The 71,136-nt window shown below is 38.5% G+C and overlaps 6 protein-coding genes and 1 long non-coding RNA gene across 11 annotated transcripts in view; 3 read left to right on the plus strand and 4 right to left on the minus strand.

Moving 5' to 3' along the window:
* The window catches only part of LOC125583858 (terpenoid synthase 9-like), a 1,160-nt gene extending 167 nt beyond the window's left edge, over positions 1-993 (plus strand). The window contains exons 1-3 of the mRNA XM_048751391.1: positions 1-400; positions 490-754; positions 852-993. The exon at positions 1-400 is cut by the window's left edge and continues 167 nt beyond it. Of these exons, the coding sequence (XP_048607348.1) occupies positions 137-400; positions 490-754; positions 852-934 (612 nt within the window). The 5' untranslated portion in view covers positions 1-136 and the 3' untranslated portion in view covers positions 935-993. The remainder of the gene's footprint in view (positions 401-489; positions 755-851) is intronic.
* Positions 994-10,183: 9,190 nt separating this feature from the next.
* On the minus strand, positions 10,184-18,343 carry LOC125583859. Its single transcript, XR_007320893.1, has 6 exons — positions 17,686-18,343; positions 12,847-12,976; positions 12,683-12,767; positions 11,531-12,184; positions 11,036-11,431; positions 10,184-10,943 (listed from the first exon to the last, which is right to left on the minus strand). It is a non-coding gene; the product is annotated as an uncharacterized LOC125583859 (long non-coding RNA).
* A 1,372-nt stretch (positions 18,344-19,715) lies between these two features.
* Positions 19,716-20,784, plus strand: LOC125583253 (terpenoid synthase 26-like). Its single transcript, XM_048749888.1, has 5 exons — positions 19,716-19,816; positions 19,912-20,053; positions 20,175-20,281; positions 20,390-20,423; positions 20,491-20,784. The coding sequence occupies exons 1-5, from the start codon at positions 19,716-19,718 to the stop codon at positions 20,782-20,784; spliced, it is 678 nt and encodes a 225-aa protein (XP_048605845.1).
* A 370-nt stretch (positions 20,785-21,154) lies between these two features.
* Positions 21,155-24,912, minus strand: LOC125575006 (cyclin-T1-4-like). 5 transcript variants are annotated; one of them, XM_048751387.1, is made up of 8 exons: positions 24,768-24,912; positions 24,426-24,485; positions 24,068-24,340; positions 23,542-23,623; positions 23,045-23,179; positions 22,627-22,802; positions 22,396-22,547; positions 21,155-22,294 (listed from the first exon to the last, which is right to left on the minus strand). In XM_048751387.1, the coding sequence occupies exons 3-8, from the start codon at positions 24,292-24,294 to the stop codon at positions 21,471-21,473; spliced, it is 1,596 nt and encodes a 531-aa protein (XP_048607344.1). In that variant the 5' UTR covers positions 24,295-24,340; positions 24,426-24,485; positions 24,768-24,912; the 3' UTR covers positions 21,155-21,470. The 5 variants fall into 5 exon arrangements, with proteins under 5 accessions (XP_048607344.1, XP_048607345.1, XP_048607346.1 ...); XM_048751388.1 differs by having other exon boundaries at positions 24,068-24,318; positions 24,768-24,910; XM_048751389.1 differs by lacking the exon at positions 24,426-24,485 and having other exon boundaries at positions 24,068-24,318; positions 24,768-24,882.
* A 1,822-nt stretch (positions 24,913-26,734) lies between these two features.
* LOC125583254 (dnaJ homolog subfamily B member 14-like) lies at positions 26,735-27,544 on the minus strand. The gene is made up of 2 exons (XM_048749889.1): positions 26,958-27,544; positions 26,735-26,876 (listed from the first exon to the last, which is right to left on the minus strand). Exons 1-2 carry the CDS (start codon positions 27,542-27,544, stop codon positions 26,735-26,737), a joined length of 729 nt encoding a protein of 242 aa, XP_048605846.1.
* Positions 27,545-28,360: 816 nt separating this feature from the next.
* On the plus strand, positions 28,361-43,080 carry LOC125583255. Its single transcript, XM_048749890.1, has 7 exons — positions 28,361-29,060; positions 39,559-39,771; positions 39,974-40,005; positions 40,159-40,267; positions 40,403-41,238; positions 41,350-42,510; positions 42,562-43,080. Exons 1-7 carry the CDS (start codon positions 28,361-28,363, stop codon positions 43,078-43,080), a joined length of 3,570 nt encoding a protein of 1,189 aa, XP_048605847.1.
* Positions 43,081-43,941: 861 nt separating this feature from the next.
* Positions 43,942-45,039, minus strand: LOC106383202. Its single transcript, XM_013823330.3, has one exon. The coding sequence runs from the start codon at positions 45,037-45,039 to the stop codon at positions 43,942-43,944; it is 1,098 nt and encodes a 365-aa protein (XP_013678784.2).
* Between the last annotated feature and the right edge of the window lie 26,097 nt (positions 45,040-71,136).

Consider the following 71,136-nt stretch of genomic DNA (forward strand, 5'->3'; position numbering starts at 1 on the left):
GTTCTGGAGAAGACGATTTATTAAACATGTTGTTGAATAAAATATTTGTCTACAAATACATTGTAAAGGTGAACACTGTCAATAAGAAAGCAGTCAATAGCTTCTCTCCTTACATATCCATATTATTGCAGGAAAAATGGAAACTATAGCAGTTTTTGGTTCAAAACTTGGATTTCATCTTTCTCTTCCTTCTCGGAACAATTTATTTCTGCCTCCGATATTCAAATTCCATGGCTTTCCCCTGGCGGCATTTCCAGATAAGCCTAGACAGCATGTTTGTTTGAAGACCACTACTAGTGCTAGTCCGACCTCTGATGGTCAATTAAGTAATCGCAAGTTCAAGAAGTTGCCACCCTCTGAATGGACTGATCACTTTCACTCGGTTCCCCTGGATGTCTCTGTGAGCTTCTAGCATATATGTCTATATATATTAGTTTTCTGTAGGTAGATGTGAATAAGGTTAATATGTGTGATTTTCTACTTCTTAAGGAAATGGATGCGCTCAAGAGAGAGATTGAGACACTAAAGCCGAAAGTGAAGAACATGTTCATGTCTTCCCAAGGCACTGAGAGAATCCTTATGATATATTTGCTGGTGAGCCTTGGTCTTGCATACCACTTCGAGGACGAGATCTATGATACATTAAAAGAGAGTTTCACAAAGATAGAGGAGATGATGGATAACGAAGAAGATTTGTACATAGTTTCCATCCATTTTTGGGTTTTCAGGACATACCGTCACCACATATCTTCTGGTGAGGGAATTACTAGCATGGCTTGTCATCCTAATCGAAGTTCATACTGATGTGTCTAATTCATATGTATAATAAGTGGATCCGTTTTTGTAAATAGATGTCTTTACAAGATTCAAAGAGAGCAACGGAGACTTCAAAGAAACTCTTAAAGAGGATCCTAGGGGTATATTGAGCTTATAAGAAGCTGCGCACTTGCGGACGAGGAAAGATTATATACTGAACGAAGCATTGAGCTTCACATCGAGCCATTTGGAGTCATTAGTTGCAGGTGGAACATGCCCGCCTCATCTTTCAATGCATATACAAAATGCTCTCTATCTGTCTCAGCGTTGGAACATGGAGATGTTAGTCGGTGTGAAATATATCTCATTCTACGAACAAGAAGAAGATCATGACAAGATGCTACTCAGGTTTGCTAAGATCAGTTTCAAGTTACTGCAGCTCCAGTACATTCAAGATCTCAAAATCCTTACAAAGTATATGTAACATATCTCCTCATTTAGTTACTAGTATTTATATGACTTGGCTTTAGCGGTGGAATTGTCCGACATCCAGATCTGATCTGACACTCCAAGAACCCGGATATCCGGGGAGGCTAGATCAAGATCCGAATATTAAAATCTAGATGTTAAAACTGAATCTGGATATTTTATTTTTAAAGTCAGAATATCATAATACAGACATCATTTTTAAATTTTATCACCAATTATTTAAAAAAAAAAATCATAAGATGGTCCAATTTTTTTTTTTGTCGCAAATATCTCTCTCAAGGGTTAGAAAGAAGAAAATGTTTAATTAAAGAAATAAATATACACGTCTAACCCTATGGTTATATCTAATATAGATTTGAAATTTAGATTGGAGGGGTGTGATTTTGAAGGGAGGGGGGGAATGGTTTAAGATTTATATTTATATATCTATAAGGTAAGTGTAAAAGGATCTTTTGACTCTTTAATAGAACTTCTTTTGGTCATTTTATGGTCACTAGAGCTTATTCTCCGGTACGCGCGGATTGTCTACTTATATTTTTATACTATATATAGTTTTGATCAGTAAACTATTTTATTATATTATTTTATTTACTCTCCAAGTATAATTTGTCAAAACCTTTTTAAAAAATTTCCTCTCTAAATTGTCATCCAGTGTTATAAAATATTACAAAATATTTTAAAAAGTGAAGGAAAAAAATAAACAAAACTTCAGTAGGTTTGATATGCGATAACTTTCTTAGTCAATATATCAACACAAATATTAATTTACCTTTACTTATGGAAAAAAAATTGAGCCAAAGTGAAAATAGTTTTCCAACGTGTAATAGTATTTCATCATAAGTATTTGTTGGGTTCGATTATGATATATACACATATATATATATATATTAAAAAATATTTTTGTCTTTATATATTTGAAGAAAATTTAATTAAAATGCATATTATGATGTCAAATTAAACCATTTAACTAAATAAATTATAATATATTTTAGTTTTTAAAAACAATAATATATCTTGCTTTTTCTTGTATATAATTTTTCACAGAAATGACCATTAGGTAGATGTAACAATTAGAAGTTGGATTTGCTTTAACTTCCACATTTGTAGAGAGAATAGGATACAATGACCATTGAGCTTCCGCATGTGTAAATGATCTTACAAAGTTTTATGTATTAAAGATACTTTATTTTACTTTTTAATATTGACATATAGTCAAACAGATTCATAATCTGAAATTTCTCTATTATATTATTAATATTGGGGATAGTTGAAACTATATATTATATTTAGTTAAATATTTTTTATTTCAAACGAATAATAGTATACTTCTCACTAACTTGAATTAGTCAACGATTATGATTAAAGTCAAGAAATAATTTTGGTAGATGATGGAAGCAAACGTGATGGTCCAAAAGCGGCCAGCGAAGGAGTTGGCAACAAAGAATCTGAGGAGAGAGAGGAGTGAGGAGTGAGACTCGCACTACAAGAAAACACAGTTTTAGCAAGGAAATTTAACGAGGAAAACTATTCCTCGTGAAATTACGATGACTTAACGATGAAATTGCGAGGAAATAAAGTTTCCTCGTAATGGCCTTGTAAAATACCGAGTAAAGCTTTTCCTCGTAGAATCGTCGTAAGTTGACGTGGTTTTTCCGAGAAAAATGTGTTTCGTCGCAAATTCGTCGTAATTTTAGCATGATTTTTACGAGGAAATAACTTACGAGGAAAGAACGAGAAATCCACCAACTTAACACGTTTTTTTTGCCACCAACCTAATTTTTCGTCGTAAATTCCTAGCAAAATTCAACTACCAGATTCGAAAATTTTCTATATATATGGAGGTTTGAACATAATTTTAAGCACACCAACAAGAAAAAAAAACGTGAAAAAAATGTCGGGCTTGGGAAATATTTTCGAGTTGCGGAGGTGGATGTATATGCATAGAGATGCTAACGGGAGAGTGACGAAAGAATATCTTGCTGGGTTGGAGCGTTTTATGCATCAAGCAGATTCTACACCGCTCGCCCAAGAAAGCGGTAAAATATTCTGTCCTTGTAGGAAATGTAACAATTCAAAGTTGGCAAATCGTGAAAATGTTTGGAAGCATTTAGTAAATAGAGGTTTCACGCCAAATTATTATATCTGGTTTCAACATGGAGAAGGTTATAGTTATGATCAGAATGAAGCTAGTAGTAGTAATAGCAACTTTCAAGAAGAACCGGTTGATCATCAATTGCATAATGCACATAGTTACCATCAGGAGGATCAGCCGATGGTAGATTATGATAGGGTTCATGATATGGTAACTGATGCATTCGTAGCTCATGATGATGAAGATGAAGAACCTAACATAGATTCAAAAAAGTTTTATGAAATGTTAGATGCGGCAAATCAACCACTTTACAGTGGTTGTAGAGAAGGTCTCTCTAAATTGTCATTGGCTGCTAGAATGATGAATATTAAAACTGATCACAATCTACCTGAAAGTTGCATGAACGAATGGGCAGATTTATTTAAAGAGTATTTGCCGGAAGACAATGAGTCTGCTGATTCTTATTATGAGATTCAGAAACTGGTTTATAGTCTTGGGTTGCCTTCGGAGATGATAGATGTTTGCATCGACAACTGCATGATCTACTGGGGAGATGATGAGAAGTTGGAAGAATGTCGATTCTGCAAGAAACCACGATTCAAGCCGCAAGGAAGGGGACGTAATAGGGTACCGTACCAAAGGATGTGGTACCTACCAATTACAGATAGATTGAAAAGATTGTACCAATCGGAGCAGACTGCTGGAAAGATGAGGTGGCATGCCGAGCATACTCAGACGGATGGTGAGATGACTCATCCATCAGATGCAAGAGCCTGGAAACATTTTAACAAAGTACATCCGAATTTCGCTAGCAATAGCCGGAATGTGTACCTCGGATTATGCACAGATGGATTTAGTCCATTTGGAATGTCAGGGAGACAATATTCATTGTGGCCTGTCTTTCTTACGCCATACAACCTGCCACCGGAGATGTGCATGCAACGGGAGTTTTTATTCTTGACCATATTAATACCCGGTCCGAAGCATCCAAAAAGGTCACTTGATGTTTTCCTACAACCACTGATAAAAGAGTTGAAGGATTTGTGGTCAACAGGGGTGAGGACGTATGACTGCTCAACGAAGAAGAATTTTACGATGCGAGCTATGCTTTTGTGGACCATAAGTGACTTTCCTGCCTATGGGATGTTGTCTGGATGGACTACACATGGGAGATTAGCTTGTCCATATTGTAATGGAACGACAGATGCATTTCAACTGAAGAATGGTAGAAAGACAAGTTGGTTCGATTGTCACCGTCGATTTCTTCCAGTTGGCCATCCGTACCGAAGAAACAAGAATTTGTTTAGGCACAAAAAGGTTGTGAGAGACACTCCTCCTCCATATCTAACTGGAGAACAAATTGAAGCGCAAATCGACTACTACGGAGCTAACGAAACAGTTCGCTGGGGTGGTAATTGGCATGTCCCTCGTAATATGCCTGATTCTTACGGTGTTCATCACAACTGGCACAAGAAGAGTATATTTTGGGAGTTACCATATTGGAAGGATCTTCTTCTGCGCCACAACCTTGATGTGATGCATATAGAGAAGAATTTCTTTGAGAACATCATGAATACAATATTGAATGTCCCAGGGAAGACAAAAGACAACATAAAATCGAGGTTGGACTTGCCGGATATTTGCTCAAGAAGTGAGTTACATATAAAAAGCAATGGCCAAGTTCCCGTTCCAATTTTTAGATTGTCTTCAGAAAAAAAGTCGGTTTTGTTCAATTGGGTGGCATCAGAAGTGAAGTTCCCTGATGGGTATGTTTCAAATCTTTCAAGATGTGTTGAAAAGGGTCAAAAGTTCTCCGGGATGAAGAGTCATGATTGTCATGTCTTTATGCAACGACTTCTGCCATTTGCATTTGCGGAGCTACTTCCAACAAACGTACATGAAGCACTTGCAGGTAGTTTACAATAGGACAATAATATTAAATTGGTTTAGTTTACAATAATAGTATTTGACTAACAATGTGTTTAATTGTTTTTGGAATAGGCATTGGAGCATTTTTCAGGGATTTGAGCACACGCACTCTTAAAGAAGAAGTCGTAGAACAGCTTCAGGAGAACATTCCTATCTTATTGTGCAACTTGGAGAAGATATTTCCTCCAGGCTTTTTTGACGTGATGGAGCATCTAGCTATCCACCTCCCATATGAGGCATTGCTTCGTGGACCGGTACATTACGGATGGATGTATCAGTACGAGCGAGCCATGAAATATTTGAAGGGAAAAGCAAAGAACCTCGCCAAAGTTGAAGGTTCTATAATTGCTGGAAGTTTGACAGAAGAAGTTTCTCACTTCACATCGTACTACTTTGCGTCAAAAGTACGTACCCGAAGAAGAGCTCCAAGAAGATATGATGATGGTGGCGTTGCGCCCACATATGCAGTTGTTGGTGTTCCAGAAATCTTTAGCCAGATTGGACGACTTGGTGGGAAATCAAAACAGGTTTGGTGGTCGAGTGAAGAAGACGCTCATAGTGCACACACCTATATTCTACTCAATTGCGAGGATCCATTGATGCGTTATTTTGAAAGGTAACTTAAATTGAGTATACATTATATAATTGAGAGAGATTAATTCATGTAAAATGTGAATTTACAGCATGTTTGTTTCACAAGTCAAAGAAACATTTCCTGGTATATCCACAAGTGACGTAGACAAAAGAAAAGATCAACACTTTGTTAAGTGGTTGAAGAATCAGGTATTAATCAAATACTTTTAAAATTTTCATACATGAATGATTTGTATTTCAACGTTCTTTTTATTTTTAAATAGGTTGATTATGACGACGATGCAGATTATCCTAAGTGGTTACACGAAGTAATTCAATCTCCACTTGTAAAGGTCACCACATCACAGATGTATTTCACACGAGGCTATACTTTTCACACATATGAGTATGGTAAACAGCGGGCAACCAGTAACTATGGAATTTGTGTGAAAGGAGAAACAGATTTCTACGGAATCTTGACGGAGATTATTGAAGTCGAATTCCCAGGGATATTGAAGCTAAAATGCGTCCTCTTCAAGTGTGAATGGTTCGACCCCGTCGTCAATAGAGGTGTTCGGTTGAACAAATTCGGTGTAGTAGATGTCAACGGTGGCCGGAGGTACAACAAATTCGAGCCCTTCATCTTAGCTTCACAAGCAGACCAAGTTAGCTTCCTTCCATACCCACGGATGAGAGAGTCGGGTATAAATTGGTTAGCCGTGATCAAAGTTACACCTCGAGGACGAATCATCGTAGGAGAAGAACCACCATTGCAAGAAGAACAAATAAATGAAGTTCATGAACCTGAACAAGAAATTGATGACATCCTTCTCATTGATCCGCATAATCACGAGTATGAAGATCTTACCGAAGATCCCACGGAGGAAGCTGTTGAAGACGAGTTTCATGTAAATGATGATGTTTCAAGTGATGACGAGAATGTCGATGAATCCGATTAATGTATTTCATATTTGTATGAGTTTGATTTATTATATATAATTAAAGATAATGGGAGTTTATTTATAAATAAGATATCGACATTAATTATAAGTAAAGGAATTGTGTTTTTATAATTTTCGGTTTGGATTAGAATGAATTGCTTGAGGTTAAAGGATAGAAGTGTTTGATATATGAAGTAGAAGATAAAGAAGATGTGGTTTGGGATTTGGGGTTTCGTTTTAGGGGTTTAGAGACAGTCGTCGTACTTTCCACGTTATCTCACGGGAATTTTACGACGATTTATAATACATTACCTCGCATATTCCACGGTAACAGTAAACGTCGTAAGAGCCTCGTTAACTTACGTGGACTAAGAGACGATTTATAATTAAAAAAGCGGACCTCGCTTATTCCACGTAAGACCAAAACGTCGTAAGAGCCTCGTTAACTTACGTGGAATGAGCGAGGTTAGCTTTTTTATTTTACTTTTCGTCGTTAATTCGTCGGTAAATATAAACCCTAAACTAAAATGAAACCCAAATCCCTAAACCCCAAATGTGCAAACCCTAAAACTCCCCATCCTACTTCATATAAACTAAAAAAAAATTAATTTTCAATTTTATATAAACTTAAAAAAAAAAAGAGAAGAAAGATATTGGAAACACATATGACGAGATACGTAAGTGTAGCCCACATAAATCTACATCATTTGTATTCAAATATCTTCTTCTCTTTTTTTTTTGTTTTTAAACCTTTCATATATGATTTGTAGCGTGTGTTTGATTTGTTGTGTGATATGTCAAATTCAAAATTTGTAAAATTGTTTTCCAACGTATTAAACCTTTCAAATTCAAAAAAATATATATATTGAAGTTAAAGGGTTAGAAATATATGAAGTATAAGATAAGAAATATAAGAAAGATAGGGTTTGAGGTTTGGAGATAAGAAAGATAGGGTTTGAGGTTTGGGGTTTAAGATTTTAGGGGTTAGCAAAAAAAGCCTCGCTATTTGCACGTAAAATCGATGATAAAAACAAAAATCGTCGCAAGAACGACGTTAAATAAAACACGGGCCTCTGTATATCCTCGTTAATTTGCTTGGGCCTTGCGACGAAACGAAAGACGGGCCCACGTAAAATCGATGATAAAACAAAAATCATCGCAAGAACGACGTTAAATAAAAGACGGGCCTCTGTATATCCTCGTTAATTTGCTTGGGCCTTGCGACAAAACGAAAGACGGGCCTCTGTCTTTCCTCGTTATTTTGCGACGAATTTTCGACGAACACTAATCCTATATATAGGCGAAACCGCAGCCCTCTTCATTTCCTCTCTAATTCCTCTCTACAGCCTCTCCATTTCCTCTCAACATGGTAACTCTCTTTCCTCTCTAAGTAGTTTAGGGAATTTAGATTAGGTGGTTAGTTTAGGGAATTTAGTTTACGAAATTAGTTTACAAAATTTAGGTTTCCTCATTTTATTAATTACGTAGTTAATACTGTTCATAATTTTTTATTTACTCTTGACTTTAATTTAGAAATTTAAATTTTGCAGACTATTCGTAGACACCAGCGTAGTGCTCACTACTCGCAGATGTTCGGTCCACCGGGTAGTCGGTTAGACCCGCCTTCACTTCCCGGTTCTTCTTCAGCTCCCGGTTCTTCGGGTCAGCAGGAGACCGTCCCCGAGACTCAATCTTCTCAGAGAGTCTCGCCTTCTTCTACGGCATCGCCATCAGTTCCTCATGTGCCTCCTCCGGTAGCTCCTCCTCCGATGCCAGCTCCTCATGTGCCTCCTCAGATGCCCGCCCATCAGGTTCATGCTGATTTGATGGTGCCAGCGAGTTGTCCTTACTCTCAGTACACTGTTGAGGACATTCTCGGTTTGCCAGGCAGAGAAGGCTTACCGATCATAGACCCCGACCGACCTGAAGGAACACTTTGGTATGTATGTTACATTTATTTTTTAAAATTCATTTGTGACTTTAATAAATATTTAAAACTTTGAATTTGTTTTTTTTTCCAGGTTTGGGGTTGATAACTGCCTTGCAACAGAAGTAACCGAGACGATTAAAGGTTACTTCTCCATGGCACATCCCAACTGGAAATCCACTCCGATCTACATCAGAAGGACGTGGTTCAAGATTTACGCTGTAAGTTTTTACAATTTATTCCTGATTTATATTTTTTTAAATTTTATTTTTCTAAACTAATTATTAATATTTTTTTTTTTTGCAGCAAAAATTTAATTGGTCCATGGGGGTCACTGAGAAGGTGCGGAAAGAGTTTATCGACAAGGCGAAGAAACGTTTGTTGGACACGGTCTCCAACTGGAAGGGTGACTGGATCGTGAAGGGCTATGAGCGGGGCAAACCCACAACCATCACCACGGACGTGTGGGATGGCCTCATCCGTTACTGGAGGGATCCTGATGCCATGAGAGTCGCCCAGTCTTGCTCCGCCTCCCGTAACTCGGTAGATGAGCACGGCCACAGGGCGATGCAACATAGTACGGGCCAAAAGCCACACGCCCGCGTCCGTTTGGAAATGGTACGTAATTTAAATATTTAACTTTTTGATTTTTAATATATATATATATATATATATAATAAAAACTTTCTTAACTATTTTTAGGCCAAGGAGTTGGGACGTTTACCGACTCTTATGGAACTTTTCGATCGGACCCACAAGAACAAGGCGGGCGCATTTGTAGATGAGAAGTCTGAGAAGATCTACAATGATGTGGCAGCTCGTATTGACGAGCGTGAGACCCAGCTGGCGCAGGAGTCCGCCGACGGATCACCCGTCGTCTTATCCACAATAGAAGTGGATAGAATTTACGAGGAGGTAAATTTTATATAAATTTTTTATTAATTCCATTTTACTTTAAAATTTAAATTTTAATATATATTTTATTGTTTTTTAAGGTCGCTCCCAAGAAAAAGGGACGTGTGTTGGGGATTGGTTCCGTCAACGATGTTCCGAGAGCGACTTCCTCTTATGGCCAGAGACGGGATGATGAAGTCTCTCAGCTGCGCGACGTGTTGGAGACGACACAACATCAGCTGTCGTCGACACAAAACGAGTTGGCCTCGACAAAATCGTCGTTCACAGCTCGTATGACTGGTCTCGAGAACTTCTTGGACGTCATAGCGGCCACAAATCCGGAATGGGAGGCCATGTTCAGGACCATGAGACAACAAAACCCCATTCCAGGCGAGACATCCGTGCAAGTCAACGAGGAAGATCTCTCGAGAAGGAGCGAGGAATTCTACGACGCGGCAATGCAGCATTAGTTTTTTTTTTTGTTATTGTATTTTAAAATTCAAAACTTATTTATATATTATATAATTTCATTTTAATTCGGCCAAAAAAAATTTTCTATTCGATTTAATTTCAATTAAAATTTTATTAATAAATTAAATAAATATAATTTTTATTTATAAATTCAGTAAATAGAAAACAAAGTAATTGCGTCGCTAATTCCCGATGTATTAACGAGGAAAATTAACGACGAAATATCGAGGAACAATTAACGAGGATTTTACGTGGATTTAGTTACGATTCTATTACGACGAATTGTTTTCGTGTTCCTTACGTTTTTATTACGACGAATTTATTTAGAGGTTTTTGCGGGTCTTTTACGACGAATCATTTACGAGTTTCTTACGAGGAAGCACAACGACCGCGTTACGTGGAAACCCCACGTGGTCTTTACGACGAAAACTTAATTCTTCTTTACGAGGAAAATATAACCTCGCTAATTAACGAGGAAATGGCGACGAATCTTCTCTTACGACAATCATATAACGACGAAACGCCTTTCATCGCCATTTCCTCGTAAGCCTTCTTTTCCGAGGAAATAACGACGATTTTGGCCGTCGTTAAATTTGTGTTTTCTTGTAGTGTCGAAGTGAACTATTAGTTAGAGAGCTATAAGTTCAAAACGAACTGATACCAAGGATGAACGGCATAGTAATCAAATCCTCCCTTTGGTTGACTTCGTTTCCCATGAAGCTGTTTCTGTTCTTAACTGATCTTGTTCTCTGCACCTTAAGTTGTCAAATATTTGAGCAAAGTCAAAGCTCATTTTTGACTTCCTTGAAAAAGTGGTGACATCAAGCTTCCACGTGGCAGGATAGTGTCCGTCCAGAACCCCTTCAGTAGCCTGCAAGAAATATGGAATATATATTACAAATTAATAAGGCCAGAAAATGGAGAATCCCAATATATAAAGACGGATGAGGGCCATGAGGCTACCTCAAAATATTTGATGAGTTTTTTTGAGTGATGCCCTAGACTTCCAGCATATATAACTTACCCTCCTCGTTTCATCAACAGAAGTTGCATACTTGCATTAATCCAAAGATGATTTGTCAAATGTATTCTGGTTTCGGGACTCAAAAGTAGAGTATTCCATGGGCAAACCTCATCGACGGATTTGAAAATGTGATGCCCTAAGAATAACAATGGCGGCAGCCCTTGCATACCAGATGTAGGCTCGTCCATGAAGATTAAAGAAAGCGCTACTAATTCAACTGAAATAGTAAGCCTTTTCCTTTGTTCCGGCAAACGACCATTAACTCGAGGAAGGCCAAGTATAGAGTTTTTAAGAGGTTTAATTTCCACTAACTCCATTACTTCTTCAACAAACATCTATCATTCACATAAAATGGCAAAAGAGGTTACAACTTTTATAACTCGCGAGTAGTTATGAGAACATAATTAATTTTTCAGCTTAGTAATAGTACTTACCTCTCGTTTTTCGCATCTATATCAACATCTTTGCCACCTGTTATAATGGAATTCAAGGAACAACTCACAATAAAAAATTCGCTCCGGTCTTGATCAGCCTCGGGATCAAGATTAAATTTGGTTTCTTCACCAGCCATCTTCATCACAACAATGTCCCCTCTCTCTATCACTCCCCTTCAGCCAGTCTGCTATATTAAACCCTTGAATCAGATTCTCCTCTCAAGCTATTCTCATATTTCCCTAGCCATTGCTTTAGCCTCCACTTCCTTTCATGGACGTGATTTATCTCAGACGACAATATATCTTCCCTTACCCATGCTGCATATGGCAATAGCTGCCTCTTCTTCTTGACCTTATACTCCTCATGAAAGGCTTTGTTAGCTTCCATGGCAAAAGCATGGAAAGTTTTATTCTGCTTTCGGTACTCTTTCTTGTACCAACATCATGTATATGTATCTTTAGAGGCTCATATTTAATTAGAGGCTCAGCATCCCAGGTCAAGTTTCTTTTGTAACATGGGATCCAAGACTTGCCACCGGAATCAACACCATAATTCTTGGGGACCTTCAACCTCCAAAGTACCTATGAATTAAAAATTATCTCATATGAGGCATCGACGAATCAAAACCATCTTTATCACGCATATTCACCAATCTGCAAGAATTAAAAAAAATCAAGAATGAACTGAACTGTATGTAATATCGGTAGTAGATGAAAGGTTGAGTGGAAATACAGAGTAACAGAATTTTTGAGACCAAAACTCAGATCATGATAACCATTTGAGCATATGAAATGGAAAATGGAGGATGAAAAAACTGGTTCTAGTTACTAAACTCTCAAAGGATCAAAATCTCCACAGTAAATGAAATATGTAAGTCAAATTACGCCATGTAATCTTGTGCATGCCCAATTTTTTGTTCAACTAATTTGGTATGCGTAAATTTAACTATGTGAAGATTTACCGTGAAATTATGCGTTTAAGTAAACATTAAACTTGGTAATGACGTAACTATACTCATCACAATTTATAGGAGAAGAGAAAGTGTTTTCTCTGAAAATAAAAATAACCAGAACAATAGTTAGAGAGAAGAACATTGCATAGGCATATGTTCAGACCAGAACCATTGTGCTAAATATGGGGCTATTTCTCACATTAATGTTCGGTTCTGTTCATTGAGATACTTCCTTGCACCTGTGACTTTCCATATCCCAGGCCCAGTAGTCGCATATAGTGGATCTGTTTTGAACAATTCAAAATTCACAACCAGACATAAAACATATTTCATATAAAGCACTACTAAAATGATAAGCAATACCTTTGGCTTGACAACACTCTCAAACTGTCGAGCACGTAACCACTGGGTGTTATGGCCAAAATCTCAACATTAAATGAAGAAAACTATAGCGGTGGATACGACGGAGGGAGTCGTGTCTCTGGCGAAGTATCTTGGATCAAACATGCAAGCACACGGAAGTCTCTCAGATTAAGGATATGTATGTTATGAATCTGAGTAGTAAAATAGTATTTATTGAAGTAAAGGGAAGTACAAAGTGCAATTAAAAATATCTAGACCTCATCTCGGTCAACGCTGACTCATAACGTCAAGCTAATATCTGTATTACAAATTGCATAAAGTGTAAACTAATTATTCTCTTAGTATTTATACTCTCATAAGCTTCCCTTCACATCAATCCACGTCAGCTCAGTCGAGCTTCTCTAACTCCAACCGCATCCCTTCTAACTGCTTATCTTCCAACTTCCTATCATTGAACTGCTTATCACTCAACTCTTCTCCAGCTGATCTCTTCTTCTTCCTATAATAAGCTCTCCACGGCCTATCAATACCTCTGAACGAAGATTCAGCTTGTCCTCAAACTTAGCAGTTGGAAACGACATAACAGCTTCGCTCATGCGTACCCACTCTGATTCATGATCAGGTAGCCCTCTCCACTTAATCAATATCTCCAAATTCCCTTCAGCATCGTAACGAGAATCCAACACATCCTCAGGTTCAATCACCAACTCATCTTCAGCAGATAACACCGACGGTAACGGAGTCACCTCGTGATCACAACCCAACACCTGCTTTAGTTGTGACACATTGAACACAGGATGAACCCTTGATTCCACAGGTAACTCCAAACAATATACAGCATTACCCACTTTAGCCAAAACCCGAAACGGACCATAATACCGTGCCGCCAACTTCTTGCACAGGCGTTTTGTCACTGAGTTTTGTCTATAAGGCCGACGCTTCAGAAATACCAAATCACCCTCCTGAAACTGTAAATCTCTTCTATGCTTATCCGCATTATTTTTCATAAGCTGTTGAGCATGAATCAGATGAGACTTTATATCCTTCAATAGTATATCTCTCTCCTGTAACGACCTCTCCAACTCAAAATTCCCGGTAGATCCTCGTTCATAACAGAGCAACTGAGGAGGATCCCTTCCATATAGCACCTTGAAAGGAGAACATTGAATAGCCGTGTGAAAGCTTGTGTTATACGAATACTCAGCCCATGCTAAATAAGAACCCCACTTCTTCGGATGAGCTGATGAGAAACACAGAAGATAAGTCTCCAACCCAAGATTGAGTACCTCTGTTTGACCATCAGTCTGTGGGTGATACGCAATACTATACTTCAGTTTCGTACCCGCCAATCGAAAGCAATCCTGCCAAAAAGAACTCAAAAAGACACGGTCCCTATCAGATACAATGTACTGAGGAAATCCATGTAACTTAACAATCTCCTTTATGAACAGCTGAGCCACATCAGATGCAGAAAACGGATGTCGCAATGCCAAAAAATGTCCATATTTACTCAAATGATCAACAACCACCAAAATGACGTTATGCCCTGAAGATAAAGGAAGTCCTACCACAAAGTCAAGAGAGATATCCTCCCAAACCCTCTCTGGAATTGGTAAGGGCTGAAGTAATCCAGCAGGACATAGGGTTGTATACTTATGAGTCTGACAAATCATACACTCGCCCACAAACTTCTGTATAACTTTCGACATTTGCTCCCAATAAAACGCCTCCTGAATCCGTTTCTTGGTACGCAACACGCCACCGTGACCACCAATAACACTCGAATGAAACGCTTGCAGTATCAAAGGTATGAATGCTAAAGATTTGGGAATCAACAATCTTCCTTTATAATGCAAGCGATCATTATTGATGCTGTAACCCGCTCTCTTCAACTCACCCTTTAAAAACTGACTACGCAATATCTGAATATGCGTATCATCTTCAATCTCTGTATATAAATCCTGCAGCTGGAGAGACGCTGGTACTGTTAATGGCAAAAGATCCTGAGATTGTAAAACAGTAGACATAAAAGCCATTCTTGAAAGACCATCTGCTGCTGCATTCTCAACTCCAGGTTTATACATAATGTCGAAATCATACCCCAATAGTTTCGATAACAAGCATTGATAATCCATAGACACCTCACGCTGCTCTAATAAGTACTTCAAGCTCTTCTGTTCAGTCCTTACTACAAAGCGACGACCCATCAACTAGTGCTTCCATTTCACCACAGCCTGCACTATAGCCATCAGTTCACGCTCGTAGACAGGTTTTAATTGTTCACGAGCCGTCATACCACGACTAAAGTAGGCAACCGGTCTGTCATTCTGCATCAACACAGCACCTATGCGAAACCATGAGGCATCAGACTCCACCACAAACAATTCTTTAAAATCTGGCAATACCAACACCGGCGCTGAAGTCATTGCTGTCTTCAAGGTTTCAAACGCCGACTGTGCCCGTGGAGACCACTCAAATAGATCCTTTTTTAACAATCCAATGAGAGGTCGAGCAATTGTCCCATAATCCTTAACGAATCATCTGTAGTACCCCGTTAGGCCTAACAAGCCACAAATCTCCTTGATAGATTTCGGAAATGGCCACTCCACCACTGCTTTAGTCTTATTTGGATCAGTAGACATGCCATTCGCAGTGATGATATGGCCTAAGTACTCGATCGACTGTTGACCGAAAGAACACTTCTTTTTATTCGCAAAAAGCTTCTGTTTATGAAAGACAACCAAGACTTGCTGGAGATGATCAACATGTTCCTCCAACGTCGCGCTATATATTAGTATATCATCGAAGAATACTAATACAAAACGCCGCAAGAAAGGTCGAACGATATCATTCATAAGAGCCTGGAATGTTGCTGGCGCATTCATCAGCGCAAAAGGCATAACAAGGAACTCGTAGTGTCCATCCATAGTTCGGAACGCCGTCTTATCAATATCCTCAGGTTGCATTCGGATTTGATGATAACCAGAGCAAAGATCCAACTTAGAAAAGAAATTTGTGCGATACAACTCGTCCAACAGTTGATCAATGAGAGGAATAGGGAATTTATCATGTATCGTTGCTCTATTCCACGCTCTATAGTCCACACAAAACCTGAACGACTTGTCCTTCTTCTTCACAAGTAGAACGGGGCTTGAAAATGGACTACGACTCGGTCTGATAATCCCTGATTCCAGCATCTCCTTGACCATCTTCTCCATGACTTCCTTCTGAGAGTGAGGATACCGGTAGGGTCGCACACTGACGGTCCACAATTGGGCAGTAATTCAATAGCATGCTCGTGGCCTCGTTCAGACCCTTGTGGTATATCAAAGATGTGTTCATTCCTATGAAGCACCCCCATTAGCTCTATAGGAACTGTCTCCTCCGACTGCACTTCTACATTTTGTAATACTCCCATTGGTGACTGTAGTTCTTGTGAGCGACAATATTGCAACATCTTCAGCGTGGGTGTATCATGTAAAGAGCGATCTCCCTTTATTGTCACCCACGAACCCTCGTACATGAAAGATAACTCTTGATCTTCCCAATCTACAATACATTTCCCAAAAGTTCTCAACCATTGAACTCCCAACACTAGATCAGTGTTGCCTAACTCCAAGGCTATGAAGTTGGAATTGAATTTTGACTCGTCAATAGAAAATTGCAAGTCTTGAAACATGCACATTCCTTTCACTGAAACTCCAGTCCCCAACTTTATATCCAACTCCGGTGTTGCCACTGGTAAAATATGCAGCTTCGCCATTAACGACGGCGATGCAAAATTATGAGTTGCACCACTATCCAATAACATCACCACTTCAACCTTTCCAATCCTTCCTCTCACCTTGGTTGTAGTTGGTGAGGAAATTCCCATAAAGGCGTTGTAAGAAAATGTCATCAAGCCCGGCTGCATCTCTTGAATTATTTCCTCCGAAGACTCCAACGTTTCTACCATACTCTCCTCAAGAACTTCCAACGCCAATCCATTCACAACCATCATAATCTGCAGTTCCGGACTGCTACACGGGTAACCCTTATACCACTTTCACTTACATTTGAAACAAATTTCATCTCTCCTCATTCTGTCCAACTCCTCATCAGTGTGGTATTGTCGAGGTCGTAAGGGAGGTTTATCTTGACGTGCCCTTCCCGCATAATTATCTTGTTGTCTGACAGGCCCAGTCTTATCTGGAATCAACACAGTGCGCTTCTGAAATCCCGTAGTTTGGTTAGAGGAATTGTAGCGGTAACCTGATTGTTTATCCGAACCCATAACCTTGCAGAAATTTGTACTATGCATCTTCAACACCGCTAGTTTGTGATTCGTTAAACCTTTAGGCTCCTTTATACGAATTACCTCTTTCATCTCAGGTTTGAGACCATTGTAGAAAACCTTGATCAAGTTCTTCTCATCAATCCCAGTGACTTGGTTCCTCAATGCCTCAAATTCATTCACATAATCTATAATCTCTCCCGTTTGCTGCCGACAGAATAGACGTGCTGCTGGTTCATCATCGAGAGATCCTGCAAATCTATCCAAAAGACGATCCGTAAACTGCTGCCAACTCACAAACGGATCCTCAATCAACTCTCCATTAAACAATTCAACACTGCTCCTTCCAAACTCAACGAAACCAAGTGAAGCTTCTCCTCCTCATTGTAATTCCCAATACAAAAGAATCTCTCAACTCTCGAAATTCAATAAAACGGCAATTTACCAGAAAACACAGGCATATCGACTTTCTTTAACATTGAATCTCGATTCGCTAAAGAACTACCAATTCCTCGATAACCTAGCTGATCTGGAGCTTGATCCAGCGTAGAGTGAGTAATCGGTACCTGATTATCCAGATCTGTTGGCGTCGACGCAATCTCCTTACCGCTTCGTTGTGGAACGAACGTGTGAGCCTCGATTCGAGCGAGGGTTCCACTGATCAGGATCATCCGTCGTTCTAGAGCTCCGATCTTCGAATTCGACTCCGTTCTGATGTTGATGATCTGCTTCTCCAAGGAATTGAATCTCTCCGTCGAATCTCTCCGTCGAACCTCGAATTGCTTGAGCTAATTTGTCGCATCCAATACGCAAAATGTCGACATCGTCTTGTAATCTCGCCACCCAAGGATCAATCGGTATCTCTTGATCCGCCATGATTGAAGCTCAACGTGAAATTTCGATCCAGTATCACAAGCGCATCATTTGTTATGAATCTGAGTAGTAGAATAGTATTTATTGAAGTAAAGGGAAGTACAAAGTGCAATTACAAATATCTAGACCTCATCAAGGTCAACGCTGACTCATAACGTCAAGCTAAAATCTGTTTTACAAATTGCATAAAGTGTAAACTAATTACTCTCTTAGTATTTATACTCTCATAAGCTTCCCTTCACATTAATCCACGTCAGCTCAGTCGAGCTTCTCTAACTCCAACCGCATCCCTTCCAACTGCCTATCATTGAACTGCTTATCACTCAACTCTTCTCCAACTGATCTCTTCTTCTTCTTATAATAAGCTCTCCACGGCCTATCAATGTACCCTTGGTGGCAGACGACGTCACCGGATCCAAGCGTGTGAGCTTCTCCGTCACGTCAGTGTAACGATGGAGAACCGGAGGCAAGTATTTTGTCCAGTGGTAGAAGCTGGAAAGATCTACAGACTCGAATGAGTTTATATCGGAGGAGAAACAAAGGGAATTGGAATAATCTCTCGTGAATGGAGGAGTAAAAACATAATTAAATGTAAAGTGGGGGTCAACATTAATACACCTTAGCAGCAAATTGCAGAGAAATGAATTTTCCGATGGGAATGCAAGAGGCGTCGTTGAAAGATCTATGGTTGGAGTGAGAGACGTGGCATATTGGAGTCTTCTAATTGGTTGATTTAATTTGCTGAGTTGAATAGGCTGAGAGTGCTTTATATTCTCCTTTTAGTATTGTAAGATTTGAGAGAATTCCTATTATTTTAATATATTAATTTTTTTACATAAAAACAATTGTTTATAGAAAAATTCTCTAGGATAGCATTAAAAGGTTTATTTATCGTAAATATAGCACACAGTTCAAAATGATCAAAATATTTCATTAAATAATTAAAAAACACTCGCACCCTAAGATTAACTAATCTAGCTTAGGATTTAGATTTGAAGAGTGTTTTTTCGATGAAGAGTGGAGTTTTAGGGATGGGATTTAGGATTTAAAAAAATAATTAAATTTAAAATAATAATTTGAAATAGTTTTACAAATAATTTTGGATTTTAAAATAAAATTTTGGAAAAAAAAAGTTTTGAAAAAAGTTCGCGGAAAATCAGAAAAAGTTGGAAGTGAAAGTTGTAACTTTCGAAATAATAGAAATTTTCTTTACCTTTTTAATTATTTATATATTTTATAAAGTAAGGGTAAACATATCTTTTTCTTCTTTAATGAAAACTTTTTTGATATTTTTTTTTCTTGTATAGTGTTTTGGTAAAAATAAAACCATTTTAGGGTCACTGAGGAGATCTGCCCATTTTGATATTAGATTTTTATTTTCTTAATATCATATATTTTTTGTTTATAAAATAGTGTATACATTTTCTTTTTTTCTTTTTGTACGGATTCGAATATCTAGATATCTATACGGATCGATATCCGGAGGTTGGATATCTTACCGGATCCGGACATCCTAAAATTTATGACATTTGTATCCGTCTCATCAGCTTATAATCGGTTAAAGAAAATATTTTAACATATATATACATGTTTGGATTCAAGATGGTACAAGGAGGTAGACATTGCATCAAAGTTGCCACCTTACTTCAGACACATAATCATCGAAAGTCATTTCTTGATACAAGCGGTGTTCTCCGATCCACAACTCTCACGTGCAAGGATTATGTTGACTCAGTATTACACCATTTTAACGATTATAGATGACACATTCGACAGATATGCGTCTCTTCCTGAGGCTGAAATCCTCGCCAATAGCTTGGAAAGGTATCAAAATTTCATATAAGCAATGAACATTACGTAAACCAAAAAAAAACAATCATTATGATGGTGGTGGTGGTGGTGGTGATGATGATGTACAGGTGTACTCCCGATCATGCCATGGATAACCAACCTGAATATTTGAAAGCCGTACTAAACTTTATATTGGATACTTTAGAAGATTTTGAAAAAGAACTTAGGTCGGAAGGAAAAACTTACAGTGTGGAAGCCAATATAGAAGAGGTAACCAATCAATCAAGGATAATATATATATTGTTTCGTAGGATTGATATTCAAAAGAAAAGAAAAAAAATAACGAGAATTTCGTAGCTGTAACGGTTTTGTTATACTTTTGAGCTTGCAGTTCAAGGCAGCTGTGAAAGCCTACTTTGAACATGCAAAATGGGCACATGCCGCTCACCTGCCTAGCTTTGAGGAGTACATGGAGGTAGCTGAGGTGGAGATCGGAGTGTACGTAATTTTGGCTGGTTATTTCATCTGGCTGGGAAAGATAGCTACCAAGGAAGCTTACGAGTGGCTTTAATCTAGACCAAGACTGGTCAAATCTATATCTGTTAGAGGTCGTCTTATGAATGATATAACCGGTTTTGAGGTAAGAATCTGAACAATTTCTCTCTTCACGCTTTGTTGTCTTGCAATATTTCTTAAACTTTGATTAGGATGACATGAGTAGAGGACAGCTCACGAATGCAGTCAACTGTTATATGAAGCAGGATGGAGTTACCAAACAAGACGCTTTAAGAGAGCTACATAAAATGGTTGCAGATACCGATAACATAATAAATGAGGAGCTCTTGACGACAGCTGGTGTGTCAAGTTTGGTTCTCAAGACAGTAATGGGTCTTGCACAATCGATCACCGTCTGCTACAATGGATGTGAAGGATACACTCGCCCCGAAGGAAAAATCAAGGAGTACATGACTTCTATGTATGTTGATCAGATTCGTCTTTAACCACTTTGGAATGTCTAAAAGCGTGTTGCCTATGTTCTTGTTTTCTTTTACAAGGCCATGTCTTTGGTTTCTGCGGACTGATAGTTAGGTCGGTCACTCTTTAAATTAAAAAAACAAAAAGCATTTTCATTGTGACTATTGTCCGCTATAGTTGTTAGTTCACACACCTCTAATCAATGAATGTTTTACAAATATTCATTGCTTTCTGCTTGGAACCAGCATAATCAATCTTATTCCAGAAACGATTCACTTTCCACACGTCACATGACTTGACTATGGCTCTTACAAATATTCACATACCCAACCAAAAATACTACATTGACAAATCAATTGACCATTCTGTTTCCTATTTTATCAAAACATTCTCAAGTCAAAAACTAACAATGGCTCTTGCATAAATCGGCAAAACAAAATCATCAAGAGGTTTTCTCTTGCCTATAAAATACAAATGGAATGCAAAACTATAGAGTCCCTAACCCAAGGGAGGTTTCTGATGGATGGAAACCTGGTTTAGTTTCTCAACCGTTGGATTGTATAGTACAAGTGCCAAAAAGAAAAGTTTGATAAATACACCGAGTTCGTTTGCACCATGGCTGGGTATCAAAGTTTGCCAAATGTCTCTTAGAGACTCATGAGATGGTGAAAACAAAGTTCATTTACCTCTCTTGGGAGTGTAGTTTTAGCTCTCAGTCACCATGACCATTATGACTACTACTTCCTCCTCCGCTTGTCTTCTGACCTTCAACATTCTCACTGTTGTCGTTGTGTTGCCTCTTTCCTTCTCCTAACTGCTTTTCACAAGGGCTTTCAATTTTCCTCTTCCGACTAGGCACTGTTAAAGAAACATCATCATCTACCATTTCACCTTCTTCGGCATTGCACACCAAGTTGTTTCCATCAAGAAGATCGCCCTGTTCTGTACCCATATGATTGGTTTTGGAGTTCTTCTTCTGGTTATCTTTGTCATCGTCAACAGCTAATTCCACATCTTCAAGTTCTCTCTCGATCAAATCATCCTCATCTATCAGATCCTTTTTCCTCGTCCTTTCACCTTGCAACTTCTTAGCCTCTAGTTTAGCCTTCACCTTATCCCTAAGCAGTTTTAAGTCTTTCGGCGACTGGCTGACCGGAACATCACTTGTATTAACATTTCTAGATTTATCGTGAGCGGCGCTATCATCTGGAAGATGTGCACCTGTTCTCTCTGTTTTGTCCTTCGCCGGTTCCTCAACTCCCGGTCTAGACTTATCGGCTGGCTGATTTTCTGTATGCTCCGTAATGACACTACCTGCCTCACCACTCCCATTTTCATTCCTGTGGTTTTCTGTAGCTTTTGACGAGCCTCCATGACTATCAGATTTTGAATGTTCATGACTTGGGCGTTGTGCTGATATTGGTTTAGAACCAACGTGATGACCTGATCCTCCACCTACACTACTTTCGACTTCGCTTCCTTGAGATGCAGGAACACGGTTTTGCTCATAGAGCTCAAGCATTTGGTTGCTAACATCTGAGGCATACAAAAGGCAGTAGCTCTTAGCAGTTAGCATCATATCCAGATAATGAAAACAGTCTCATAAATCCTAATAAAAGAGGTGGTACTACTCTTACCCTCCAGTTGTCGAGGTGTGACATCAAATTCTTGCCACCAAACCTTCTCTCCATCCGATGGCAATTTCACTTTAAGGAACTTCGCAGCAAGAAAAATTGCACCCGCCGCAATGTGGTGAGGCTTAAATTGCAGGCAGAGTGACGTCCGCAGACTGCAAGCATCTTTTCATTGTATGAAGACGAATATACAAGGGCAGATAGCTTTTGAAGGAAACAGACTTATTAACGTACCCATCATTAACAAAATTCCATGCAACTTGGGCCAGAGCATTCTGTGCCACCTTAAATTTCTTTATTGCTTCAACAAGAGGTTTATAAGGATGATAAACATTGAAGTCAAATCCTAATGTAGAAAGTACAATCTTTTCTCCGCTTAGTATAAGCTCTTTTTGTTGCTCATATACTTCCTGCAAAAGTGAAATATAAGTTCAGTGCACCAGAATAGAAGTAACAGATAAGGTGACCAACTAGATCTGACGAAAGGGCAGTGACAGAAGAGGATTGTTCACAAACGACGAAAACTAGAATCTTAAGGTTACTACAACATCAATGCCGTCGGAAATAGAATATACAGGACAAAGGCCCATTCACTTATAACTTATAACTGACTAAGCATGAAGCAACGGAGATGAGAAGGTTTTAGTAGGACCTTTTGCTTAATTTTCTGTGCAGTAGCAGGATCCTTCTTGTGTATTATCTCATACGAGACCACAATAACATCTTTTAACGGCCTTGGAGTTTCTTCAACTTTTCCAGCAAGGAACATGCAGACAGTAGCAATCGTCTGGGTGTGGAACATGGACAAAAGGGCTCAGTAACAATCGTAAATCGTAATATATAATACTGTTCTGCTCTAGAAGGATCATCAGTAGAAAGAACTGTATGCATTAATACCAAGTATACTAAGAGAACGCTTAATAGTGTGCATCAAAACAGAAATCTTTGCAAGAAACCAGTGTAAATTCACCAATCGTATCAGCTAGTTTGCTCTCTATATAAACAAAGGTAACTGAGACAGTGGATATTATGGAAGACCAAGGAGCCATTTCTGTGCTAAAAATTCATGCAACAAACCTCCAGCAGAGCAGACTACTCAAACAACAAGAATAGACACTAATCATGGGCAAAAAATAAAAATAGACTCACCCTTCTGTCATTCCTAGCATGTGACTGGCGAATGAAGAACCGATGGCAGAAGATTATTGATGTAGCTATTGTAATCTGAGGACTATAAGAAAAAAAAACTAAATTAGTTGGATTCACTGAGAGAGCCAAAAGTGAAAGCTGACAGTGCAGATGAAACCACGTCTACATGAAGAACGATTCAACACTTGAGTGTATTTTTCACCATTATAAGCTAATTTTGCAAAGCAAAGACTACTGAGATATGTAACACAAGGAGAATTCACCAGTTTCACCTTTTGTTTGCCAATAACTCCGAGTATATAAATCATGTCCTAAAATGAAATCTACCAAATCAAAATTCTATAAATTTCAGAGCATAGATCCTACACAAACTACATGTAAAGGAATCACTACAATATATAAGCAAAATAGATGCATCATGCTTGGAAGAACTATCACATCATAAAACAAGCTAGCAACGCACCAAAATCTTAGGGAGAACGCCCATCTTACAGTAAAAAAAAAGGATGAGAAAAAATATACTTACACTTTCAATCTCATACCCAAGTCCTGCAAAAAGGTACAGTAAGACTTGCGGAGGTACGTTTCCTTCTTCAAGTCGATACCATCCAACCTGGAAGGTGAGTTTTCTTCAATTTCTTTCCTTCCAAAATACCAGCGGGAACCCTCTTCCTGATTTTCATTGGAGTTCCTGGAGTAGGAGGAAACGCCACTCTCATTGTATGAACATTCCCCACCCAATACTCCAGCCATTGCTTATCTTTCTCAAAACCCAATCTACCAAAATCAAAACCAATTTCTAAAAGAAGCGTGTCACTTTCATAATCTGACCTCAAAAGGGTACAAATCTGAGATTGCTTATCCATGAGCTGAGAGATTTATACCTTCTCAAAGTTAACTTGTGAGCAATTGAAGTATGATTCTAGCTTAGAGGGTTTTAATATCTGCGTGAATGATATGTATTTGAATAAGAAAGATAAGGTCTTTAAGGAATCGAGAAGAAGAGCTATTGACAAAATTGCCCAGCTAGTATTGGATTATAATCAAGCAATTCACCATGTAAAAGTTTCAAATTCTTCCCTATGGGATTCGACCTAAACACTAAATTACGAAACTAGATCGAGAAAAAAAACGTACGGTGGATCTGATAGATGCAAATCGTCCGTGAATACCGATGGAACACAAAAACCCTAATCAAAAGAAGAGAAATTGAAGTTAATACTTACGTATCAGTTTTGATCGGTTCTTCGGTTCGCGAATTGAAGAGGGAGATAACGCGTAGAGCAGCTGCGTTCGTCAAGCCGTAACCCTAGAGAGTCGAAAGAATCAGGAATAAAGGATTTTTTTTTTTTTTTTTTTTGATATATGACTCTTTTAGGTAAGGAAAACATTTTGGGGAAACAGTGAGAACTTTTGAGAATTAAGGGACGACAGAAGAAATAAAAATGGAAGTTACTTTTATCTTAAACAACAAAAATATTAATATTTAAGTATAACTTAGTTAATTTTTATTTATTTTTTTGAAATTCTCGGGATTTTTTCAAAAAGAAAAAACAATTTGAGACTAGGAGGTGTTATTGGTTTTCCCTCGGATTTGAGTCTTTGTATTTTTAACTAAAAAATCCAAACAAATCCATTCAAATCCATTATTAAATCAAATATATTAGTAAATTCGTACGATTGAATAACACTTGATTTGATATAAAATTTATGAATCATTAAACCAATAACACATGATTTTAATACAGATTTGAAAATCATAAAACCAATAACACTACATTTAGTTCAGATTTTCAAATACATTAAAATAGAGTTCCTTTATTTCTGTTATGAGATTTTTTCTAAGATTTCTTTTTTTATTATTTTCTTATTTTGTTATCGTAACTTATCCTGAGATAGTTTTTATTTTTGTTTTCTTTTTTAATTGAAAACGTGATTTACGTGGACCACTTTGATTAATTGGCTCAGGTTGATAAGTACTCAATTCGGATAAACTATAATCCGACTAGAATCAAAATAACCCCACAACAAACCTAAAACGTGGACTAAACAAACACAAATTTTCTCTTTTTGAACGGATGAAAATATAAAATATGTATCTTTTTGAAATAAAAGTTTTTTCTAGAATATGGATCTTTTAGGAACGAATGGAGCACAATTCACGAGGCCCTAAATGTCATATTTCTTATTCCACACCTTGATTCCACTACTTACCTTTGTACAACAATCATTTGTCCTCGGCTTCTTAAAAAACCTTCTTCTAGTTTGAAATCAGAGCATGCAATTCCTCTGGCAGTCCTAGCTGTGCCATTTATAATCAAACCAACGGCAAGGTTACGGGTTAGTCAACTTATGTACAAGCAGGTCAACATCGTTTTCGGTTCAATACACTCAGACCCACGATTAGCAACTCTTCCAATAATCAACGGTTCATAAAAGCTTTCATAATCAGTCCCATTGGCCTTCTAACCCCGCTGCATTGTTTGACTTGGTTTTGTTTCATGCGTGATTTCACAACACTCAGATAGTCAAATTTGTCAAGCACTTGATGTGCTACGGAAATTTCAGTTGTTTTTTGTCATAGTTCATTAGGTCTTTGTCTGGCCAATACCTAATGTTGTGTGAACATAACAAAAAAGATTAATTATTATACGTAAACAAATATGATCTTATCGAACCTTAGCAACTGCGCATGGTAAGTGGAAGTGACTTCCTATCATCAGAAAGCTTCACCGTCACAATTTTCGTCTGCTTTTCAAGAAACATAAAAAATAAAGTTTAGTCAAAGATTTAAAAAGAGAAAGAATAAGGTATTTGATACCAGTCGCAGTATCATTGGTGGTTTGCAACATAGGAAAGATGGACCGTTTGAAGATTTTCAGATCTTATGTCGAGTTGATGTTCTGTGTGTTTGATCCCACATTCTCTCATCAACCTTTGGAACACCAAGAATCATGCAAAAAGACAGATCAGAGAGAAGACAACAACATATTGAAGATTAAAAAGCTATTATTGGACTAATCTGTTATTATACTAAAGGAAAGAGAAACAGTATTAGCTAATCATACCTCTAAAGAAAGTGTCCAGATGCATGAAAACAACCAAAAGAACGATAGATAATAAACTTGTAAATCATCATGTCCACACCTTTCAGATGAAGAATCAGGCTCATGCATAGGCTCAAACCATCTTTTCATTCTTTCTTCTGCAGGGTTGTGCTATCAAATGCTGAAGTACTTGAAGAAGAAGAAGTATCAGTTCTGCTTTTATTGAACCTGATGACTCGCCTCCCTCCGATCTCCTCTAGTTCTATCTCGGTTACCACAAAATCCTGTCTGCAATTTGGACAAGATAACGTCTCATTAAGATAAGCACTGTCACTTTCAAATTGACAATATGTGTTGCATCTATCGCACTTTGTCCAAAAGGTACTGGCTTTCACATAATTCCATGAAAAATCTGGCTCACGCTTATATTGAGCCTTATTCCATGTAAAGCCAGGCTCAGTCTCAGTCTCAGCCTCAGGGTCAGACTCAGACTCATAATCATACTCATGTTTCGGCTTATTCCCTGAAAAGTCTGGCTTGTGTCGCTTTGGTTCTTTCTGGTACACTCCACTCTGCGTATCTGTTGATTTCCTCTTAAGATCATAAGAAAATCTCTGAGCCTTATCAGATAAGAGACACCAACCTTCTGAGATCAGCTTAAACGCCTCGGTTGCGCCAGTAAACTTGTTCTTGTCAGGATGAAGCAAAAGAGCTAACTTCTTGTACTGTCTTTTCAAATCTTCATCAGTAACCGAAGGATCAACACCAAGAACTCCATACCAATCAGCTTCTCCTTTTCTGTTGATCTTGTCTGATGCAGAGATGTAGACATCGATCATCATCGACACTTGTTTCAATCCATCGAGCTTTGGATACAAATTCTCAGCCTTGTTGACGAATTTCTTGGCACCTACGTAATCGTTCTCTGAGATTTTCTTCTCCTTGTTACTTTCCATGTAACTTGATGATCCCAATACTACCAATGTTTCTTACAGATCACGGAACCGTGCAATCGTTAGCCCTAAATCTTGTTTTGATTGATCCCCAAATAACTAGCCTTAAAACCCTAGAGACGAGCTGCGAGGGGGTGAAGAAGAGAGGGGAGTAATAGGGACACAACAATTATTTATCTCTTTATATAATTGATTTTCTGTTTTTTCTTTTGTTTTCCTTCTACAAAAAGGAAAATTATAATTTAGTGAAATCTATTTTTGTAAACCCTTTGTTTTGGTTAAACAGAGTAAGGAAGTTGTATTTCTATGTCTATAGTTCTCTTATACCAGATTAAATTGTGGACCAACCACCATAGAAAAGTAGTAAAGTAACTAATCCTAAACCCCTCATGTGATCCCTGCTCTGCACGTTACAAGTTGGGGATGTTCTCTTTACTCTTATTGGATCCATCTCGTAACCTCTTCTGTGAGAGTACATGTGGAGCTTTACCAACTGGCTCTTCTCTCATATTGTGATCACAAACCGCAATTCATGTGAAACATTAATATATATCATCTCTTGTGTCCGATATGGGTTTATCAGATACATACAAGTCATCTCACTGTCGGAGTATTTAATAAAAAGCTAGATGAATTACATCTCAAAATGCTGCGTTTTAACTAGAGAGAGAAAGGGCGATTCTGAGTGCGATATTGACGACGGTTTCGTTGGTTCGATGGCGACGGTGGATCCGCCGGATTTACCGGGTTCTCCGGGAGGGGGATCGGGGGGGGGGGGGGAAGTCTCGGAATGAGGATAAGGTGTTGGGGGAGAAGAAAATGGATCAAAGTTGGGCTGCTGTGGCGCAGGATAAGAAATCTCTGAAGAAATACGATGTTGAGATCTTGGAAAAAGGGGGGAAACAAACTGTGAAGATTCCGGAAGAGGTAATCACTAAATCGACTCCGATTTGGGATGATTTTTTAGTTGTGAAGTTTTTGGATCAAGCTCCTCATGTAGCAAAAGTCCATATGGTTCTCAATAAGATCTGGAAATATGGGGATCTAGCAGCAAAGGTGGAGGTATATGAAGTTAATGAAACGATGATGAGGTTCAAGGTTTTGAATCCTAAAGCAAGGGAGAAGATTATCAGGCGTGGGATGTGGAACATTGTGGGGATTCCGATGATTGTCAGTAAATGGACACCACGTTCTGAAGAAGAGAAGCAAGAGGAGGATATGATACCCATGTGGATCAATCTTACAAAGGTTCCATTGCATATGTTCTCTTGGGAGGGCCTGAGTCTCCTGGCGAGTCCAGTGGGTTTCCCAGTTAAGCTTTATCCGGAGACACTTGCCTGTACTGGCTTTGAAGTGGTGAAGATTTTTGTAAAAGTGGATGTTACAAAAGTTTTGCCAAAGGAGATGAGTTTTACAAGTAGAGGTGAGGAGTTTACAGTGGAGTTTGATTATCCATGGCTTCTCTCTAAGTGTAAACATTGTGACAAATGGGGACACTCAGAGAAGGTGTGTGCTATGGGTAAAAAGGGAAAAGAAAAGGAAACTGCTCCTGAGCCGTTGGGGGATTTTACAAAATTCCGAGGAAATTCCGACGAACTAGTTTTGTCCGTCGGAATTCCGTCGGAATTTCCTCGGTATGTCGGCAGGATTTAAACTATAAATACAAGCACTCCTCTTCCTCTTCATTCACTTCATATCTTCATCCTCCCTCTTACTCTATTTACACACGAATTTGATTCATAAAAAATATGTCTTCTTCAAATTATTTTCGTTCTTGGATCGATCAACCTCATTTGGATCCGAACACTAGATTGCTTACGGAAGAATACCAACGAGGTATAACTGAATTCATGGGGTTAGTTCACCGACAACCGGAAGCAAAAACAGGTATGTTAAGATGTCCTTGCTCTAATTGTAAAAATAGAAAGGTTATTAAAGAGTGGGATGTTTGGACTCATCTATATTTGAGTGGGTTTACACGAAGTTACAAAATTTGGTATCATCATGGGGAAACTGATTATGAACATGGTAGTACTAGTGAACCTCAGCCAGCGGTTAGATTAGAAGAACCAATTAGAACGGATGTAGATTATGGTGTAGGTACTGAGCAGATGGTAAATGATCATTTTAGAGGGGAAGATTTACCCAATGCAGAAGCTAGGAGATTTTATGATATGTTGGATGCTGGAAAGCAACCATTGTACGAAGGTTGCAGAGATGGTCATTCAGCTTTATCATCTGCTACAAGATTGATGGGCATTAAAACAGATTATAATTTGGCTGAAGACTGTGTGGATGCGATTGCTGATTTTGTAAAAGGTATTCTACCCGAGGATAATGTAGCTCCTGGTTCATACTACGAGGTTCAGAAACTCGTAGCTGGTCTTGGTTTATCGTATCAGGTAATAGATGTATGCAGCGACAACTGCATGATTTATTGGAGGGCGGATGAACAGCGGGTTACATGCAAATTTTGTGGAAAGCCTCGTTATAAAGATACGAGTGGAAGAGTTCCAGTGCCATATAAAAGGATGTGGTATTTACCTTTGACGGAAAGGTTGCAGAGGTTGTATCTGTCTGAACGCACAGCGCAACCAATGAGATGGCATGCGGAGCACTCAACAGATGGTGAGATCAGACATCCTTCAGATGCAAAAGCGTGGAAGCATTTCCAATCAAAGTATCCCGACTTTGCGTATGAGAGAAGAAATGTCTACCTTGGATTATGTACTGATGGTTTCAGTCCGTTTGGCAAGAGTGGAAGACAGTATTCTCTATGGCCCGTCATTCTTACACCATACAACCTCCCCCCAAACTTGTGCTTGCGACGAGAGTTTTTGTTTCTCTCGATTCTCGTTCCCGGACCAGAGCATCCTAAGAGATCACTTGATGTGTTTCTTCAGCCACTAATATATGAGTTGCAACAACTATGGGCTCAAGGTGCTGAAACATACGATGTTTCGTGTAAAGAAAACTTTCAAATGCGGGCAGTACTAATGTGGACAATAAGTGATTTTCCAGCATATGGTATGTTGTCTGGATGGACAACGCATGGAAGGCTATCATGTCCATATTGTCAAGATAACACTGATGCTTTCCAACTAAAGCACGGAAGGAAAACGTGTTGGTTTGACTGTCACAGGAGATTCCTACCACCTGATCATCCATATCGTAGGAGTAGGAATTTGTTTACGAAGAACAAGAGGGTGTTTGACAGTCCACCTCCGGAAATTTGTGGGAAAGATTTGAAGATACAACTAAGAGATTTTGGTGCAGAAAGGACGCCAGAAGTCGGTGGACATGAGCGTTTTCCGGTAGATGCTGTTGGAGAACTACATAACTGGCACAAAAAAAGTATTTTCTGGGATCTGCCATACTGGGAGGATCATCTGCTAAGGCATAATTTAGATGTCATGCATATTGAGAAGAACTTTTTTGACAATCTCATGAACACGATCCTTAATGTTCAAGGTAAAACAAAGGATAATTTGAAGTCAAGACTGGATTTAGTCGATATATGTGCTCGTTCAGAACTTCATGTTGATGAGAATGGTAGGGCTCCTTTTCCCATATACCGACTTGATGCAGCGGGAAAAGATGCGTTCTTTGATTGGATTTCAAACGATGTGGAATTTCCAGACGGTTACGCATCAAATTTGCGTAACTGTATCGACAGAAAGGAAGGAAAGTTTACTGGCTTGAAAAGCCACGATTGCCATGTAATGATGCAGCGCCTCCTTCCGTTCGCCTTCAAGGAACTATTACCACGAAATGTTCATGAAGCAATTGCAGGGATAAGTGGTTTCTTCCGCGATTTATGCACGAGATCAGTGACTCTTGAAGGTATTGAAAATTTGAAGACTAACATAGCCGTGATTCAGTGCAACCTTGAGAAGATATTTCCTCCCTCATTTTTTGATGTTATGGAGCATCTTGTTATTCACCTGGCAAGAGAATTGGAACTTGGTGGTCCTGTGCAGTATAGATGGATGTATCTGTATGAGCGGTATATGTTCCATTTGAAGAAGATGGTGAAAAATTTAAGTAGGGTGGAAGGTTCTATAGTCGCACAGATGATCAATGAAGAAACTTCAAACTTTGCCGAGTACTACTTTCCAGCAGAAGTTCAGACCAAAAACAGAAGACCTGCTCGGCATGATGATAGAGGCGAACGGGCAACATATCATGTTACGGTTCCAGACATTTTCACAGACGTTGGACGACTTAGCGGAAAACCAAAGGACCGTCGACTTACTGAGCAGGAGCGCAGTCATTTGCAAACATATTTGCTCACCAACTGCGAAGACGTTCTTCAATATGAGAGGTAAATAAATGAGCTTACAAATTTTTATTTTAACAAGTTGAAATTTAAATCTTAATTAATTACATTATTGTCATCATATACAGGATTTTCATGGCAGAAAAGCGGTTCGAGTATAGATACGCCACAGAGGACGAACTAGAAGAAATGAAGCAGAGAGAATTTACTGGATGGATGTTTACTTATGTGAGTGCTTTAAACAAATTAAAATATATTTTATCACATATTTATACTAATTCACATTTATTGATATAATATATATATATGTGCTATTAATAGGTGTCTGCTGGTTTGGCCAGAGGTGAAACATTTGACGATTGGATACGTGAGATGGTCGTTGGACCAAACTTTGTTGTGAAGTCATATCCGAGATTTTGTACTCGAGGATATGCATTCACAACTCAGAAGAGGAGACGTTCGAGTACGACTTATGATGCTGGCGTTTGTTCTGCATCAGGAGATGATGTATACTACGGACACATACATGAGATTTTGGAAATCAAGTATTTGGGCATGGTTGGATTGCGCTGTACTGTTTTCTATTGTGATTGGCACGACAACACCCCAGATCGAGGTGTGAGAACAGATGCATTTGGTGTTACATCAGTAAATTCGAGGCGAAAGCTGCAATATTATGATCCTTTCATTCTTGCTTCCCAGGCCGATCAGGTAATTAAATGTTAATTATTCAGAATGATTCATCATCATGTGTATTAATTTATAATTTTTCTAAATGTTACAGGTTTGTTATATCAAGTACCCCCGGGTAAGGAACAGAGATGATCCATGGGTTACTGTTACAAGACTCAACCCGAGAGGCCGAGTTCAGGGAAGTTCTGAGCTGGAAGACCCACTACAACCAAGCACATCCGGCAACTGTAGTGCAGCAGAAGATTTAGCTGGAGTTGGCCTTGTAGTCGATTTAACCGACTTTGGAGAGGAAGCCGTCGTTCACGTAGAGGATGAACCAGTGATTGGAGAGTTTCACCAAGATCCAGATTCAGATTCATCTGGTGATGATGACTCGGAAACAGACTACCATTGAACTTATTTTTTTTTTTTTTAAGAAATACCGAGGAAATTCCGAGGAACACTTGATATAACCTCTTTCCTCGGATAATAGTTATTTGGTTTATCTAGCAAGGCAAAGCTGAATACGAATTAAAAGCTACACAAAACACAACCAAATAAAACAAAGAAACCATGTAAAAGAAATACGAACTCATAATTAAGAAACCTAAAAAAAAACTCAGTTCAAAATTAACAGAAAATAAGACCATAAAACGTTAGAATAGAAAAGAAAATAAAATAGCCGGTGATAGCTCCTACTCCTCGTCTCCTGCTCCAGATGTTCCTGCATCGTTGGGTCTCTTGGACCTCTTTCTTACCCTGTGTGTACCACTCGAACCCGAACCAGAGCTGGATGGAGAGTTGTCCCGATGAACTACATCATCCTTTTGGCAACGACACGGCCTGATACGTGAAATGGCAGCCCAGATCTTGTGTAGCATGTCGTTGTTTGTCTTTATGCTCTGATCTCTCCAATGTTGTTGCTGGCGCGAAGTGGCGTTCGGTGGAAGCTCTTGCAGCTTGTACTGGCTGGAGTCTGATGGGAGTAGCTGATGGGGTTGTGAATCATCTGGAATGGCTTGTGCAGCCTCATCTTGTCCTTCTTCATCAACCACGCCCTTGCCTTTGGTCTGATATTTTGGCGTGAAGAAGGATGGCTTGTCTACTAGTGCGGTAGCAGGGGGTAGGAACTCAACTGCAGCCTCTGAAAGTAGAGCAGTCAGGCCGATCTGAGGCAGGTGGCAGTAGAGTGTTTTCTTCGCTCGGTCCTGGAATACGTAGACGTAAGGACCATCCCGATGGATCCTCGAGTGGGGACCAGCTATGAACTCCTTACTTACTAGAGAAATGACATCCAGGTAGTTCCAAGCAATGTTGTTCGATCTGTCCAGTGCTACCTGCTGGTTCTCGCAGTCTACACCCACATGTCTAAGGATCCGAGTAATCACTGCACCAAATCCACATGCATTGCTCTTGGATTTGGTTACTTTCCCCTTGTATCCTGCTAAGTTTGCGGCCAGCACCGCTCCCATGTTGAAGGCAGTAGCAGGTGGGAATGTAGAGTTTCCAAATGCCGGTAGCAAATGCCTCACACCTTGGTACAGGAGGCACAACTCCCATTGCGTGACTGATGCGGCTGTGGTTGTCCCGTATAGCAATGAGCCAATGAGGCGTGTCGCATATCTCAGTACTGGGCTCCGGATAAGTGACTCCTTTGCCTGAGAAGATCTATAAACCCCTGTGCCAATCGTTTCCCAGAAGTTCAACAGCTCTGAAGTCCAATAAAGACCAGATGTCCTCTCCCCCGCACTCAATCCAAATAGTCCGCAGAGGTCTGTGAAAGATACCTCATAGTATACTTTCTGCACTACGAATGCCAGAAAACCTTCCTGATGGCTATCATCGGGACGGGTGACGTATGCGGATGCTATGAACTGGCGTACCAACTCCGGATAAGTGGGTTCCTTGAGGTTGCATAGTTGGCCTAGACCCATGTTCTGGAACAGTCCTTCAATGTCTGCTTTGATTCCCAATATTGTCATCGTCTCAGGACATGCTAGTTGTGTAGCCGGAACGGCTACCTTCTTCATGTTGTTGTAGTGGGTGGTATCAGACTTATCCCACTTCTTTGGCCTTTGCTTCTCCAGCTGTGACGAACCCTCTTCTTGTGTGTTTTTCTTTGCTGATGTTTTCGTGCGCTTCATTCTCTACAAAATAGAATCATTGCTCTCAACATGGTTATAATCAATTAAGAACTCAAAGCAACATGAAAATGAAAAGCGAAATCGAGTTGTGATAAAAAAAACGAAATTGAAAAAAATTCTCTATCCCTAAATCATCTCAAATCATGTTCCAAACTCGTTGATCACAGACAATTGTGTTCTATTCCATGTTTAAACATCTGTTTCATGCATATTTGATCAAGGAATCAACACGGAAATAAGAAATTCACAAAACCCAAAAAATTGCTCAAGAACACGATTTCAGAATGTGGAGATTCGCGGAGTATACCTGTCTTAGGGTGAAGACGAGTGTAGGAATCAGGTAGAGCTCGAAAAATCAAGTGGAATAGAGCCCAAAATTGTTCAAATCGGATGATTATAGAGAGAGAAAGGGGGGGGCGAATTATAGGGGAAATCGGAGGAGATGAGAGTTCTAAGGTTTAGATCCCAAAAAGGTCGGGTTTTGCCTTATAATTCTGTTTTCCGAACACGCATCGATCGATGCTTTTTGTTCTATAACGCATCGATCGATCACATTCTTACGGCCCGGGCCATCTTGGTAATCGATCGATGCGTTTTTGTTCTATAACGCATCGATCGATGCGTTTTTAAAAAAACATACAAGATTTTCCGAGGAAATTCCAAGAACAATTCAGATTGTCGATCGATCGATGGGATACTCTCATCGATCGATCACAATCTTACGGCCCGGTCCATCCTAGTAATCGATCGATGTGTTTTTGTTCTATAACGCATCGATCGATGCATTTTTAAAAAAACATACAAGATTTTCCGAGGAAATTCCGAGGAACAATTCAGATTGTCGATAGATCGATGGGATACTCTCATCGATCGATCACAATCTTACGGCCCGGTCCATCCTAGTAATCGATCGATTTGTTTTTGTTCAAAAATGCATCGATCGATGTGTTTTTAAAAAAACATACAAGATTTTCCGAGAAAATTCCGAGGAACAATTCAGATTGTCGATAGATCGATGGGATACTCTCATCGATCGATCACAATCTTACGGCCCGGGCCATCTTAGTAATCGATCGATTTGTTTTTGTTCAAAAACGCATTGATCGATGCGTTTTTTTTTAAAAAAATTAAGTTTTGAAGCCCCAAACACTAGTTCATCGGAATTTCCTCGGAATATTCCGAGGAAATTCCGAGGAAGAAGAGGGTTTCGCCGTAAGATTGTGATCGATTGATTTGTTTTTGTTCAAAAACGCATCGATCAAAAACGCATCGATCGATGCGTTTTTTAAAAAAAAATTACGTTTTGAAACCCCAAACACTAGTTCGTCGGAATTTCCTCGGAATATTCCGAGGAAATTCCGAGGAAGAAGAGGGTTTCCTCGGAGTTCCCTCGGAATAATCCGAGGAAATTCCGAGGAAATAGGGTTTTTAAACCGAAAACAACGTTTTGCCGTTTGAATAACACATATATAACCCTTATTAAGTGTCTTACATTCATTATGAAGTCAAAAATTTGTTCCTTACCGTATAATTAACACTTTTCCGATTGTATGAACGAAATCTCGCAACATAAGAGAAACACTTATACCTTTTAATGAACGGTAAAGGGAATACTTTCAATTAGTTTTGAAATTTGTTATTTCATGGTTTATGCTCATGTATACAAAGAATCCTCAATGGTATGCATTACAATTGTATAAGAAATGAAATACGGCAAAAAAAATTGATGTTTTGAAACCCCAAACACTAGTTCCTCGGTATTTCCTCGGAATATTCCGAGGAAATTCCGACGGATATTTTACTATCTGTCGGAATTTCCTCGGAATATTTTCATTTTACCGGGCAAATATTTCGCGAAAATTGAAATTAGAATTCCGACGGAATTCCGACGGATAATGTCCGTCGGACCCTAGGTTTTATAACCACGAGCCCCTTCTTCTTCCCCATTTCTCTCTTCTTCCTCTGCGCGACTCCTCTCTTTCTCTCCGGCGATTTCCCCCTGAAATCCGACGATATCTCCGGCGATCTCCCTCTTCTCTTACACAAATCATGTAAGGACCCTATCCCACTCTCTTAGGTTCTATTTGTTAGGTTTTTGTGTAGTTTTGATAGATTTTTGTTAGGGTGATTGGTTAGGATTGTGATTTGGTTGTATAATAGGTTTAGAATTGTGATTTGGTTGAATAATTTGTTTTGTTGAATTGATTTAGAATTTTTTTATAATTTTTTTATTTTTTGTATTTATAAAATTGATTTTTGTATATAAAATCGATTTTTGTATTTTACAAACGATTTTTCTATATAAATTCGATTTTTTGGATTTTACAAAAAAAAAATTTCTATATAAATTCGATTTTTTGGATTTTACAAAACATTTTAAATATCTATAAAACTTTTTTTGTGATTAAATACTATTATTTGGGATTTAAAAATATTTTTCATATATATATATATTATTAAAACTATTTTTTTGTAATTATTAAACAATTTTTATTTATTAAAACTATTTTTTGTTTATTAGAACTATTTTATATATTTATTAAAAAAATTTAATATATATAAATCTTTTTCTGTGATTAAATTATTTGGGATTTTTTTTTAATAAAAAAAATTAATTTATATATTTCTGTATTTATTAAATATATTTTTTTAATTTACAGGTCTCATGATGATCAGACCCGGCCTCGACAGCGTCGTGGTAGTGGAGGTACGGGGAGCCAGTCTCAGGATTCCCCTTCGCCCCACTGCTCCAACCATACATCTCCCTCTGCTGCACCCGCTCATGCTCCTCTCGCTCCCGCTGCTGCATCCGCTCCTGTTCCTCCGGGTCCTCCGGGAGTGATGAGGGTTGCGGAGTTGGTTCAACAGCCCGGTCGTGACCATCTTCCGTATCTCACTCCGTATCCACATGGATGGGGTCAAACATGGTAATTAAACATTTTTTTTCCTTTAAATTTGGATTCATTATTAACCGTTTGTTCTTTTAATAAGGTTCAACCGATCCGGGAACGGGATCAGCGCATGGATCAACCGTATGATGTACTCGGCCCTCGACAGTGGACATCCGACTTTCACTCACTTCCCAACCGACAAGCAGGTTCTGTGGTTTCGTCAGTTTGCGGTAAGTATTCTAATTTTTTACTTATATTTTTAATCTTTAATATAAATTTTCTACTAATTGTGTTTTTTTTTCAGCAAGAGTTCAACTGGAATTCCGATGAGACGCTCTTTATCTATCACCACTTCGTCCATAAAGTAATGGACAACTATGGGAAGCAGATCCACGAGTGGAAGAAGAAGTGGGAAATCAATAAGGTTCGATTTAATTTATTAAACAATTTTTTAATTTATTAAACTATTTTTTAATTTATTAAATTTTTCTTTTTTTTTAATTAAAAGGTCCCAAAGTCGATGAACGACACGGTCTGGAAGGAGTTGTGTGCGCATTGGGATAAGGAGGAGACGAAAGAAACTTCTTCCACCAACTCCACCAACCGCAGGAGCGACCGTAAAGGGAAGGGCATCTACAAGCATAACTTGGGTGCTCAATCTATTGCCACTCTCGGAGATCGCATGGTAAGTTCAACCGCTTTTTCTTCAATTATTTGAGTTTCAGAATTTAAATTTATTGTGCATTTCTTCTAATTTCTAATGTTTCTTTAATTTTATGTTTTTTTTCAAGGCGGAAGAAAATGATGGCGAGCCGGTCGATGATCTCGCCCTAATGAGGAGGGCGTATACCAACAAGAAGACCGGCCAGATTGATGACGGTCTTGTGAGGGACGTGGTCGACCTGGTCCAAACTCAGGTGGTAGACGAAGTGTCTCAGCTTCAAACCGAGGATGACGCTTCGACGGCTTCGACCAACTTGTCCCGGTTTCGAATCAACGAAATCGTTGAATCCGTAAGTTCTTTTTTTTTAAAGTTCAATTCATTTATTTCTTGGTTTAAATTTCTAAATTTGGCTTTTTTCTATTCAGTCGGTTCCAAAGAAGAAGGGACGTTTGTTCGGTTTGGGTCGTCGCACCCGGTCGGTTCCTCCTTCTTCTGCACCACCGCCCTTTGTTGATCCAGAAGTACTTACGGCTCAGTTGAAGGACAAAGATGATCGAATATCTTTGTTGGAGACCCAGATGGCGGCTCAACAGGCGGGCTATGAGGCACAGAGGAGGCTGAACCAGCAAATGATGGAGATGATGCAGAGGATGTACCCGAACGAGGTGTTCCCGGACGTGCCAGACCCGTAGTTTTTTTTTCCCCAATCTCGGAATGTTTTATTTTTATTTGTGAAACTTTGAATATTAATTAATATGATTTCAATTTTACTTTTAATTTCATATTTTCGAATTTAAATTTCAGAAATTTTATTTTTTCAAAAAAATTAATATTTTTTACATTCCGAGGAAATTAATTATATTTTTCACTAGATCGATCGATGCGTTTTTGAACAAAAACGCATCGATCGATCCGTTTTTTTTTAAAATATAGCGAGGGACATTTCCCTCGGAATTTTCCGAGGGACAACTCCCTCGGAAAATTCCGAGGAACGGATCCCTCGGAATATACCGAGGGAACAGTTCCTCGGAATAAACCGAGGAAAAAGGCCGTCGGTATACTCCTATCGATCGATGTATATATGTCCAAACACGCATCGATCGATGAACTTCCGAGGAATTATCCCGACGAAGTTCTACCTCGGTATATTCCGAGGACTTTTCCGACAAACAAGGGATCCTCGGAATTTCCTCGGAAATTTATTTCTTCGAAATTCCGTCGGAAAATTCCGAGGGATTTCAGAGGAAAAAAGAAATTCCGAGGAATTATTTACGACGACGTGTTTCGTCGGAATTTCGTCGGAATAACGATATTCCGACGAAATTCCGACGATTTTTTCCCTCAGAATCCTTGATGTTTTCTTGTAGTGAAAGTGCCACAGGGGAGAATTGGTCGTTCACAACCAAGTACCCCGAAACAAATAGGGAGTGAGATGCATATATCCTCGTCAAAGTATAGTATTTTGAGCACTAATAAAGAAGAGGAAGAAGAAATAGTAGAGGAAGGGAAAGAAATTATTGAGGAGGAAGGTAATGTGGATGTGATAGAGGAAATCTTGGTGGAAGATAAGATTGGGGATGGTTTGTTAGAAAAAAGTAGAGGGAAAAATAAAGTAATGGGTCAACGGGGAAGGAAAATCCAGGGACTAAAAAGTCTTCTCGTCATCAAAACTAAGTATGGCTGGGTTCTTTTGGAATATGCGCGGATTTAATAAGTTGTTGAAGCATTCCGTTGTAAAAGAATGGATCCGTGGAAGTGATATGTTGTTTGGGTGTGTGCTAGAAACAAGGGTGAAGGAAGGGAAAGCAGGGAAGGTACTAAGTTCGGTTTTTAGTGATTGGTCAGTGATGGCAAATTACGAATACAGTCAGGGGGGGGGGAGGATTTGGCTACTCTGAAGAGACTCGGTGAGGATGACTCCGGTTTACAAGTCAGATCAATTTATTACTTGCTCTGTGGGTTTGCAGAATGAAGATGATTTTTTCTGCACTTTCATATATGCTAGTAATGCGGTTGAAGAGAGGAAGGTGTTATGGGAGGATCTTCATGATCATCATTCTTCTCCGATGTTTCGAGGTAAAGAGTAAATGTTGATGGGAGATTTTAATGATATTTTGGAGGGTGAGGAAAGCTCGGGTTTTTCAAATCTTGGTAGGCGTCCAAGCGGGATGAGAGATTTCCAACGGATGGTCTTGCGGTGTGATCTATCAGACATGGGTTATCAAGGGCCACTTTATACATGGTGCAATAAAAGAGAGGAGGGAGTGATTTGCAAGAAACTTGACAGGGTTCTGATGAATGGTGCTGCTCTGAATAGGTTTCAGAATGGATTTGCAATGTTTGAGCCAGGGGGTTGCTCTGATCACCTGCGGTGCAAAATCCAGTTGAAGCCACCAGTGGAAAAGATAAAGAAGCCGTTTAAATATGTGAACGCAATTGGGAGTTTATCAGGTTTCCTACCTATGATTCAGGAATACTGGGAGTCGACTGAGGTTCTTTTCCATTCTACTTCTGCTATGTTCAGATTCTCAAAAAAGTTAAAGAACCTGAAACCTCTTATTCGTACGCTGGGAAGAGAGAAGCTAGGTAATCTTACAAAGCGAGCTCAGGAAGCCTATGAAGTTCTTTGTGAAAAGCAGAAGAATACTTTAGTTTTGGCTACGGATGTAAGTGTTCAAGAGGAGGCAGAAGCTTATGAGAAATCGTTGTTTGTGGCTGGGTTAGAAGAAGATCATCTTAAACAAAAAGCCAAGTTGCATTGGTTGGAAGTGGGGGATCTCAATAACAAAACTTTTCATAACTCTATCCGAGCTAAAAGAGCACAAAATGCTATGAGAGAAATTCGCTGTTCTGATGGTAGGAGGGTTGTAACTCACGAGGAAATAAAAGGGGAGGCTGAAAGACATTTCTCTGAGTTTCTGAACCAGTGTCCTGATGACTATAAGGGTGTGTCTGTAGATGAACTAAAAGAGCTGTTGCAGTATAGATGTTCTGAAGAGGATGGTAGATACTTGGATGCGGAGGTAACTGGTGAGGAGATTCGCAAGGTTCTTTTCTCTATGCCTACTCATAAATCACCAGGGCCTGATGGATTCCCAAGTGAATTATTCCGTACAGCTTGGCCAGTGGTTGGTCATGATTTCATTGTAGCTGTTTAGTCAGTGTTCAAGTTTAGCTTTCTCCCGAAAGGTGTGAACTCTACAATTCTTGCTCTGGTTCCGAAGAAAGAAGACTCGTTGGAGATGAAGGATTTTAGGCCAATATCTTGTTGTAACGTCTTGTACAAGGTGGTTTCAAAGATACTGGCTAATAGATTGAAGAGAATTCTTCCCAAGATAATATCTGAGAACGAGTCTGCTTTCATTGAGGGGCGTCTATTGATGGAGAATGTTCTCTTGGCTTCTGAGTTAGTGAAGGACTATCATAAGAGTTCAGGATCGCTGAGGGGAGTTATGAAGATTGATATTTCCAAGGCCTTTGACTCAGTACAATGGGACTTTGTTTTGAAGAGCTTAGAAGCTTTGGGAATCCCAGAGAAGTTCATTGGTCTGATCAAGCTCTGTATATCCACGGGTTCTTTTTCAGTACAAGTTAATGGGGATTTGGCTGGATACTTTCAAAGTTCAAGAGGGTTGCGCGAAGGGTGTTCTCTTTCTCCATACCTATTTGTTTTATGTATGAATGTGCTCTCCAAAAAGATTGACAGTGCCGCAGCGGTAAGAGCTTTCAAGTATCATCCTCGCTGTAAGTCCCTAGCTCTTACTCACTTGTGTTTTGCGGATGATCTGATGATATTCGTGGAAGGATCTAAGGAGTCAGTCCAGGGAGCCTTATCTGTCTTTGATCAGTTTTCTGAGTGGTCGGGTTTGAAGATTAGCATTGAGAAGTCTACGTTGTATCTCTCTGGGGTCTCTGAAGGGGAAGAGCGTAGAATATTATCAAATTTTCCTTTTGCGAAGGGTGAGCTCCCAGTCCGTTATCTGAGACTGCCTTTGACGACCAAAGCTATGCGACAGCAAGATTACTTTCCTTTGGTGGAGAAGATTAGATGTCGGATTAGCACATGGACGAGTAGGTTTCTCTCTTATGCCGGGCGCTTGCAGTTGGTCAAAGCTGTGATAATGAGTTTGGTAAATTTTTGGGCTTCAGTCTATCTACTTCCTAGTAAATGTATTCGGGATATTGAGCGAATCTGTGGAGCATTTTTGTGGTCGGGTCCAGAACTGAAGTCTACCGGTGCTAAAGTGGCTTGGTCAATGGTTTGTGGGGAAAAAGAGGAGGGAGGTCTGGGCATAAGAGATCTTAAGGTGGTGAATAGAGTAAATGCTTTAAAAATCATTTGGAGGCTACTCACGGGATCATCTCTCTAGGGGAAATGGATAAGGAGTAACCTATTAAAGCAAAAGAATTTCTGGGAGATCAAGGAGGATACGCAGATGGGGTCTTGGATGTGGAGAAAGATGATCAAAATGAGAGGAGTTGCAAGGAGTTTTCATAAAAAAGACTTGGGGAATGGAAGGAATACTTCTTTCTGGTTTGATCATTGGTCTGAGAAGGGAGTTCTAATTACACTGTTGGGGGAAAGAGGTATAGTAGATATGGGCATTAAACGTGAAGCCACAGTAGCAGAAGCTATTATGAGAGATAAAAGGAGGAGAAGTTATCGTTCTTTGGCTCTTAGGGAAATTGAGGCAGAAATGGAGACTGTTCAGAAAAAGCTACGAGTGGAGAATGAGGATGTAAATATGTGGAGGGATGGGTCGGGGTATAGACAAAAATTCTCAACACATGCTACTTGGATGTTGCTTCGTTCGCAAAAGGAGAGGTGTAGTTGGGCTAGGAGTATTTGGTTCTCAAAGGCGACTCCTAAGTATGCGTTTGTTTCATAGCTGGCTGCTCGGAACAGACTCTCAACAATGGACAGAATCGTTCAGTGGGATCCTGGTGCGGACACAACTTGTGTGCTGTGTAAAAGGGATTTGGAATCTAGTCAGCTGTGGGAGCAGTTAACTAAGGGGATTCTGGCTGGAGATTACACAAATGTTTGGTCAAGCATTTTTGAGATCATATCGGATGAGGGAATGGAAAGGAAGAAGTGGTTTTGTCTGTGCTATGCTTTGCAAATGGCTGTGCATACTTTGTGGAGGGAGAGAAATAGGATCAAACATGAAGAGAAGCCTACTCCTATTGCAGCCATTATAAAAATGGTGGACAAAAGTATAAGAAACAAGCTGAGCATTATGAGGTCCAAAAGAGTAAAAGGGTGGGAAAGTGGTTTGCAGTTTTGGTTTAGTACTAAAATTTAAAATTTTTCTAAGGTTGGAGGTTTTAGAAGGTTTATCTCAAATTTAAAGGTATACACTTGATGTAAGAAGGGTTTTTTTGATGAATAAATTTAGCATTCATTCAGAAAAAAAAAAAAGCTAGATGAACTAATATTTATCTAAAGTACTGACTGATTAGCTCTGCTAAGATCTACCACCTTCTTAGCAGAACCATATACAGATTCCAGACAACTTTTCAAGATTAAGTAAAAGCTATCTAGAATTGAGAGAATGGAGAAAGATATGTCTCGGTTAGTATTAGTAAGATTATTCATTCTTGTTTCAACTTTGAAACGTGAGACAACTAGTGAAAATTACTGTAGCCACTTTGATTAATCAACTTCATCTATTACTAAAAGATTACAAAAATTAGTTCAACCAAAACATAAAGAAATCAGGATTCTTTAACTTCTGATCTCTTACTTCTTATTTCACACCTGTCCGTCCGCTTCTTGAAAAAAGCCTCTGTGCTTCATGAGTAGAGTTTAGATCTTCAAATCTAGAGTGTGGATGTCCTGTTGCCATCGGCTTCTTGAAATGCATGTCTGCCTCATGAGTAGAGTTTGGAGTAACACTTGTGCTTCCGCTTGTTGCTTGAGGCTTGGGGGGAGGAGGAGCAAATCTTATGAATGGCTTCCCATTGACCATCTCTGGAAAGCTCTCTGCAGCGACGAAAATTCCATGGCAGAATGGACAAGGCAAGGTCTTGTCAAGATGACCAGCTCTCACATGCTCAGAGTATGTGGAGCAATGAGTGCACATTGTCCAAAAGGTAACTTGTTGGCGAGGAGGAGTGAATCTGATGAATGGCTTCCCATTGACCATCTCTGGAAACTTCTCCGTCGCGACGAAAATCCCATGGCAGAATGGACAAAACGAGGTCTTGTCAAGACTATGAGCTCTCACATGTTCGGAGTATGTCAAGCAATGAGTGCACATTGTCCAAAAGGTACTACTAACTTTCTTCTTTTTCGATGAGGCTTCTTTCGCCTTGCCATCCACGTTACAAGCACCTGGCTCCTGCCGTGCCCTCTTTTCCGTTTTTTTGAAAGCCCTCTTTGGATTTTCTCTAGCAGCAGCAGGAGGAGGAGGCTTTGGTTCACTCTTTTTCTCTTTAGCTTCTTTCCTTTTCCTCTTCTGATCATAGACAGCTCTCTTAGCCTTGTCAGATAACAGAGACCAAGCATCTAAAACCAGCTTAAACGCGCCTTCCGCTCCATTAAACCTGTTCTTGTCCTGATGAAGCAAAAGTACTAACTTCTTGTACTGTTTTTTGACGGCTTCTTCATCGGCCAAAGGATCAACACCGAGAATCCCATACCAATCCGATTCACTTCCGTTTGTCTTGTTCGATGCAGAGATGTAAACATCGACCATAGTTGAGATCTGTTCCAAACCATCGAGAGTTGGATACAAAGTCTTAGCTTTTCTAACGAATCTCTTTGCTCCGTTGTAGTCGTTATCTGAAATTTTTCTCTCTGCAATTTTAATTGCTTTTGTAGCTTCTTCCTTATTACACTCCATGTCGTTGTTGTTAGAATGAGATAATTATTGAGAGTTTATTTCTAGAGAATGAAGAACCTGAAAAACATAAAGGAAAGAGAAAATATGAGAGAGATGTAGATTTCAAAATGTAAGAGAGAAGGAGAGAATAGTTTTCTTTTATTTTAATTGTGTATCTGGGTACAATTATTTAAAGGCAAGTTGCCTCAGTACACAATATAATAAAATATTCATTGTTTTAAAATATCTTCAACGGTCTTCTTCTCTCTTCTTCTTTTCTTCAATAAAATACTCGAACTTATAAAACCTTATAAAGCCTTATAAAACCTTATAAGTCTCTAGCTTAGTTCTCAAGTCTGACAGTTTACTTCTCAAGTCTGGCAGCTTAATTCTCAAGTCTGGCAGCTTACTTCTGCTTCATGTCAACACTCCCCTTCAAGCTTGACCATATGGAACAAGTCAAGCTTGGAAGCCATGAAGTATTCTCTCATTAAAACCTCAACTAGGTAAAACCCTTTGGGAGAAAACCCAAGTTAAGGAAAAAGAGTAGAACACTTCATGAAAGAGAAATCAGTGACATGAGAGGTCTGTGAGTCTCAATTTTGGATGAATGAACTCACAGACTTTAGTGCTTGCTGCCTTGGTGAAGATATCAGCTAACTGATCTTCAGTTCTAGTATAGCAGGGAAAAATGATCTTTTGCTCCACAGCTTGTCTCACCTTGTGACAATCAACTTCAATGTGTTTAGTCCTTTCATGGAATACTGAGTTTGATGTTATGTGGATAGCTGCCTGGTTATCACAATGCATTGTGAATGGTGTTGTTGCTTCTATGTCCAAGTCTCTTAGCAGGCTTCTGATCCAAATGAGTTCACTAGTTAGCTTCCTCATTGCCCTATACTCTGCCTCTGCACTTGAACATGATACCACCTTTTGCTTCTTGCTCTTCCATGTGACTAGGTTGCCTCCAATGAAAGTACAATAGCCTGTTGTTGACCTCTTGTCTACTCTATCACCAGCCCAATTAGCATCACAATATCCCACTATCTGTGTACTCTTATTGCAACCCATCCAAACACCTTGACCAGAAGCCTCTCTTAGATATCTCATGATCCTTTCCACCATATTCCAATGATGAACCTTTGGTGCTTGCATATGTTGACTGGCTTGATTCACAGCAAAACAGATGTTTGGTCTTGTAATGGTGAGATAGATTAGCTTCCCAACCATCCTTTTATAAAGCTTGAAGTCGCCAAATGGAGTATCCTCAAACTCCCCCTCACACAAGACCTTGTAACCTTCTTCAAGTGGTGTCTTAGCTACTCTTGCTCCAAGTTCACCTGCCTCTTTTAAAAGGTCAAGTGTGTACTTTCTTTGAGATAAGAAAAACTCCTGTTTAGAGCGGCATATTTCTATCCCTAGAAAGTACTTTAGCTCACCCAAATCTTTAATATCAAAGGTAGACTTAAGAAAAACTTTAGTAGAGATGATACCTTCTTTGTCACTTCCTGTGATGATGATATCATCTACATAGATCAGAATCACCACAATTCCTTGCTTACTTGTGAGGGTAAAGAGTGTGTGATCAGCTTCTGACTTTACAAACCCTTTTCCATTGAGGGTTGTACTCAGCTTGTGTTACCAGGCTCTTGGAGACTGTTTTAATCCATAGATTGTTTTCTTCAGCCTTAGGACATTTCCTGGCTTGACCATGTCTTCCATACCAGGTGGTGGTCTCATATACACCTCATCCTCAAGCTATCCTTGTTAAAATACATTCTTGACATCCATCTGCCATAGATCCCATTCCAAGTTCACAGCCAAATAGAGCAAAATTCTTATGGTGTGGAGCTTAGCTACTGGTGCAAAGGTGTCTAAATAGTCTTCTCCATAGACTTGGGTATATCCTCTAGCAACCAGCCTTGTCTTCTTCCTTTCTGGTTTCCCATTAGCTAGGTACTTGATGGTGAAGAGAAGCCGACTTGTCACTGCCTTCTTTCCTTTTGGAAGTTCAATCTCAAACCATGTATCATTCTTGATCATGGCTCCCATCTCATCTCCAACAGATTCTCTCCACTCCTTGTGTTGCATAGCTTCTTCATATGTTCTTGGAATGTATTCCTCATCCAATTCACTGATGAAGACTTGATGATCTTCTGGATATTGAGCAAGGGAGCATACTGCACTTATTGGGTGAGCTACAGCTTCAGCATTGAAGTAAACTTTTGTATTGATCCATTGTGAGGGTTTCTTGATCCTTGTACTCCTTCTCAAAGGTTGTATCTACTCAGGTTCTGCTTCATTTCTTTCACTTGGCGCTTCTACTTGAGTCTGTATCTGCTCAGGTTCTGCTTCATTTCTTTCACTTGGCGCCTCTACTTGAGTCTCAACATCTGATTATGATGGCATCTCATCTTGATCATGAGCTGCTGAGTTCTCTTCAGGTTGAGCTTGTGTAGACTGCTCAACATTTCTACTACCCCTCTCATGATCAGGATGAGTGCTCTCAACACTATCAGCTGCAGTAGATGGTACATTTTCAGGGACAGGTTCCACCCTTGGTAAAGAGGGCGTACTGATTCTCAGGCTCTCCATTACTCTCCTAAGGTTGTTTTCTCTATCTGAGGCTGATTGAGAAAGATCTTTGAGCTCTTCCCAACTCTTTCCATCATAATAGCCTCTAGATTCTACAAACTTCACATCCATTGAGATAAGAACCCTTCTTGACTCTGGATCATAGCACTTATACCCCTTCTGAGTTGGAGAGTAACTAATGAACATAGCTTTTGAGCTTTTAGCATCAAGCTTGTTCCTCAGCTCCCCAGGTGATATTCCGTGTTTTTAACGGTTTTAAACTCGTTTTGGAGCAATTAAATGGTCGTTTTTAATTAATGTTTTGGTCTATTTGATGCGTTTTGGTGTTCTTAAGTGTAATATGCAGGTTACTAGATAGCTTGAAAGAAAAGAACGCATTCGGGATTTATTCAGAAGCAAGATGGACCGAACAATGGACCGCATGAGAAGTATTGGTCGCACAGAGCAACAGATCGACCGATCCGGACAACGTGGATCGACTGATCCCACGCTTTCATGCACTAGATCGACCGATCCGGTCCATGTGGATCGACCGATCTCAGGCGCTACGGGCTCCACACGCACAAACGAGCTTTTCACTCCTTTTTACCCACTCCCCTCAATAATTCAGAGGAGAACTCGACCTTGGAGACTCAGAAAAGACCAGGGGCGACCAAGGAGGAGATTTACAAGTTCTAGAGAGAAGATTTGAGTGTTTTGTACTTGTTTTGGTGTGATTTGTGAAGATTGGTAAAGGAGTTCATCTCAAAACCATTTGGAGAAGATCTTCTGAACCTTTACTCTGTTTTAATACAATCTTATCATGTTTTCTTCATCAAAATCGTTTTGTTCTTGCTTAGTTATGTGTGAGTAGTCATCTAGTTGGGTTTAGAGGTTCTCATAGGGGATTTCTTGATGTTTTGATCCATAAAACGTGTGTAGACTAAGGGATTACGTTTTGGTTCTTCATCTAATGGATTTCTTACTGCTTGAACTGAATTGATCACTTAGTTCATGATTTCAGATTGTTTGATGCACCGAAAGTGATTGTTTGAACTTCCGAAAATACTTTAGATGAGCAAAGTGTCCTTAACCCTCGGAAGTTGATGTTATTGCGCTTTGTGAACATATTGAACATGTTCTTAATGCTTGTTTAGAAATTGAAACTCAGCGGAAGTTAGTGTGGAGATTTCTATAACATAGAGAATTAGCGCTACGGAAGTAGGTTAATTCTAATATCGTGTTTGAGTTCTAGACGGTTCTTAATATATCCATGTGTCTTCCATTAATTGTATCTTGATTAAAAAGAAATCCCTGAGAATTCCCAATGCCCAACGTTTGTTTTAAAATAGTTTTCAAATCATTTAAATCATCTTTTTACAGCTTGTTTATGCTTTGTGACACTAGAGAAAATTAAATAAAAACCATCAAAATTATATCTTGATTCGCTGTAGCTATTAACTTGTCTGCAACTCTACGTGTGATCATCGGTCCCTGTGGATTCGATCCCGTATTACTACTGCGTACTTTACTGTGCACTTGCAGTTAGATAATCGGGTTAAAACTCGAGACATCACCAGGTATCATCACAAAACAGAGGCATCCAAACACACGCAAGTGGTCCAAAGATGGTTTGGTCTTTTTTAGGACCTCAAAAGGAGACATGTCGTTGAGGACTTTAGTTGGAGTTCTATTGATCAGATAAGTAGCAGACATCACAGCATCACTCCAGAATCTTTTTGGAACATTGGTGTAGAACATCATTGATCTTGCTACCTCCATCAAATGTTTGTTCTTCCTCTCAGCAACTTCATTCTGTTGAGGAGTGTAAGGACAGCTTGTCTGGTGAGTAATCCCATGTTGAGCAAGATATTGCTTGAATGCATGACTTGTATACTCTCCACCATTATCCGACCTTAGAATTTTCATCTTGGCATTGAAATGGTTGCAGATATTGGTCTGGAAATTCTTGAAAGCATCCAACACCCTGTCCTTAGACGGAATCAGTGTCACCCAAGTGTATTTGGATTTCTCATCAATGAAGGTGACAAAGTATGTGTGGTTCTCTCTGGACACACATGGAGCAGTCCATACATCAGAGTGAACTAGGTCAAAACATCTTTCATAGATGGTGCTAGACTGTGGGAAGACTGTTCTACAATGCTTCCCCAATATGCAAGCTTCACAATCATCATTCTTGAAAACCACACCTGGAAGCATCAAGTTTAGGGCTCTTGTATGAGGATGTCCCTACCTAGCATGCCATAGTGTGCTATCAACCCCGCTGGATGTACTAGACAAACACTGAGAAGTAGAAGGTCTAGACATCTCTGTCTTCTGAAGATGATATAGTTCATTGTGAACGTGCCCCTTTCCAATCACTTGGCCTGTCTTTAAGTCTTGAAATTCAACCTTATCTGGTCTGAAGACAACCTGACAACTCAGATCAACAGTAGCCTTTCTCACAGATAGCAAGTTTGATGTAAACTGAGGCATATACAAGGCATCAAACAACCTCAGGTTCCCTATCCCTTCTCTCTTAATCTTATCACCATTTGCTATTTGAACATTCCCTGAGGCAGGCTGGACATCACTAATCAAGTTCCTATCACTAATCATGTGATGGCTTGCTCCTGAATCTATAATGATAGGTTTAGGGTCAAGAGAGTGTGTACCAGGCTTCTTTGATGAGATAAAGGCTTGGATAAGGGAATGTAGGTCACTCATGGTTGCTGGACCATCAGTGTTGGCTGCACTATCAGTACTTCTCCATGTTCCTTCTTCATTTGAACCACCAATGGCAGATGAATACATGGTTCGACCTTGAATCGATGGATACTCAAACTCCTTGATTACATTTCTGGCTTGATTCAAGTCACTTCTTCTTGGCATATTGCGCTTTTTATGTTGTTCCTTAGCCTTCTTGTACTCTGGAAACAACACCATGTTGGAGTTCTTCCTCATGAAGAGATATGGACCAGTGGACAATAGATTGTTTCTACTGATTTTGAGATAAACTGGACTTTGATGAAGCTTTTCATGATATGGCTGAAGTTTTCTTGAGTTCCAGAGAATAGGGTACTCCTCTATCTTGAGTTCTGGTGAGGTTCTTCTCTTTTGAAAGACCAACCGATTTTGAAGATAATCTGAGAAAGAAATAAAGAAATTTGCGGAAGCTTTTGTGGGGTTCAAGAGCTTATTGCTCTGATACCATGTTAGAATGAGAGAATTATTGAGAGTTTATTTCTGGAGAATGAAGAACATGAAGAACATGAGGGAAAAGAAAAGTATGAGAGATATGTAGATTTCAAAATGTAAGAGAGAGAATAAGAGAATAGTTTCCTTTTATTTTAATTGTTGATGTGGGTATAAGTATTTAAAGGCAAGTTGCCTCAGTACACAATATAATAAAATATTCATTGTTTTAAAATATCTTCAATGATCTTCTTCTCTCTTCTTCTCTCTTCTTCTTCTCTTCAATAAAATACTCGAGCTTATAAAACCTTATAAAACCTTATAAGTCTCTAGTTTAGTTCACAAGTCTGGCAATTTACTTATCAAGTCTTGCAGCTTACTTCTCAAGTCTGGCAACTTACTTCTCAAATCTGGCAACTTACTTCTGCTTCATGTCACCAGTTGTCGTCTAGAGAGATATTTGGGTTTTAATCAGGTCTAGATGTTCCGTTTCTGGTTTACAGAATCAAACCGTTACTGTGTCTAAACTTTGCGATAATCTCTGCGAATCAGAATAAGTAAACGGGAGGTGAATGAAGAAGAAGAAGATAAGATCGAGAACACTGTAATACGATTTAGAAATAGAAGAAGCAAGAGTCTAATATTTATAGAATGTGATTTTTCCGATTAGCGTGTTCCTGACGCACCTGCTAAACAAAAAAAGGAAATTATTAATAAGTAGTGGCAATAGTAAAAAGGAAATCGTAGATCAATTTTTTGGAATTTTTTTTTACGGTTTTTGTAAAATTTAGTAGAGTAGAAACATGTGAGCAATAGTCGAAAAAATATATTTGAAAGTCAACCTTTTTGTATTACTCTGTATCGGTTTCATATTTATAAAAAAAAAATATTTTTTGTTTTTAGAGATTTTCATATAAGAGCAATTTTTTTTCTGAATGCACATTCTCCTCCTTACGTATACGTTTACCAACTTGTGTATTAAAATCCATATATTTATTCAAAATCAACAATTAATTTGCATATAATTATACTGCCAATTAAATTAATTTAATTTAAATTGATACTAATAAATTTTAAAATAAATTATCAATAAAATTAACTTAATTGTTTAAATTTAGCTTATTGTAAAATTTTCATGTGTTGTTAATAATATACTGTTTTCATTTTATTAAAATTATTTTATATTGTTAGTAGTTTTATTTTTTTAATAATAACTTGTAAGTCAAATTTTTTAAAATAGTTGACATATTAAAATATAAATAATTTATTAATCAATTTTTAGAAAGCTAAAAAAATATAAAATTAAAATAAAAAACCTAAATCTAAAATATAAATTACCATTCGTGTTTTTCAAAAATCTAAAATCTAAAATCTAATGCAAAAAAAAAAAATTAAAAAAAAAAAACAAAACCTAAAAGCCAAAAACTAAAAACGAACAACTATATAAACAATCATCACCACTATCTTAGTTATAGTAAAACGAAAATAATGAACATTTTTTTACGACTTTCCCAAAAATTAGTAAATAATAATTATTTTTAATGAAAATATTTTTTTTCTTTTTTTAAAAAACATTTAAATACGCATGTACAGTAGAAATTAATTTATATTTTATAAACTAATAAAGTGATTAATCAATACAATTTAGTATAGCAATAAAATTAACGAGGAAAAATAATCCTCGTAAATTTGCGTCGAGTTTACAACGAATTTAAGTGAAAAACTAAAGTCATCGTTATTTCCTCGTAACGTAACGACAAAACTGTTTCGTCGTAAAGTGGATGTAACTTTACGAGTATTTTACGAGGAAAAACTATTTCCTCGTAAATACGACGTAAACTTTGCGTGGTATTTACGAGGGAATAGTTTACGTGTATTTAGCGAGGAAATTTTTGAATCCACCAACTTTATAGGTGTTACACGTTTTTTTTGCCCACCTAATTAATTTTCGTCGTAAATTCATAGCAAAATTACAACTACCAGATTCGAATTTTCCTATAAATATGGATGTTTAAACATCATTTTAAACACACCAACAACAAAAAACGTGAAAGAAAAAAAATGGCTGGCTCCGGGAATATTTACGAGTTGCGGAAGTGGATGTATATGCATAGAGATGCTAACGGGAGAGTGACGAAAGAATACCTTGCGGGTCTGGAGACATTTATGCATCAAGCAGATTCAACACCGCTCGCCCAAGAAAGTGGTAAGATGTTCTGTCCTTGTCGGAAATGCAACAATTCGAAACTGGCAAACCGTGAAAATGTTTGGAAGCATTTAATAAATAGAGGTTTCACGGCAAATTACTATATCTGGTTTCAACATGGAGAAGGTTTTAATTATGATCAGAATGAAGCTAGTAGTAGTAATAGCAATTTTCAGGAAAAAGAACCGGTTGATCATCATTTGCATAATGAACATAGTTACCAGCAGGAGGAGATGGTAGATTATGATAGGGTTCATGATATGGTAGCTGATGCATTCGTAGCTCATGATGGAGATGAAGAACCTAATATAGATGCAAAAAAGTTTTACGAAATGTTAAACGCGGCGAATCAACCACTTTACAGTGGTTGTAGAGAAGGTCTCTCTAAATTGTCGTTAGCTGCTAGAATGATGAATATTAAAACTGATCACAATCTACCTGAAAGTTGCATGAACGAATGGGCGGACTTGTTTAAAGAGTATTTGCCGGAAGACAATGTGTCTGCTGATTCTTATTATGAGATTCAGAAACTGGTTTATAGTCTTGGGTTGCCTTCGGAGATGATAGATGTTTGCATCGACAACTGCATGATCTATTGGGGAGATGATGAGAAGCTAGAAGAATGTCGATTCTGCAAGAAGCCACGATTCAAGCCGCAAGGACGGGGACGTAATAGGGTACCGTACCAAAGGATGTGGTACCTACCAATTACAGACAGATTGAAAAGATTGTATCAATCAGAGCAGACTGCTGGAAAGATGAGATGGCATGCCGAGCATACTCAGACGGATGGTGAGATGACTCATCCATCAGATGCAAGAGCCTGGAAACATTTCAACAAAGTACATCCAGATTTCGCTAGCAATATCCGGAATGTGTATCTCGGATTATGCACAGATGGATTTAGTCCGTTCGGAATGTCAGGGAGACAATATTCATTGTGGCCAGTCTTTCTTACTCCATACAACCTGCCACCGGAGATGTGCATGCAACGGGAGTTACTATTCTTGACCATATTAATACCTGGTCCGAACCATCCAAAAAGGTCCCTGGATGTTTTCCTACAACCACTGATAAAAGAGTTGAAGGATTTGTGGTCAACAGGGGTGAGGACGTATGACTGTTCAACGAAGACGAATTTTACGATGCGAGCGATGCTTTTGTGGACCATAAGTGATTTCCCTGCCTATGGGATGTTGTCTGGATGGACTACACATGGGAGATTAGCTTGTCCATATTGTAATGGAACGACAGATGCGTTTCAACTGAAGAATGGTAGGAAGACAAGTTGGTTTGATTGTCACCGTCGATTTCTTCCCATTGGCCATCCTTACCGAAGAAACAAGAATTTGTTTAGGCACAAAAGGGTTGTGAGAGACACTCCTCCTCCATATCTAACTGGAGAACAAATTGAAGCGCAAATCGACTACTACGGAGCTAACGAAACAGTTCGTTGGGGTGGTAATTGGCATGTCCCTCGTAATATGCCAGATTCTTACGGTGTTCATCACAACTGGCACAAGAAGAGTATATTTTGGGAGTTGCCATATTGGAAGGATCTTCTTCTGCGCCACAACCTCGATGTGATGCATATAGAGAAGAATTTCTTTGAGAACATCATGAATACAATATTGAATGTCCCAGGGAAGACAAAAGACAACATAAAATCGAGGTTGGACTTGCCGGATATTTGCTCAAGAAGCGAGTTACATATTAAAAGCAATGGACAAGTTCCCGTTCCGATATTCAGATTATCTTCAGAAAAAAAGTCGGTGTTGTTCAACTGGGTGGCATCAGAAGTGAAGTTCCCCGATGGGTATGTTTCGAATCTCTCTAGATGTGTTGAAAAGGGTCAAAAGTTCTCCGGGATGAAGAGTCATGATTGTCATGTATTTATGCAACGACTACTGCCCTTTGCATTTGCGGAGCTACTTCCAACAAACGTACATGAAGCACTTGCAGGTACGTAGTGTATTATATCACAATAATTTACAAAATAATATATGACTAACAATGTGTTTATTTTTTTTTGAATATAAAAGGCATTGGAGCATTTTTCAGGGATCTGAGCACACGCACTCTTAAAGAAGAAGTTGTGGAACAGCTTCAGGAGAACATTCCCATCTTATTGTGCAACTTGGAGAAGATATTTCCTCCCGGATTTTTTGACGTCATGGAGCATCTAGCTGTCCACCTCCCATATGAGGCATTGCTTCGTGGACCTGTACATTACGGATGGATGTATCAGTATGAGCGAGCCATGAAATATTTGAAGGGAAAAGCAAAGAACCTCGCCAAAGTTGAAGGTTCTATAATTGCTGGAAGTTTGACGGAAGAAGTTTCTCACTTCACATCGTACTACTTTGCGTCAAAAGTACGTACACGGAGAAGAGCTCCAAGAAGATATGATGATGGTGGTGTTGCGCCAACATATGCAGTTGCTGGTGTTCCAGACATCTTTAGCCAGATTGGGCGACTCGGTGGGAAGTGTAAAGAGGTTTGGTGGTCGAGTGAAGAAGACGCTCATAGTGCACACACCTATATTCTACTCAATTGCGAAGATCCATTGATGCGTTATTTTGAAAGGTAACATATATTGACACTTCGAAACACATATAAGTATAATTAATTGTATAATTGCGAGAGATTCATTCCTATAAAATGTGATTTTACAGCCTATTTGTTTCTCAAGTCGAAGAAACATTTCCTGGTATATCCACAAGTGACGTAGACAAAAGGAAAGATCAACACTTCATTAAGTGGTTGCGGAATCAGGTATTAACTAAAACTTTTTTTCATACATTATCTGTATTTCATTAACATTCTCTTTATTTTTGCAGGTTGATTATGACGACGACGATGCAGATTATCCTAAGTGGTTACACGAAGTAATTCAATCTCCACTTGTAAAGGTCACCACATCACAGATGTATTTCACACGAGGCTATACTTTTCATACATATGACTATGGTAGACAGCGGGCGACCAGTAACTATGGAATATGTGTGAAAGGGGAAACAGATTTCTACGGGATCTTGACGGAGATTATTGAAGTCGAATTTCCAGGGATACTGAAGCTGAAATGCGTCCTCTTCAAATGTGAATGGTTCGACCCCGTCGTCAACAGAGGTGTTCGGTCTAACAAATTCGGTGTAGTTGATGTCAACGGTGGACGAAGGTACAACAAATTCGAGCCTTTCATCTTAGCTTCACAAGCAGACCAAGTTAGCTTCCTTCCATACCCTCGGATGAGAGATTCAGGTATAAATTGGTTAGCAGTGATCAAAGTTACACCTCGAGGACGAATCATCAGTGGAGAAGAACCACCATTGCAAGAAGAACAGATAAATGAAGTCGAGGAACCTGAACAAGAAATTGATGACATCCTTCTCATTGATCCGCATAATCACGAGTACGAAGATCTTACCGATGATGCCACAGACGAAGCTGTTGAAGACGAGTTTAATGAAAATGATGATGTTTCTAGTGATGACGAGAATGTCGATGTATCCGATTGATGTATTTGTTTTATGAATAAGATGAGGGAGTTTGTTTTATGAATAAGATAATGTGGGGTTTGTTTTATGAATAAGGTAATGCCGGGAGTTTGTTTTATGAATAAGCAAATGTGGGAATTGTGGTTTGGAATGGAAATAAAGATGGAGTTTGGAATATATAAAGTAGAAAATAAGGAATATGGGGTTTTGGGTTTTTGGTTTCGGGTTTCGGGTTTTGGGTTTTGGGTTTCGGGTTTGGGCTTTCGGGTTTCGGGGTTTGGGGTTCTAGGGATATATGAAGTAGAAAATTAAAGATGGGGGTTTGGAATATATGAAGTAGAAAATTAAAGATGGGGGTTTGGGTTTCGGGTTTCGGGTTTAGGGTTTCGGGTTTAGGGTTTCGGGTATGGGGTTTGGGGGTTGGGGTTTCGGGTTTCAGGTTTCTGATTCTAGGGATTTAAACATAACACTCGTTAATTCCACGTAAGCACAAATCGTCGTAAAGTCCACGCAGGATGAAATCGTCGTAAAGTCCACGCAGGATGAAATCGTCGTAAAGTCCACGTAGCATGAAATCGTCGTAAAGTCCACGTAGGATTAAATCGTCGTAAAAACCACGTAAGACAACGAGGAAATAACGACGAAACCTAAAATTAAATATGGGGTTTGGAATATATGAAGTAGAAAATTAAAGATGGGGGTTTGGAATATATGAAGTAGAAAATAAGGAATATGGGGTTTGGGGTTTCGGGTTTCGGGTTTCAGGTTTCGGGTTTGGGGTTTCGGGTTTCGGGTTTCTGGTTTCGGGTTTGGGGTTCTAGGGATATACGAAGTAGAAAATTAAAGATGGGGGTTTGGAATATATGAAGTAGAAAATTAAAGATGGGGGTTTGGGTTTTGGGTTTCGGGTTTGGGGTTTCGGGTTTGGGGTTTCGGGTTTGGGGTTTCGGGTTTGGGGTTTCGGGTTTAGGGTTTCGGGTATGGGGTTTGGGGGTTGGGGGTTGGGGTTTTGGGTTTCGGGTTTCTGATTCTAGGGATTTAAACATAACACTCGTTAATTCCACGTAAGCACAAATCGTCGTAAAGTCCACGCAGGATGAAATCGTCGTAAAGTCCACGCAGGATGAAATCGTCGTAAAGTCCACGTAGCATGAAATCGTCGTAAAGTCCACGTAGGATTAAATCGTCGTAAAAACCACGTAAGACAACGAGGAAATAACGACGAAACCTAAAATTAAATATGGGGTTTGGAACATATGAAGTAGAAAATTAAAGATGGGGGTTTGGAATATATGAAGTAGAAAATAAGGAATATGGGGTTTGGGGTTTCGGGTTTCGGGTTTTAGGTTTCGGGTTTGGGGTTTCGGGTTTCGGGTTTCAGGTTTCGGGTTTGGGGTTCTAGGGATATACGAAGTAGAAAATTAAAGATGGGGGTTTGGAATATATGAAGTAGAAAATTAAAGATGGGGGTTTGATTTCGGGTTTCGGGTTTGGGGTTTCGGGTTTCGGGTTTCGGGTTTGGGGTTTGGGGTTTAGGGTTTCAGGTATGGGGTTTGGAGGTTGGGGTTTCGGGTTTCGGGTTTCTGATTCTAGGAATTTAAACATAACACTCGTTAATTCCATGTAAGCACAAATCGTCGTAAAGTCCACGCAGGATGAAATCGTCGTAAAGTCCACGCAGGATGAAATCGTCGTAAAGTCCACGTAGCATGAAATCATCGTAAAGTCCACGTAGGATTAAATCGTCGTAAAAACCACGTAAGACAACGAGGAAATAACGACAAAACCTAAAATTAAATATGGGGTTTGGAATATATGAAGTAGAAAAATAAAGATGGGGTTTTGGAATATATGAAGTAGAAAATAAGGAATATGGGGTTTGGGGTTTCGGGTTTCGGGTTTCGGGTTTTGGGTTTCAGGTTTCGGGTTTGGGATTTCGGGTTTCGGGTTTTAGGTTTCGGGTTTGGGGTTCTAGGGATATACGAAGTAGAAAATTAAAGATGGGGGTTTGGAATATATGAAGTAGAAAATTAAAGATGGGGGTTTGGGTTTGGGGTTTCGGGTTTGGGGTTTCGGGTTTGGGGTTCGGGTTTGGGGTTTCGGGTTTAGGGTTTCGGGTATGGGGTTTGGGGGTTGGGGTTTCGGGTTTCGGGTTTCTGATTCTAGGGATTTAAACATAACACTCGTTAATTCCACGTAAACACAAATCGTCGTAAAGTCCACGCAGGATGAAATCGTCGTAAAGTCTACGCAGGATGAAATCGTCGTAAAGTCCACGTAGCATGAAATCGTCGTAAAGTCCACGTAGGATTAAATCGTCGTAAAAACCACGTAAGACAACGAGGAAATAACGACGAAACCTAAAATTAAATATGGGGTTTGGAATATATGAAGTAGAAAATTAAAGATGGGGGTTTGGAATATATGAAGTAGAAAATAAGGAATATGGGGTTCGGGTTCGGGTTTGGGGTTTCGGGTTTGGGGTTACGGGTTTCGGGTTTGGGGTTTAGGGTTTCGGGTTTCGGGTTTCGGGTTTCGGGTTTCGGGGTTGGGGTTTCGGGTTTGGGGTTTCGAGTTTTGGGTTTGGGGTTGGGGTTTCGGGTTTCGGGTTTCGGGTTGGGGTTTCGGGTTTCGGGTTTGGGGTTTCGGGTTTCGGGTTTGGGGTTTGGAATATATGAAGTAGAAAATTAAGATGGGGGTTTGGAATATATGAAGTAGAAAATAAGGAATATGGGGTTTGGGGTTTCAGGTTTCGGGTTTCGGGTTTGGGGTTTTGGGTTTCGGGTTTGGAATATATGAAGTAGAAAATTAAAGATGGGGGTTTGGAATATATGAAGTAGAAAATAAGGAATATGGGGTTTGGGGTTTCGGGTTGGGGTTTCGGGTTTCGGGTTTGGGGTTTCGGGTTTGGGTTTCGGGTTTCGGGGTTGTGGTTTCGGGTTTGGGTTTGGGGTTTGGGGTTTGGGGTTCGGGTTTCGGGTTTGGGTTCTAGGGATTTAAACATAACACTCGTTAATTCCACGTAGGATGAAATCGTCGTAAAGACCACGTAAAAAGATTTAAACATAAATCACGTTAATTCCACGTAAGCAAAATCGTCGTAAAGTCCACGTAAAGAAAAACACGGGCCTTTGTGATTCCTCGCCATTTCCTCGTAAAAAAAAACACGGGCCTTTGTAACTGCTCGCTATTTCGTCGTAAATTTACGACGAATTTGCGACGATATGTAATCTTATATATACACCCGACCGCTCACTCTTTCTTTCCTCTCTACTTCCTCTCTACTTCCTCTCCATTTCGTAGCAATGGTAAGCCTCTCTGATTCCTCTCTAATTTGGTTAGTTTAGGATAGATTAGGTGGTTAGTATAGGGAATTTAGATAGGTTTGCGGATTTTATGTTATTTAGTGTTGATTAGGTGGATAATGTTGGAAAATATATTGTTGATGTTAATTTTAAAATTTCATTTTTTTTCCAGGTTCGAAAAGGAAGACTTACTGCCCATTACAGAGAGATCTTCGGTGAGCCGGGTAGTCGTTTAGACCCGGCCTCTTCTTCCGCTCCCAGTTCTTCGGGCCAGGAGACTGTCCCCGAGACTCAGTACACTCAGAGAGTCTCTGGGTCTACTTCTTCTAGTGCACCATCGGCTCCTCATGTGCCTCCTCCGATGCCTCCTCCTGTGCCTCCTCCGATGGCACCTCCGATGGTCGCTGATATTCATCCTGATCTGATGGTGCCTCCGAGTGCTCCTTACTCGCAGTACACGGTAGAGGACATTCTCAGTCTGCCAGGCAGAGAAGGTTTACCAGTCATCGACCCAGACCGACCGGACGGAACGTTGTGGTATGTTGCATTAATTTTTTTAATTCGTTTAAATATCTTTTATAACATTAAAAAATAATTTATATTTTAAATTTGTATTTTCCAGGTGGGGGGTTGACGGATGTCTTGCATCGGACGTAACCGACACGATCAAGGGTTACTTCTCCATGGCACATCCAAACTGGAGTAAGACGCCTCACTACGTCAGAAAGACGTGGTTCAAAATTTACGCTGTAAGTTTCTATTAATTAATTATATATATTTTAATTTTTTCATGATTTATATATATACTTTCTAAAAAACTAATTGTTAATTTATTTTTCCAACAGCAAAAATATAATTGGGCTTTGGGGATCACTGAGAGGGTGAGGAAGAAGTTTAACGCGAAAGCGAAAGTTCGCTTGTTGGACACGGTCTCCAACTGGAAGGGTGACTGGATCGTGAAGGGGTATGAGCGTGGCAAACCCGCTGAGCTCACCACGGACGTGTGGGATGGCCTCATCCGTTATTGGCGCCTTCCTGATTCGATTAGAATCGCCCAGGCTTGCTCTAACTCCCGTAACACGGTCGATGAGCACGGGAACGGGCCGATGCTTCACACTACGGGCCAAAAACCCCACGCCGGTGTCCGTTTGGAAATGGTAATTAAATATTTTATTAAATAATTTTTTAATAATTATATTAATTTATTCTAACTTTCTTAACTGTTTTTTAGGCCAAAGAGACGGGACATCTCCCGTCTCTTATGGAACTTTACGAGAGGACCCACAAGAACAAGGCGGGCGTATTTGTAGATGGCAAGTCCGAGCAAATCTACAACGACGTAGTTGCTCGGGTTGAAGACCGCCAGACTCAGCTGACCCAGCAGTCTACCGACGGATTACCCGTCACCTTATCCACACTTGAAGTGGATAAGATTTACGAGGAGGTAAATTTTCAAAAAAATTAATTTTTAATTATTCATTTAATTTAACTTTAAATATTTACTTACAATATTTATTTTTTGTTTTTAAGGTTGTCCCTAAAAAAAGGGACGGACGTTGGGTATTGGTTCCGTCAACGATGTTCCGAGAGCGACATCGTCTTATGGTCAGCGACGGGATGATGAAGTCACGGAGCTGCGTAGAGAGTCCGCTCAGCTGCGTAACGAGTTGACCGCGACAAAATCTCGTATGGGTGGAGTCGAGGGCTTCTTGGACGTTATTGCGGCCACAAATCCGGAATGGGAGTCCATGTTGAGGAACATGCGACAACAACATCCCATTCATGGCGAGTCATCCGACGACGTACATAACGAGGCGGATGTTACGAGGAGGAGTGATGAATTCTACCGGGCGATGAACGACCCTTAGTTTTTTTTTTGTTGTTGTATTATATAAATTCAAAACTTATTTATTTATAAAATATTTTCATATGAATTTATTTTTATTTTGAATTTTAATTTATTATTAAATTAAATAATTTTAATTATTTTTTAATTATATTTTAAAATTCTGTAAAATAATAAAAACGAAGTAAATTCGTAGCTAATGTACGACCTCTTTACGTGGAAATCTTACGAGGAAATGACGAGAAACAGTTTACGAGTATTTTACGAGGAATTATTTACGAGGAAATAACGAGGAAATGTTTACGACCATTTTACGAGGAAATCATTTCGTGGTTGTTACGTGTATTTTGCGAGGAAAATCTTTCAAGGTATTTACGTGTAGATTACGAGGAACTGTTTTCGAGTTATTTACGAGGAATTGTAGCGACGTCCTTACGAGGAATTGTAGCGACGTCTTTACGACGAATCGTTCTACTTCGTCTTTACGACGAAATATATTCCTCGCTAAGTTACGACGAATTAGCGAGGAAATATGTGTTACGACGGACGTGTAACGAGCAAACGCGTTTCCTCGCTAATTCGTCGTAAAGCCTCTTTTACGACGAAATAACGAGGAAAACCGCCCTCGTTAAGATTATGTTTTCTTGTAGTGTTAATCATAATGATTTTTGGACATTAAATATAAATATATGGTCCCATTAATATAATAAATTAATAAATGATATATATTGCATCCATTTTATAATAAGAAATACTCGTGAGAACATTGTTTTAACTATATAATATTTCCATTAAAAAATCATTTTTGTTGTTTTGATCATTTTGGAGATAATATATTGGCTCCTGAATTTGTATTTTTTTTAATTATTTCCAGTTAAAAAAGTAGGTTTATGCAATCTGGGTCGGTCCGATGAAGTTTCCCCGGTTACACCAACACATAGGGGTGGGCACGAATCGGATATCCGGATTCTTGGGGGTATTCGTGATCCGATCCGTTTAGTCCGAATAAACAATTATCCGATTTGATTTGATTTGCAGACATCCGGATATTCGGTGTTCCAGATATCCGGAAAATTTTAGATTTTTGACTGGATATCCGATTCGATCCGTTAAAAATTAAAAAAAATTCCAAGATAATATAAAAAAAATAATATTTCATTACAAAAAAAATTATTTATTTTTAAAATTCTAACAACTTATATAATAAATTCAGTGAGTAAAAAATTCTAAGACTTATATAAAATATAACATATATATATATATATATATAACTTTATATATAATTCTTTAAATATACGTATATATATGTGTATAACGGATCGGATCGGATATTCGTTCATAAAAATATTAGTATTTGTGATTTGTTTCGATTCTAACGGATATTGCATTTTAGTACTTGCTTTGATTCGTAAAGTTACGGATCTCTAGATCTTTCGGTTCGAATCGAAACAGATAACAAATCGAATCAAAATTTACGGATACTTTTTTCCGGTTACATCAACAGAATGGCAAAGTATTCTCCCCGAATAAGAAGCTTTGTTTGTGTTAATGTTTCTTTTTTTATTTTGAGCATTCCGATCTATTAAAGTCTTTCTCATTAAGCTTAAAGTGTATATGTACAATCACCACATATATAATATCTCGTATTATGTACACGTATACAAGACTATATACAGTATAACGACTACTCTAATATGCCCCCCTCAAGCCGAAGATCCAAGCGAGGAGTGGATGTTGTGGAGAAGAGGCTTGATATCGACATTCGGTTGGGGAGAGAGTAGAAAGGACCAGGGTGAAGCGGCTTCGTTAGAATATCAGCATGCTGATTCTTGGTAGGAACATGAAAACCTTGAGGAAGGCATACTTAACCTGATCATGTGTAGTGTGACAGTCAACCTCCGCATGCTTGGTGCGCTCATGGAAAACTGGGTTAGTCGCAATGTGGAGTGCTGATTTACTATCACAAAAGAGCTTAGCAGGAGATAAGACAGTAATCCACAAGGCCGTAAGCAATTGTTGAAGCAAAAGGAGTTCATAAGTTGCTAACGCCATACCTCTATACTCTGCCTCTGTTCTGCTTCTACTCACTGTATCCTGCTTCTTATACTTCCAACTGACCAAAGATTTGCCAATATAAGCACACATGCCTGTAACTGATCGTCTTGTATCCGGGCATGTCGCCCAATCAGCATCAGAAAAAGCATTCAAGCAAATTTCTTTATCAGCAGCATAGAACAGTCCTTGGCCAGGGTTAGTCTTGAGTTACCTGAGGATTTTGTGAGCAGCCTATCAAATGGTTCACAGAAAAGGTAACTAGTCGAGTTATGGTAAGATACAACAACCGACCAATCAAAGCAGGATAAGAAATTGGATTCTCCAGCAAAGTACCCATCGTCTGACTAAGATGAACATAAGGATCCATAGGGATATTACTTGGCTTTGAAGCCAACATTCTCGTGTCAGCTAGTATATCAAGTGTATACTTTTGTTGACAGAGAGCAATACTAGAAGAGTTTCGCGCAATCTCAATGCCAAGAAAGAACTTTGGAGTTCCCAAATCTTTGACTTTAAATTCCCGACTCAAAAAACCCTTCAACTATGTAATAGCTTCATTACTGCTGCTAGCGATCAAGATGTCGTCGACGTAAACTAGAAGAGCAATGAAGCACTGACCCGTGTGTTTGATAAACAAAGTAGTATCATAAGGAGCCTGAGTAAATCCATTTGCAAGGAGAACCGCAGAGAAGCACTTATACCATTGTCTACTGGCTTGCTTAAAACCATAAATTGATTTCCTCAAACGGCAAACAGGATTTGGTGGTAAGACGATGCCAGGAGCTGGTGTGTAACCCAAAGGGAGACATATATATCGCCTCATCAAGTTCACTGTGGAAAAAGGCGTTAGAAACGTCCATTTGAGCAAGATTCCAACCAAAAACCGCTGCTAAAGCAAGAAGAAGCTTCACAGTTGTGAGTTTAGCAACAAGGGAAAAGGTGTTGGAGAAATCAATGCCTTCCTGCTGTGTAAATCCCTGAGAAATCAGACGTGCTTTATAGCGAGAAATAGTGCCATCAGCATTAATTATACTTAATAGTATAAATCCATTTGAAGCCTGCAACATTTTTACCAGGCGGCAAGATTCCACAGTCCAAGTATGGTTTGCTTCCATTGCAGCCAACTCTTCATTCATAGCTAATCTCCATACAATTGATGTTATAGCTTGCTTAAAAAATTTCGGTTATGTCTCATTGGTGATGGAAAGGATATAGTTTTTGTAAGGAATATTAAGGTTGGAATAGGAAACAGAGGAGGAAATAGGATAAGAGGACTAATAGGTTTCTTAGGGAGGGGGTTTTTGGAATGATTTTTGGTAAAAGTGTAGAAATTTGAGCAAGGGAACAATGATAGTCAGAAAAGTAGTTCGGTTCTTTAGAATGGCATCGCGGTCTATTATTTGAAGTTGAAGCTGCTATAGGGACAGAAGAAACAGTTGTCCTAGTATCCAAAGTGGCACTAGGAATGGTCGAATAATGAGATGCAGATGCAGGAACAAGAGCAGGGGCATGTATAGATGTAGATGAAGATGAATGATGTGATGCAGATGCAGAAGATGACAATGAAGGTATGCGAATAACAGTATCTAATGCATCCGGAGTCGGAGAAGGCAAAATCACACCAGGAGAAACAAAAGCTAAGTATTTTGTAGATTTGAATGGAAAAATTGTTTCATGAAAAAAAATATCTCGAGAAGTAGTAACCTTATATGTATCTAAATGCAACACTTTGTAACCCTTAAAACCGGATGGATAACGAAGAAAAACACAGGCATCAGCTCGTGGAGTGAAATTTCTATGATCTTTCTTCAAAGTAGACACATAACACAAACAACCAAAATTGCGAAGAAAAGAGTATGAAGGAACTTTTTTGGTTAAAACCTCATAGGGAGAACGTTTCTGAAGCAGTAAAGATGGAGTTCTATTGATTAAGAAAACAACAGTTAAGATGCAATCACTCCAATAGACTAATGAGACATTAGATTGAAACATTAAAGAACGAGCAACATTCAAAATATGCTGGTGTTTACGTTCAACTACCGAATTTTGTTCTGGAGTGTATGCACATGAGAAATAATGAACAATGCCATGATCCTTTATAAAGCCAATTCAGGTGCATTGTCACTTCGTATTGATTTTATAAGAATGCCATATTGATTATGAACATGAGTAACAAAATCAGGAAATATACGAGTAACATCACTCTTTTTCTTTAACATGTAAACCCAAGTTACACGAGAACAATCATCTACAATGGTAAGGAAATATCTGTGACCTTCAACAGACTCAACAGAGAAGGGACCCAAAAAGTCTAAATATATAAGATCAAACGGTGAAGACGAAAAATGATTATTTGACACAAACGGTAAACGTTTTTGCTTAGCTAAGGGACAAATATCACAAGGACATTCAGACTTCAACTTTGACATAGAAAGATTACCCGATAAAAGCTGTAACTTGGCAGTAGATGGATGACCAAACCGTTGATGCCATAGGACTCCATAAACTAGAAAGGATCCACATACATGAGATGATGTAGCAGCATAAGATGGTTGTAAAATGTAAAGATTGTGCATGAGATGTCCTCTACCAATCGTTAAGCCCTGAGTATGATCCTGAATGATACATGAATCATATGTAAAATGAGCAGATGATCTATCACATTTAAGCAAACTACTGACACTGAGCAAATTAAACTTGAAAGAAGGAACATGAAGCACATTATGCAATATGAGAGTATCAGATAAACGAATGATGCCAGTATGAGTGATGGGAAGACTAGTGCCATTTGGTAAGGAAATTGTAACTCCTGTAACTATAGAAACCTCACTAAACAAAGATAGATCAAAACACACATGTCCTGTAGCACCACCTATCTATGATCCAACTACCAGGGGAAGAATGTTATAAAGTGATGTAAGGCGTTGATGTTGAAAAGTGAGTAAATGATTATCATATGAAAGGCTAGTGGAAAGAGGAGAGACAGTACCCTGAACAGACGATTGGGCAGCCATAACACCTTGTTCTGTAATGGAAGGTTGATTAGCTGATGAAATAGGAGAAGTCTGTTCCTGAAGATTAACCTGAACAGCTAGTTGTTGCAACAGGGAGTGCACTTGATCAGTATTAAGATTGCTCAAATCCAGACTGAGAGGACGCATAGCGCCAGATGTATCAACATTCATCATCTGAGCAGCAAAAGGAGGCCTCATAGTTTTTTGCAAAGGAGCTGACTGAGAATGTGAGAAGTGAGGACCAGAGTAGACGATCCCCGTGGAGCAAATGACTGAGAAGCTTGTTGTTGTGGTCTAGAAGTTTGATTATTCGCATTGTAAAAGCGATGTCCAGGAGGATAACCATACAGCTTAAAGCATCGCTGAATTATGTGACCAGTATGACCACAATGCGTACATACAGGTCGTTGACGAGGACGATAACCTGTATGTGCTGCAACATATACTTTATTCTCAGGAAGAGCTGTGAGAGAGAAACCATCAGAAGACACATTGCTCTGAAAGACAGGTGCATCCACTTTAACATGTTTGATTGTCTTTTGTCTTTCATCTTGAACCACCATGCTAAAGACTTCTTCAATGGTTTGATCATGAGAATGTATCTTCTTGTGGACTCAAAAGCTTCATTCAATCCCATCAATAATTTCGTGACGCGGCTACATTGTTGAAGTTTCTCCCATAGTAAGGCAGCATTGCACTCACAACGGCCACAAGTACATACTGGAATCTCTACATAGTTCTTGTACTCCTCGCATAAAATGACCAGTTCTGTGTAATACGAACTAACATGGAGAGGACCTTGTTGAATACTAATTTTCTGCTCTATCTCATAGATTCAAGGCGCATCATCCTGCTTGAAGTGAGAGAGTAAATTTTTCCAAATAGCCTCAGCAGTTGACATAAAAAGAAGACTCTGACCTATCGTCTTAGACACAGAGTTCATAACCAAGTCGAGACCATATCATTGCACCTAGATCATGATCCACAATCAAGATGATTATGCAGAGGTTTAGAGATAGTACCATCAATAAACCCGAGCTTGTTACGAACATTGAGTGCAATTCAAATCGAGCGACGCCAAGTCAGCACTAGATTGTAGACAATCTGAGACCAGAACAAGCCCAGCGTGAACATAATTGTGAAGATAATACGGACTCTCATAGTGATCGGTAGAAGGACGAAGCGATTCAGTTGGATGATGAAGCGGAGGCCAAATTTGAGGAATAGAAGGCATCGCAATGGAGATGATGAAGAGAAATCACGAGGTGGATGAGAAACCGAGATGATGATGACGATGAAGATGATGTAAAAAATCTTGAAGAAATCCAACCAATAGGATTTCATTATTTCAAATTTGATATCTTTTAAAATAGGAAACAAAATATTGTCAAGTTATATTACTTTTTAAAATAAAAAAAGTAAAACAAAATAGTATTTACAGAAAAAAAAATTAATTTTTTTTTCAGCAAACACTAAACCCTAAATCCTAATCACTAAACCCTAAATCCTAATCCTAATCCCTAAACCCTAAACCCTTGGGTAAATCCTAAACCCTTGGGTAAGCCCTAAACCTTTGGATAAATCCTAAATTCTAAATAAAAAAACACTAAACACTAAACTCTAAACCTTAAATCCTAAACCTTAACCCTTTGTGTTTTATTGTTTAGTGATATTGATTTAGAGTTTAGGATTTATTCAAGAGTTTAGGGTTTACCCAAGGGTTTAGGGTTTAGGGTTTAGTATTTAGGGTTTATGATTATGATTTAGGGTTTATGATTATGATTTAGAGTTTAGTGTTTTGCCGACGACGTTAAAAATATATTTTTTGTAATTAGTATTATTTTTTTTTCTTTTTACCTTTTAATTTAAAAAACATAATATAATTTGATAATATTTTGTTTCTTTTTAAAAGATATCGAATATGAAATAACACAATCCTATTGGTTGGTGAACCTCTAGGTTCACCCCTTGGTGAACCTCTAGGTTCACTAGGTTCACCCTAGGTTCACCCCCTAGGTTCACCCAAGAATAAGTCTATATATAGTATCCCGTATTATGTACACGTACAAGACTATCCCCTATATATTATTTGTGAAACATTACAACTTCTTTTTGTAGTCACGTGTCATCATTAGGATGATTATTAGAATTATTAGAGAAATAGGTTGGTCCATCTAATTATATAATAAGTTTTTTATTAAACTAACCATAAATTCATTATAAATGTCATTTATTATTTCCTTAAATAAAGATTACGGAATTGCCTAATGTGGCTAAAGTATATATGACAATTAATGATTTTGAATAATAAAGATCTGATAAAAAAAAAATGTATCTTATCAAATTTGTTTAATTTTAAACTATTAAAATTAAAAATCACAATAACCATATTATAAAAATTTAGATTTATTTTTCTGTATTGTTATATTTGAATTTAAAAAAACGACTATAAATTACTAAAACTGTTAAAAGTCTCACATTCAAATTTTACGATCCATGGTTTAAAATTTTTGTTATGACAAAATACAAATGATTACAAAATTATATAAGTAAAAGTCTAATTTAATTAATCATTAAGATTTAAAATATATATGTATATATATCATTCTAAATTAAACTATAAACCATATTGAATAAATAAATATTTTAGTTTCAAAATTTACTTTGAATAATTTTTTTGATAAAAGTTTTGAACTAACATTGATATTTTTTTAAAATTATAAATTACTAAAATTATTAATCCCACAATGAAAATTTGTTATCATAATTTAAAGTTTTTGCTATTAAAGATACACATGATAAAAAAACATATGAGTAGAAAGTCATTTAATAGACATTAATATTAAAAATATACTATGTATGTTAATATCATTTAAATTTAATTACATATCCTATCAAATTTTAAAAAAAAATTGTTTGGATTAATAAATTGATTTATAAGTTCGCACCAATTTAACTATATATGTAATAGTTATGACTTTTAATTATTCAATATATATTTATTATTTCATAATATGTAAGAACATAAAATACATACAATAATTTATATATATAATATTATTCCGCGCAAGGGCGGATCTTAATTTAGTATACAGTATAACGACTACTCTAATACGATCCATTGCCATTCGTACAATTTTTCAAAGAACACGAAGTATGCGAATGAAGTATATCGGGTTTTGATCTGATAATTTTGAAAATAGGAAAAAATATGCATATTCAAAACATTACAAATAGTTTCAAACCTCAAAAAAAAAAAAAATCGATACTAAACATTTCTGCTAAAATACTATCAAAAACATATATTAGGTCAAGGACCAAATCTTTCTAGTTCTGTTCAGATATGAAACAAAGCTTGTTGCATTGGGAATGCACACTTCTTTGGCAGTCACCATTCCAAACTACAAAAGAAGTTTGCGAAGGAAGTCTGCTGACGAAGTTTGTTGTATTAGATTCATATATGAAAATTTTGAAGATAGGAAAATTGTGTTTGTAGCTAGAACTTTATAGATAAATAATAACAAACACAAATTCACCTTCAGTTTGAATTATATTAAACACAAAAGCACATCTAAATACACATTTACCTTTTGGGAGAAGACTTAAATATGAAAAAAATAAACAATATAAATATCATAAATACATGAGAACAAATGAAGAATTGATCTTAAGTTTGATATCTTCAAGTTGAGTCTGGAGAGTTTAACAAAAAAAAAAAAAAAACAACTTTAAAATCTGTTAACTTGTTTTAAAAAGAAAAATATGCAAATTTAATTTATATAACGAGAAAAAAATCAAATTAGGTTAAAATATTCGACATCTTAGACTTCTTAAAAAAAGTCAAACAGTTAAGATTCATCATCTACAATATCCAAACAATACATTGTAGGTCTTGCCGGTTTTCTTAACTGCCCGTGGAATTTGCTCGGTTGCAATGAAAGTCTTACCACCACATTGGACATAGTACGGTCTTGTTAAGATAAGAATCCCTCCAATATTCGCATCGTGTCTTACACTCACTGCACATTGTCCAAAACTGATTTGAAGGCGCATCCTTAGCCTTTGCACTTGGTGGTGGTTTTTCTGCATCCTCCTTTCATCATAGAGGAATCTCTCAGCCCTGTCAGATAACAGAGACCAAGCATGTAAAACCAGCTTAAACGCGCCTCCGCTCCATTAAATCTGTCTTGTCCGGATGAAGCAAAAGGGCTAAGTTCTTGTACTGCCTCTTCACTATTTCATCATCAGCCTTATAATCAAACACCAGAACTCCGTACCAGTCAGTTTCTATTCCTCCACTAATCTTGATTTCTGCAGAGGTATTAAAACATCGATCATCATAAACACTTGGTTCAAGCCATCAAGATCCGGGTATAAACTCTGAGCCTTGTAACAATTCTGGCTCAACGTATCATTCTTGAAAGTT

The sequence above is a fragment of the Brassica napus genome, chromosome C3, assembly GCF_020379485.1.
Source record: "Brassica napus cultivar Da-Ae chromosome C3, Da-Ae, whole genome shotgun sequence".
NCBI classification, from domain to species: Eukaryota; Viridiplantae; Streptophyta; class Magnoliopsida; order Brassicales; family Brassicaceae; genus Brassica; species Brassica napus.

Bases quoted from the DNA above. Each gene is read 5' to 3' on its own strand.
- LOC125583253 (XM_048749888.1), top strand. From the start codon at position 19,716: ATGTTGACTCAGTATTACACCATTTTAACGATTATAGATGACACATTC. The intron at 19,817-19,911 runs GTATCAAAATTT...GATGATGTACAG, and splicing joins CTCGCCAATAGCTTGGAAAG to GTGTACTCCCGATCATGCCA. The intron at 20,282-20,389 runs GTACGTAATTTT...TATATCTGTTAG, and splicing joins GCTGAGGTGGAGATCGGAGT to AGGTCGTCTTATGAATGATA.
- LOC125575006 (XM_048751387.1), bottom strand. From the start codon at position 24,294: ATGGCTGGAGTATTGGGTGGGGAATGTTCATACAATGAGAGTGGCGTT. The intron at 22,803-23,044 runs GTCCTACTAAAA...TCACTTTTGCAG, and splicing joins CACAGAAAATTAAGCAAAAG to GAAGTATATGAGCAACAAAA. The intron at 22,548-22,626 runs GTACGTTAATAA...AGATGCTTGCAG, and splicing joins TGGAATTTTGTTAATGATGG to TCTGCGGACGTCACTCTGCC.
- LOC106383202 (XM_013823330.3), bottom strand. From the start codon at position 45,039: ATGGAGTGTAATAAGGAAGAAGCTACAAAAGCAATTAAAATTGCAGAG.
- LOC125583255 (XM_048749890.1), top strand. From the start codon at position 28,361: ATGGATCAAAGTTGGGCTGCTGTGGCGCAGGATAAGAAATCTCTGAAG. The intron at 40,006-40,158 runs GTACTAAGTTCG...GTGGGTTTGCAG, and splicing joins AGGAAGGGAAAGCAGGGAAG to AATGAAGATGATTTTTTCTG. The intron at 40,268-40,402 runs GTAAAGAGTAAA...GTGATCTATCAG, and splicing joins TTCTTCTCCGATGTTTCGAG to ACATGGGTTATCAAGGGCCA.
- LOC125583254 (XM_048749889.1), bottom strand. From the start codon at position 27,544: ATGGAAAGTAACAAGGAGAAGAAAATCTCAGAGAACGATTACGTAGGT. The intron at 26,877-26,957 runs GTGCGATAGATG...TCCAAATTGCAG, and splicing joins GCCAGTACCTTTTGGACAAA to ACAGGATTTTGTGGTAACCG.